We start from the raw sequence: 66,170 nt of genomic DNA on the forward strand, positions 1-66,170 counted from the left end.
GCTTGTTCTTAATGTATTGAAGTGTTATTATGAGGGTAAAACTTGGGAGTTGGGAGAAGTTAATAAATGCTAAGATTTTTTTTTTTAAATCAAGAAATTTAGATTGAGAGATTGGAGCTGTGAATTGTGATTTTTAATTTTTTTTTATATGTCTTCTTTATTTCATTTTTTATATTATATTAAAGTTTAATATTTTGATAATAATCATATGTGTTGGACTTTTCAAAAAAAAATTTTATGCTTGTTCTTAATGCATTAAAGTGTTATTATGAGGGATAATAATCGTATGTGTTGGAAGGAATTCATATGTGTTGGATGTCAAAGAATTTTTTTTATGCTTGTTCTTAATGCATTAAAGTGTTATTATGAGGGATAATAATCATATGTGTTGGGACTTTTCAAGGAATTCATATGTGTTGGATGTCAAAGAATTTTTTTTATGCTTGTTCTTAATGCATTAAAGTGTTATTATGAGGGTAAGACTTGGGAGTTGGGAGAAGTTAACAAATGCTAAGAATTTTTTTTTAGATCAACAAATCAGAAAATTTAGATTGGGAGATTGGAGCTCCCACAAGGTTTGGGATTAAAAACCCGCTTTTGCTTAATATATAGTATAGATAATATATAATATATAATATATATAGATTATAAGATGAAAGAAATAAAATGCTATCTTATTATAATGGAGAAGATCTTATAAAAAAAATGTGTAGACATGAATACCCTCCTATGTTATTGTGTTTACAATTATCTATATATGTGAATTGTGGTTTTTCAATATATTTTTTTTAAATATCTTCTTTTTTTTCCTTTTTTTTTATATTATATTAAAGTTTAATATTTTGATAATAATCATATGTGTTGGACTTTTCAAGGAATTAAACGTCTTTTTTTTATATTATATTATATTAAAGTTTAATATTTTGATAATAATCATATGTGTTGGACTTTTCAAGAATTTTTTTTTAGTTTTGTTCTTAATGCATTAAAGTGTTATTATGAGGGATAATAATCATATGTGTTGGAACTTTTCAAAGAATTCATGTGTTAGATTTCAAAGAATTTTTTTTATGCTTGTTCTTAATGCATTAAAGTGTTATTATGAGTGTAAGACTTGGAAGTTGGAAAATGTTAATAAATGCTAAGATTTTTTTTTTTAAATCAAAAAATCAAGAAATTTAGATTGGGGGATTGGAACTCTCACAAGGCTTGGAATTAAAAATTCCTTTTTGCTTAATATATAGTATAGAAATATATATATATATATATATATTTTTTTTTGAGATCTCTAGCATTACTCTGACGATATAGCTTCAATTCTTAATTATGGTCTAATTCACATGTTAAGATTCTAAAAAAAAAAAAAATTAAACTGATAATTTTTTTTTATATTAATTTTAATATGTGTAAAGCGTATCATAAGATATTTATTTGTTATTTGTATGACTTCGTATGACTTGCAATCTCAATCTCGGTAGAGTCAGTTTAGACCTTCATTCATTCTATTCACAGGTTTTGTTTGGAATGTGGGTTGATTTTTTAATTTTTTTGTTATTTTAGTATATGATTAAAAAGTTTTATTTGGGATATATTTGTTAATTTTTTTGATTTTTGTGATGTGATATTTTGTCTTACTGGTTAATTTGTCTTTTTGTGGCTAAAATAGCTAAAAAGCTTTTTGGCATGCCAAACAAAGGCACAAAGTATTGTTTTGGGAGATTGATCAATAAGTCTCATATTTTGGATTTGTAATTTATAGAATCTCATATTTTTTTCTTATGATTCATTTTGTCATTTTGGATGTACAATGACTCGTTTGCCTGCCACATTGGAGTGTCACGTTTGAAAAAAAATATACTAAAGAATTTTTTCGTGTCACATCATACCCGCCACGTTAGAGTGCCACATTTAGAAAAAATACACTAAAGAGTTTATATTTTTTTTTAGTGTCACATCATACTCATTACGTTGGAGTGTCATATATCATGTTTGGATAAAGTACATTAAGAAATTTTTAATTTTTTAAAACTGTCACATCATACCCGCTACGTTGTCACGTTTGAGAAAGTACACTAAGGAGTTTTTATTTTTTTTAAAAGTATCGCATTATATTCGCCACGTTGTCACATTTGGGAAAAGTATGATAAGGAGTTTTATTTTTATTTTTTTGAATAAAAGTTTTGTAGTGTCACATCATACTCGTTACGTTGTTACATTTACAAAAAGTATACTAAGAAGTTTTTAATTTTTTTAGAATGTCACATCGTTAAAGTGTCACATTAATACATGTCACATTGAAGTATCACATTATACTTGTTACATTAATAAAAAAGTATAACTATCTACCAAAACACTACCAAAATAAAAAATAGGACCACACAGAAAGAAACTCTCCACTAATGGGACTTAACAGATGAATAGAAAAAATTTAAGACTAATAGGAGTATTTGTTTGTGAGGTAAGATTTATTGATAATATCCCTTCTATATGTATTTTTTTCATAATAATAATAATAATAATATATCTAATGTGTCACTAAATCACATTATTTTGTATGGCATTTTCGGAAAAAAAGATTTTTTATATTATTTTTAACGTGATACGATCAAAATCACCCGTTTAATTATCTATATTATATAAAAATAAAAATACAGAAAGAATTCCGCTTTATTTATTCCATTTACCGTATGAAGTAGGTAAAGAAATTGTTTTGCCATTTATGGAACCCAAAATTCATTGATAAAATTCAATATGTTAAAATCATCACTGTGATTGCTTCTCAATAAAATAGAGGATTTTTCTTAAGTGTGCTTTGCATATGGTATGTAAGGCATTTACACTCTTTTTATCTTGCATGTACACTTTCTGGGTATTGGGTTATACGACATTTTCTTGAAAGTTTACATATTGGTGACCTGCTAAACGGGTCCCTTGCAGGTAAACTAATTAAATAATGTGAAAATATTTTCAGAAATGGGTATAAACTTTTATAAAATGGTGTAAGGTATAAACTTATAAACTTTCAATAAAAGGTGTAAATCTTCAAAAAATGGTGTAAGGGTTTTGACGAGAGGGTATAAACTTTCAGAAATGGGTGTAAACTTTCACAAAATGATGAAAGTATTTTGATGAAAAGGTATAAGTTTAGAAAAAATTTCAGAAAAAGTGTAACATTTAGTTTAGTGTAAATTTTATCGACAAATAAGAGTTTAGTTGCTAAAGGTTTGAAATTTTATTACCATCGTCCCCTCTCTTCTCTGTTTCCCACCAACACCTTCTCTGTTCTCTCTCACACGCACACAAAATAGTCACCACCAATCTTGACCCCCGCTGACCACCCAAGCGTCGGTGGCCTCCGGTGCTCACTGCCGTCTGACATCGCCACCTCCATGGCCACCGCTACCGCAAATCAAAGGTTTTTTTCTCTCTCGCTATCAATCTTGGTCTCTCTCTGTCGATGTCGGCCTATTCTCTGTCGATGTCGGTCTCTCTCTGTCGATCCCTCTCTATCTCGGTCTGTCTCCAGTGATCTTGGTCTGTCTGTGTCCATGTGGGTCTCTTCTCTGTCGACCTCTATCGATTTCGGTCCCCCTTTGTCAATCTCGGTCTAGCTGTCTCTGTCGATCACTGTCCATCTAGGTCTTTATGTCTGTCGATCTCAGTCCATCTCTCTCTCTCTCTCTCTCTCTTTCTTTGTCTGTCACTTGCTCTATATTAAAAACGGTTCTCTTTTACATTGACATACTTGGTTAGATTTGGACTTGGAGTCGCTATTCCAATCCCTCCCAAACTCGTCTTCTCTGAAACGGACTTCTACTGAGAGAAAGACCAAGCCCTCCGAAACGCCTTTCTCTCTCACATTGCCATTATTTGAACAAGACAAATACAATTTGATTGGATTTTAGGAACTTACACGTTTTGTGAGAAAACGGAACTTACACGTTATGCGAAGTTACTTACATTTCTTGTGAAAACACTTACACTATTTGTGGAATGTTACACATTTGTGTAATAATTTATTTTGTAAAATTTATACCTTTTCATTGAAATACTTACACCTTTTTTGAGAAGTTACTACTTTTGTAAAGAATGTTATTAAAAAAATTTACACATTTTATTGGAACTTACACCTTTTCTGAGAACCGAACTTATATTTTTTGTCAAATAATTTACATCTTGTGTGAAAAAATTTATACCTATGGAAAATATGTTTTCATAAAATTTACACATTTTGTTAAAAACTTAAATGTTCTGAAAGTTTACACCTTTTGGTGGAAATAATTACACTTTTTTTGAGAAGTTACTCTGTTTGTGAAATAATTTTTTCGAGAAAATATACCTTTCATTAGAACTTACACCTTTTGTGACATAACTTACATCTTTTCTGAAAATGTTTACACCTTTTATGGAAATCTAAATTATATTTTCCATATAATTTACACCTTTAATGGGAAGTTACACCATTTGTGACATAACTTCGATCTTTTGTGAAAACCACATACAAGTTTTTGAAAATATACACCTTTCATGGAAAGAATATTTGCATAAAATTTATACCTTTTGTTAAAAACATAAACATTTTCTGAATGGTTACATCTTTTTGTAGAAATACTTACACATTTTCTGATTAGTTACTGCTTTTCTGAATAACTTTTTCCATAAAATTTACACTTTTTATGGGATATTACACCTTTTCTGCCAGCAACACTTAAACCTTTTTCAAAAATTTACACTTTCTATAGAAAAAATGTTTTCAACAAGTTCACACCTTCTTTTAAAAACTTACACCTCTTTTGAAAAGGTACTCCTTTTGTGAAACAAATTTTTTAAAAAAATTTACACCTTTTAAATAGGAGTTACATCTTTGATGAAGACAATTAGATCTTTTTTAAAAATTTACACGTTTTATGGAAAATATGCTTTGATAAAGTTTGTTAAAAGAAATTATTTGACAAAAGGTATAACCTTTTCAAATATGGTGTATGTTTTTCCGAAGAAGGTGTAAATGACCTTAGAAAAGATGTAAGTTTTGTTTTTCACTAAAGGTGTAACTTCAAATAATAAGTGTAAATTTTATGAAAAAGGTTTTGCCACAAAATGTGTAATTTTTCAAAGAAGTTGTAAATATTTCCACGAAAAGGAGTAAATTTTTAGAAAATGTTTAAAATTTAGGAATAGGTCTAAACTTTGTGATGCAATCAAGCTGAATGTTACGTTTTTACAAAAGGTATAAGCTCTCAAGCTGAATATTTCGTTTTTACAAAAGATATAAGTTCCCAAAGAAGCTCTAAATTTTATCGACGACTTATACGTTGAAAATTTTTTCACCACCGACCAGCCAACCGTTGCGGCCCACCGTTGCCCACCGCCTACTGACATTGCCACCGCCACCGCCGCTGGTGCAAATCAAAGGATTTTTCTATCTCTATCCATCTTGGTCTCTCTTTGTCCATCTCTGGCTCTTCTCTGTCGATGTCGGTCTCTCTCTCTCTGTCTGTATCGATCTTGGTTTGTCTGTGTCGATCTGGGTCCCTCTCTCTCTGTCGAACCATGTCTATCTGGGCTCTCTCTGTCTGTCGATCTCTGTCTGTATCGATCTTGGTTTGTCTGTGTTGATCTGGGTTCGTCTCTCTCTGTCCAACCATGCCTATCTCGGTCTCTGTCTGTCGATATTCGTCCGTCTATCTCCCTCCCTTCGTCTCTGTCTGTCTACATTGATATCGAACTATGAACAACACAAATACAGTTTGATTGCGTTATAGCAACTTACTCGTTCTACAAAAAAACGAAACTTACACCCTTTTTGAAGTTAATTTCATCTTTTGTGAAAACACTTACAGTAATTCTGGAAGGTGACAGTTTTTTGTGAAATAATTTATTTTGGAAATTTACACATTTTCGTTCAAATACTTACATCTTTTCGAAAAAGTTACCTCTTTTGTAAAATAATTTCAATAAAAAAATTTACACCTTTTATTTGAAGTTACACCATTCTGAAAACAGAACATACACTTTTTGTCAAATAACATACATCTTTTGTTAAAAAAATTTACACCTTTTATGGAAAACTACATTTCATAAAATATACACCACATTTCATAAAATATACACCTTTCGTTAAAAAAACTTACACATTTTTTTAAAGTTTACACCTTTTGTTGGAAATACTTACGAGTTATTTAAAAAGTTACTCCATTTGTGAAATAATTTTTTCAATAAAATTTACACCTCTTATTAGAACTTACACTTTTTTTGAAAACAAAAGTTACACTTTGTGTAACATAACTTACATCCTTTGTGAAAATAGTTACATCTTTTTTGAAAATTTCCACCTTTTCTTAAAAACGTACACCCATTCTGAGAAGTTACTCCTGTTGTGAAATACCTTTTATATGACTTACACCTTTTCCAAAATCAAAAGTTACACATTTTGTGACATAACTTAAATCTTTTGTGAAAACAGTTACACGGTTTTTTGAAAATTTACACTTTCTTATGAAAATATGTTTTCATAAAGTTTACACCTTTTGTTAAAAACTTACGTTTTTTCTGAAAGTGTACACCTTTTGGGGAAAATATTTACAAAACTTTTCAAAAATGGTGTAAGTACATCCACTGAAAGGTTTAAACTTTTAAAAAAGGTGTAAGGATTCACAAAAGGTATAAATTTTATGAAACCAAATTTTCCATAAAATGTGTAAATTTTATGGAAAATATTAACTTACAAAGGAAGCAACTTTTCAGAAAAATGTGTAAGTATTTGCACGAAAAGATGTTTTTAGCAAAATGTATAATTTTATGAAAAATTTTATTTCACAAAAGGTGTAACTTTTTAAAAAAGGTTTATGTTTTTCACAGAAAGTGTAAATGATTTCAAAAATAATCTAAGTCTTCGATTGACAAAATGTGTAAATTTTATGCAAAGTTCATTTCACAAAAGAAGTAACTTTTCAGAGAAGGTGTAACCATTTTCAGAAAAAGGTGTAAAATTTAAGAAAATGTGTATGTTTGAACAAAAGATGTATATTTTTGGAAAGAAAGTATTTCACAGAATGTGTAATTTTTTAGAAATGATGTATGTTTTTCCACAAAAAATGTAAGTAAATTGGCAAAAGGTGTAAGATTCGTTTTCAGAAAATATGTAAGTTCGAACAAAATGTGTAAAGTTTTTTGAATAAAAATATTTGCAAAAGGTATAACTTTTGAGGAATAGTGTAAGTAATTTCACTACAACATATAAGTTTTCAGAAAAGGTGAATGTTTTAAAAATGTGTAAATTGTATGAAAAAATTCATTTCACAAAATGTGTAAATTTTCTGAAAAGGTGTATGTTTTTTCACAAAAGGTGTAAGTCACTTCATAAAACGTGCAATTCAAGTTTTCACGAAAGGCGTATGTTTTTCCACAAAATCTTTAAGGGACATCAGAAAATGTGTAAGTTTTGTTTTTACAAAAAGTGTAAGTTCCAAGGTGTAACTTTTATGAACAAAATTAATTTATAAATGATGTAACTTTTCATAAAAAGGTGTAAGTTGTCAGAAAAAGTATAAAATTTTCAAAAATGCGAAGTGTTCAGAAAAGGTGTAAGTTCCCTCGGCCCGTCCGTCTCTCTTCCATCTCGGACCCTCTCTCTTTGTTTGTCTTTCTCTCTCCCCATCTCTCCGTTGTTCCATTTCCCCGTAGCTGTAGGGTTTTACAGAGGAAAATATTTTAGGGCAAAAATCATATTGAAAGAACAAAGCTTATTTACTTGAGTTTGGTGAACATCAATCATTTAAGTTCTTGAGAAGGCTAGCCATGGAAGTGGATGTATAAATTCTTGTTTGAAGTTGATTTTTGTTGCTGGAGCACAACCGCAAGGGTTAATCGAGCACCACCGTCGGTTTGTCTGCTCTGGTTGGTATTTCCTTTATTTCGTGCGGTACATTCTCTGTCTTCTTGTTTGTCTTCTTTCATTCGTATATACCTTCACACCCAACCCGAAATCGACCTAATAGGAACTGTTCTGTACTCCATTTTCGTATTTTGTGCTATTCGAATAGAAAATCTTCCCTCTACTACCCGAAATTGACCCAATAGGAACTGTTCTGTACTCTATTTTTGTATTTTCTCCCTTTCGAATAGGAAGTCTTCCCTCTGCTATCAGTGCTGCAAGTTGAACATAGGTATCATAGTAGTTACCAACAAGCATAAAAGGTGTTCTGCATTTACATGGCAAACTTGTTAAGTTAGGTTATATATAACCAAAGAAGACTTAACAAAAAATTTGTGTAATGTTGGCACGGGAAAAACAAAATTTTTTTTTAGAGTACCGAAAAAAGCAAAAATGTAATAACCCTCACACTGTCCTAACCATACTCATATGCATTCATATGATTCTGTCTTGTTAAACTTGCATCTCAAGTCTTGTCCTTGTTTTTGCTTAAGTGTTGCGGCATGCTTTGTACCCTGCTTGGTGTGAATTAGGCCGAAGTCATCCTGAGCCTAGGTCACCTTTGAACCTCTTATATTTTGGAAATTTCTTTGGTTGACCTTCACCATCACTTGGCATGTTGGCCGAGATGTCACTATCTAGGCCGAGGTGTTCATCGCCAAGGCCGAGATGTGTATTATCTAGACCGAGATGCTACCCTTGAACCCAAGTGATCTTGTTCCTGGATTAGTACGACCTACACCGAGGTGTGGCACAGCTAGGCCAAGTGTTGCCCTTTCTAGCCGAGGTCCTTGCCCCTTGCTTGCCGAAGTCTTGTTGTTAGCCGATGTCGTTACTTGTCGGAGTGCTCTTGCCGCCAAGCTTGTTGAGTATACTTTGTCATAGTCTTGTCTTTTCACTCAGTCACATTTTTTAGTAGAACCAACTAGCCGTTGCCACGTACCCCTGCAGAGGGTTAAGTCAGCCGACAGACTCAGAAAATATACATTTTGTATTATATCTTTGCCTTGTAGAGAGAGAGAAGCTCTAGGAAGGAGAAGAAGTTTTAGAGTGAGAGAGTGGGCTTTCGAGCTTGGTTCCTAGAGATCAAACCGTTAGATTCGTGTATTGAGGTCAGAATCTTAAACTACTCTTATTGTTCTTATTGATCATCTAGCTGCATTGCACGATCGAACCTGTTCTGCACGTCATGCATTGATTCAAAGTTGGTTTTAGAAAGAGAAAATAGTGTTCATGTGTTCTTAAAGAAAAAGTCTTGTTTGATCCGAAAGTTTGCATCAAGATTCAGGTTTTTGTGTTTGTACTCACAAGATCCTTGAATATGGGTACCCAGGTCCATGTTTTTGAATTCATAGCGTGAAATCTTAGATTTTGAAATAACAAGTTGCGATTGAGCATTCATATTCCTCATGTTCATGTTCTTCATGTTCGTCATGTTCTTCAAGAGAGGGAAACCCAAATTTTTCCCGACTTCATTTCCTTAAATGTGGCCATCGAGGCCACACCTCGGCAAGGAGGTGTGGGACCTCGGCCTAGACCTGGTAGTTGCACAGCATGTTTTCCCGAGATAAGAAACTGTGTTTTGTTTTGATTTGACTTAGTTTGAGGAATGCCGAGATCATCTGCATGCATGTGAAACTTGTTTGAAAGTGCATTCAACAGACTTTGCCATGTGTTTGTAGGACTTAGACTTGCCTTGACCCCGACGTTTAAAGAACTATGTGAGTGGTATTTTTAATAAAGCTATGTTATAATGCTTTGATAAAAGCCTTGTTTTGCTTTGTTTTGAAAAGTATTTGTAAGCATGAATGGTTATTCCTAGTTGGAAAATATGTACTATCTTGTTTTGATGACATCTTGGAAAGTCCTTACGTGCTGGAGGACCCTAAGCATTTGCAGCACAATCTTGAAAGTCCTTACGTGCTGGAGGACTCTAAGCATTTGCAGCACAAAGTTTGGAAGTCCGTACGTGCTAGGGGACTCTAAGCACTTGTAGCACAAGTCCTTAGTGCCAGGGGACTATAATGTAACTGCACCATTGAATTGAGATATCTCCCTTGTCTTGCCTTGTCTTGCCTTGTTTGCCACTGACGGTTTACCGCGTGGATTTGTTTGCCCGAGATGTCATCACTTGTATTATAATGATGCTAATAAGCATCCCTTGAAGCTTGACAGATTTGCTAGATGGACTTGATTCATCCTTTGACTTGCACTAATTACGTTATGTACCGTTTGATAAAGATCTTGAATACCAGTCATGCAAACCCCTTTATTATTTATACCATTCACAAAGTATTCAAGCTCACCCCTCTCTATATATATGTAGGTGACGAGCAGGACGGCGATGACGCCTAGATGTACTTGCCACTTGTTTTGGATTTTGCACTTTTGCACTTTTGCACTTTTGCAGCATCTTGAAGATTATGCTTCTTAGTTGTATTTCCTTGTATTTTGTATTTGATGGCCGAGAAGTCTTCTGGTCAAGATGTATTTTTGTACTTCATTTTTGTTGTATTAAAGCTATGTAAAGATGTATGTCATTCCATTTAACTTATGCACTGCTCTTATGGACTAATTAGATTGGTGTATATTGCTTCCGCACATGTTAGCCCCATATGTAATACTCTAATTTTGTGTAAATTTTGAAAGTTGGCCTTCGGTAATCTCGAATTATTGGCCATCACGGCACCATTCTACTAGGGGCGGAATGTGGTCGAGACAAAAAATAAGAAACTCGATAAACAAACAATGACTAATCTTGATTCCGCAACGGCTAGCACACTCAATTGAATTCTACTTTCAATTTTGTAGTACTCGGTGATTTTATATTGCCGGAACTTATGTTTACAACCAATCTGTGTTACACGAAGTCTTCAAAATAGATCAAATACCCGTGTCGGACACCTGAGAGTCAGACAAGGGTATGGGATATGTGTCGGATACTTTTCAACGGACACTTCTTATATAATTGTATATAACACAATTATTATATATGCAAATTATTGTCAAATTACTATAAATGTCATTTTGACACTGTAAGTTACATATAGTACCATTTTATGTCACATATTAGATTAAAAATATGATATTTTTTTCCCAGACCGTGTACCGTTGAATGTAAGATTTAATGAGTTGGACCTGTACATACATACCCGCACCCGGCACCCGTACCCGACTCCGTGTAACACAGGAAACAACTGTTTGTTTCAGTGCTGAAGTTCATGCATAGTTGACGGTATTGAACTTAAAACATATGAAAGCCAATTGAAAGAGTTGAAACGAGGATGACGAATTTCAAATTTTGTAGAGAGCTATTCGTTCTCCACACCCAATTCTTTTTCCAGAGTCGAACCTTTCACTTTCATGGCTAGCCTTACCAACAACTTAAGCGGCTGGAGACGATGGCTGAAAACCAATACCGTCTCCCCACCTGATTCGGACAAGCCTAACAGATTAAGGAAGAAGTTTGCCTTCAGTCCTTCTCTAATATCCAACTTTTCTAAGATGTGGTCCATCCGGGCATCGTCAATGCCCTCTGTTTCTGTGATTGACGTGTCTGTAGGTGAACTCTTTAGGAGAGATCTCAACTGTGCGTGCACATAGAGCGTGCTCCCATCCTAGTTGATGTTCAACTTCTTAACTAAGTTGTTCAGTTCTTCAACTTCCCGAACTGTTGTAGGGCTGAGGTGAAAAAATGCAGAAAAGTCAACAAGCCCAGGCAATTCATGAAGAAAATCTCATTCGTAGAAATGGACAGCCTTGCCTGTCATTGCACGCAACTCTTGAATGACGGTTACCTGTCTCTTGAAATTATCATCTTTCTGTTGAATAGCAGTTACATTTCAAGAGAAAGGTAGCTGTCATTCATGAGTTGCGGGCTGCCTTGACTTTATTGAGCAATTTCATGAAATGCGTACTTTCATTTGTGGGAGTATGACCTTCGTTCAGAATGAGAATGGATGGGTACGTTAGTAATATTTGTTGGCAGGCAGCGGCAGTCTTGCTTGTTTCATTGTCACATACAATTGAAGAAACTTGCTTGTACGCCCGAAAAAGTATTCTTCTCTGATCTGCCCACTGTCTGACCACCCGAAGGTAATGGAGCGTGGGCCAGGATGTAGCCACCTCGATTCTCTGCAACCAAGTTGCTCAGTAGGAAATTGAAGCCCTCAACTTGATGGGGTTTCATCTGGTTTTTGTGCCTGGGATGAGCACCAATTTCAGTGACAGCAGAATCCTGTCCAGATTGTTTAACCCCGTCATGAAATAGTTCAGTTGCTTCTTTGTCCTTTGTAGTCGGGCCTTCATAAAAGTATGTGCGTGTAGTCCTTCAGCCCTAAATGAAAAACAAAATTTAGTGATTCCTCTTCAATTTTTGGGAAATTATGTATTTATCTCTTGTACACATAATTATTTCAATTATAAGCTATGTGAACTAAATGCAAAATTTTGATGTGTGTCCTTTCTTTTGTCCGTTTCAAAATCTGTATATGTGTTGGGAAATTCTGCGTTTTGTTGTCTGTGTTTACGCAAAATTTTCAAGTTAATAGCCACATGTTGCAGCCGTTTGTTTGTGTTCTTGTAAATATTGATTGGAATACTTTGCAGGAATTATTATCATTGTATCTGATGGATATTGGTCACCTCGCACCAACAATGTTAGTTTTCTCCTTCAAGACTTGCTACCAGTTGGTTTCGTACATGTGTTTGTAAACAAACGAAATCCATCACCAAGGAATACGCTGAATTTTTTTTCGGATCAATTCTTACAGCAGCCCATCTACTTTTGTGTTTGTGTTATTTGTTTTGCACAAATTTTGAATGGCCTCGCTTTGCATCATCTACATGTGAACTTTTGTTTCAATTACATCCATTTGATTACAACTCTTCCTTGTTTTCTATCAGGAAATATGCATATACGTGGCAACTGTACTTTTTGTTGTAGTCAACTTATAACTTTACTGAACTTACATAATCTCAATCAATTGACATTACAATATTTGTTATAAAAATCACAAACAGCATTAGCAATATGACCAAAATTGTCCAGAAAATTTAAAATGGAGTGTCAGAATTGAGGGAGTTTAAAGTGCATCGATTCAAATTAGACAACGGACAAAATGTGTTCACCACCCCTATAATTTTCCCTTTAATTTAATTTGTATGATTTGGTCTTTCATAAAGGGAAAGGAAAAGATTGAAGACAATTGCCGAACAACATATCCAAATGTCTGACACTATCGCTAGGTCTTGTCGAAAGCGGCCAGTTGCACCATTCATTTGTTACAGGTACTGGTTGTTCATTTTGACAATCTGGAATTACATTTTTTGTAGTGAAACTATGTGCCTTGGTGAAGTTCAGTTTGTGATGTTTGAAATTGGTTTCATTTCGCATGTCTGAAACTGTTTAAATTGGTATCAATTCAGTCCCGGATGTACGAAAGGTGTCTTATGCGGATTTCGGGGCCAACTTGACATAAATACTTGCATATATATATATATATATATATGTATTCATATTTAAGATTCAGTGATGATAAGCTTCATGATGCTTGCATGCAGCCGACAACAATTCAAGGAGATGCAAGGGCCAGACAACACTCGACGAAAAATGGTGAGTGTCGAAATCTGTATTCTCTATAATACGCTATGATGGAAACACATGGCTGGGTTACTATCCACACGTTGTATTCAATGGTCGTAGTGGGCTTGTGATTGTTTCACGTTTGTAGGATTGTAGCATGTACTAATGTCACCTTCCTATTGTTTTCATAAATTTCAATTCGTTGTAAAAGTCGAGCTACGTTTTGTCGCTGACTTTTTTCTGCAACTGTTATTTGTATTTGCAATCTTATTTAATTACCAACAATGCACGCAGATTGTGTTTGGCATAAAGTTGTAGTTACAGTTATTTTGGACTCATAGTTGTTACTTGTCTTGTACGTCTGTCACTTTTGTGGTTAAAGAGTAGAAAGAAGATTGGGGAAAGGTGGAAGACACTCCCCTCTGATGAGAAAAAAAGGTTTGCGGAATTGGCTAAGTTGAGCGCCGAGGAACACGCCAAAGTAATACCATGTGCACCGAAGTCTGAAAAGGTCATTACGTACTTCATGTTTTCGTAAATGCATTTGGCTAGGTCCTGCTTTGCTGACATTGTTGGTTGTATTTTTGTATTAATTTAAGGGTACAAAATGTGCAAGGTAAAAGACAACTCCGCATATCATTGAAGTCAATTGTTGAGCTAGTTAACCGGTTCAACGATGCACAAAAGCAGGCAGTCATTGACATTGGGTTTGTTGGCCTCTTGGGGATGAAGTGTACACGTATAGATCACGACTTGTGCGCATGGTTGGTACAGAACTTCGATCCTAATAGTAGTTCATTGAATGTTCATGGTCGTCAACTCAGGCTCACCTGTAAGGCAGTTAATGTTTTATTGGGAATATGGTGTGAAGGCGATGACGTGCAGTTGGTTGGGTCATTAGAAGCATATCCTAATATCTACGATGAGGTTAGAGTTGTTAACGTAGTCATTCCTTTGAACAAGTTGAGACTTTATCTAACCGAGACTGATGGTGCGGAGGACGAGTTTCGGAGGAAATTTGCGCAGTACGTCTTGGGGGCCATGTTGTGTCCTACCACAATGACTGCCTTGAATCCATCGTTCATTCATGCCGTGAAGGACGTGAATGGTATACGAGCTTGTAATTGGGGAAAGTTGACACTGCAATTCCTTCACAATGGTGTTCGCAAGTATAAAGGTCATCGCGGTGCAACTGGATGTGTTTTCCTGCTAATGGTATGCCAATAACTCGATTGTTTTTTCCATTCCCCCGTTCATATGTTTCATGCATTGTTCTGTCATGGTTCAACAAATTGGCCTTGATTGGGACATACAATGTTACCTACTTTGTGAGTACGACAAATAACACTCTTCCTGACCAAGTATGGTACTCGCAGAAATATATTTTCCGTCATGAATTTAAGAACAAAGAGTACACGGCAAAAAGCATGACGGACCTCAATGGAGGAACCAATTTGCCTACATTGCGAAGAGGGGAACATAATTGATTGATCTTCATCGGTTTGGAATAATCAATGAGACACAGAATGACACAGGAAATATTATACACATTTGTAGGCAAAGTTGAAGAAGAATATACAGAAGAAACCTTGATAGGACCATTACCAAACCAAACGTATTGATTCTGAGAAAGGTCTTTTGGGTTGCAACCATTCATATATACAAACATGTACATAACTTTTTTTTCTTGGTTTCATCAATAAAGTCCTTGGTTTGCTGTACATTTTTTTTCCCAAAAAACATTGCATGATATGTGCCTATAAAGTTGACGGCATTGTAAACAAAATCGGTATTCTATGTACGTTCCGTTGCAAAATTTAGAAGAATGAATGTCATTGTTACTGAATATAGTTGATTTTTGTGGGAAGAATAAATTAATTATGGTGTGCCCCTTAATATGCACAGCTATTGTACCTTGATTGTGTTTGTCTGAGCTCGACAAGTACGTCAGTTACAACGCGGTCCACGCCTCAGCTTCGTGATTGGGGTGATACCCAAATACGGGAGACACTGCGACGTATCAGAAGGAAGCAAAATTTCCCAACAATTGCGGTAAGCACTCCAACCACTGTGTACATTTCACACCATCGGCCCACTTGTCTTCAACATACAATGTCAGAATTCATTTATGCGTTTCTATGATTAGGTGGAGTTTGATTATAGTAACGACGAAAGCGACACCGATGATGCTGACATTCATGCATGTTATGTCGAGAACCAACAGAAAGGACAGTACGATCAAGTCCGTATGAGCAATTTAGAGTCCGACATTCGCGAACTGAAGGAAATGATGTAGCAAGTTCTCCACAACCAAACAGATTTAATGGAGATGTTGCGACATTTCCAAGGCAAGCAAGTTGTTGACAATGACAAGGTAATCTATCCAATCATTACGCAATTTTGACACAGTTGAGCCACATCATTTGAAGATGATTTATAAGACTAAGTTCACGAATGTGTATGTATGATTAGGTGGAAGGCAATGATGTGTGTATCATTAACCTCTCCTCCAATGTTGCTGAACTGAAGAAAATGCTAAAGCAACTGCTTCAACGTTTCAGTTTGGGCTGCAACGAACCGTTCACTGAACAAACCAATTTAGGTGAACTGAAGCAAATGCTACACCACCTCATCGAAGGTATATTCTCTAGACCACAACCGGTAGGCGTGGACAAACAGGGTGTGGACCCTGCTGTTGGAGTCGAGGCGCATGACGATGGCGTGGTCAAACCATCTGACGAAGTTAACCCAATAGAGTGTAATATTTCAGATGTGCAAGGGGTGGATCACCAACAACAGAATTTGAAGGGAACCTTGGCAAGGGACAAAAGTCATTTCCATGATGGGCACAAGCTGAACATCGAAAAAGGTGGGGACAACCAGAAGAAATGAGGCCTTCAGTCAGGGAAAACATATGAAACTGAAGATAAATACAGTCCTGACCTTCAATCAGTGGGCGTGAAGAACGTGGCGTACGATGTGCATACTTCTCCTACTAAGCTTGGCCAACCATTGGGAGCAACTGGAATCGTTAGAGGAAGTGCAAAGGGAAGAGGAAGAGGAAAAGGAAAAGGAAAAGGAAAAGGAAAAAGAAAAAGAAAAATGCGCGGAAGTGGAGTTTAAGCCACTGAGGTCGGGGATATGCAATTGTGCATCGATAGCAAAACAAATAGTGGAGTTGACGACAGCAGTTCACCTGTGGATGTTGATGGTGTGAATAAGGTGAACAAGGTACAAATACTGCCTTTAATGCCCCACAAGTTCTGAATACCCAATTCATGCCCACATCAATAATGTGAATCACTGATTTTATAATCATCTGTGTTGTATTGTACTCGTTGTCAAACAATTGCATGTTTGTAGCTATGACTGCTGGCATATGTTTGTACACATTTGTAACAAACTCTGCACCAAACATCACAAGTTGGGAAAACTCTGAGGTTCACAGTTTATACATCATTTCACGTTATTTTTTATGACTACCGACCTTGTAATGTAAGCTTCAATTTTTTTTATGAAATATGTAGTGTTAGTTGGCTGTTTATTTTTGTAGGACTCGTTGAGGATGTTGGACAACGAAGGGTTGTTATCGGCGGAGGAACAAAAACTTCTCCACTACGTATTTGACGATAGCAAAAATGAAATGTATTGTTTCATTTAGTACTTGCAAATTTTAAATGACAGTCCATTGTGAAATAACTATCGTTCCAAGGATCATTATTGCTTGTAGGGACATTGTTGTTTCCATGAATCTTCATGGACGGGCATGTGAAGTTGGTACCCGGCGTGACATGCACACGCTCAAACCAGGGTCGTGGCTATTCGACACTGTAAGTGTTGGCTGCGCACATATGAATCTACGTTTTTCAGTACCCCTGAACTCAGAAACCTTTCTAATCAACTTGCCTTGTGTCTTATATACAATGTTCCAGCCAACCAACTTGGTGGTGGTGCAATTGACTAATCGACAGAGGGATTTACACAATGATGGGAGGCATACTGATTGGTTCTTTCCCGTATATCTGTCGATAAGTAAGTGTTTAACGCTACGTTGTGTTTTGTGTATGACATATTTTGATAAATGTTTCCGTCAATGACCTTTATGCATTACACATGCAAACTTTGATTCTAAATAAAGATACGCAACCTCTGCACCATGAAAATATCGTCACATCATTTTTCGGACATGACAGATACACTGGTGCGATTGATGCATGCTAGAGGGTAATATCAATGTTCATCCCGTTATATTAAAACGAAAATATGAAAGCCATTACATGTTTACATGGCCTCTAAACAAGGTCTGCCCTTGTGTTTGCTTGTAGATTTACATGCCTTTCAATTACAGAGGAGTGTATTAGTTGTGCGTTAAAATTGATATGGTGGACCGTGTAGCCTACCTATTTGACTCGTTCCCATCCAACCGACCGAACAAAAGGAAGCTAAATGCGGCAAAAATTTTGGTATGTCCTGGTACATTTCTCAACACTACAACAAACTTGAACATCCTTTACATAAACCAACTTCAACCTTGTGGAACAGGTTCAAATTATGCACGACTTTCTACAACTACACTTTGGAAATGATTATGTTACAGACGTGCATAGCTTCCACCTCCGCATGTTAGATGAGAGGCTAGTACAACAACTGGACGAGTAATCCATAATCCCTCCCTCACATTAATGTGTATGCTGCATGACTGACTTAACGAACCTACTGACATTGATGACAAATTTAATGTGAAATTATTTTTGTAGCACGTTTGACTGTGGGATGTTCGTCATAAAATTCATGCAACAACCTGATTTAAGCCCCAGTCCACACAAGGTACATTCTACCGCTTCATTTCCATTTGTCAATCAAATCTTTCCTTGTATGTCCTGCAATTTTAACTCATTTGTCTTATGATCTTTCTGTACAAAGTTCCATCCCTCTGTGCTTTGTAAGTTGTTGGCTGACATCGTTATGGATGTCAATAATGCAAAGATCGCAGAGTACCGGGAGTGCCTTCATATGAGCAATGCCACAAGCTAGGCCAGTGATGGGTATGGGCTGCCAGTACGCCAGTAATTTGGGTGGCAACAGGACAACACTAATTTTTTATTCTTTCATTTCAATATGGATGTTAATTATGACTCCCCAGTATTGTTTTTGCTGGACGATATAAAGACGGACTAACTGCAAAGTACTATTTTGTTTACGCATGTTTTTTGTTCGGATGAATGCGACTGAAACAAATATAATTTACGACTATTTTTTTTTACTCATATTTGGAGTAATGTACTTGCTGCCCAATTTGTCAGCATAACTTTGATGTCGCAACAGTAATAAAAAAACAATTTGAAAATTTTCAAAATAAATAAAACTAATATAATTGCAAAATGAATTTATAATGAAATTTTGTTACTGACTGCTGTCTTAGTTGTATTTTTTATTTGTTACCGAAATGAATTTATAATTTAATTACAAAAAAAGAAAAATTAATTTTTAGAAATGAAACCAACCACATTATGAATGAAAACTCAACTCTTTGTAGGTAAGTTATATATCAGCCCATTAGCACATATGACTCCACCCAAAACAAAAAATGCAACGTCTTACAGGAAAGGTTAAAAAAAAAAACAAAACTACATATCTGCTGCATCATCAGCAGCATCTTCTGAAGAGTTCTCCGTACTGTCTGATTGACTGTCCTCATCCATTGTCTTATCAGACTTTGCTTCGTCCGCCGCCAATTTCTCATCGGTCAGCCAATCAACGTTCTGCTTCATAGCGCCGACTTGCCGCTCCAAACTTGACAACCGTGTGTCCACTTCATTTAGCCTTTCCTAGATATCTTGCAATTGCTGCAATACAGGAGCAACATGAGCTTCAACAATAGCTTCAATCTTATTCGAATCAAACATTTTGTAGGAATATGTGTATGGTTTATTTTACTTATTACTTTTTTAAAGAAATGTACAGATTCATAATATTACACAACACTATGCTGTAAGTATTTGTAAGATATGGTACATGATTTGTATGTTTTCAGAAGACCTCATGCATTGTGACATACATTGTATTAATTTCTCAAACTGGCCGAATTCATCTTGCACAAATTCGTTCCTTCTTGCATACACCAAATCATCCATTCAGTACCCCTGGTCGTCCATTATTTGGCATTTCCAACACACATGCATTGTACCTTCCATCAGTAATATCCCACTGTCATTGATTTCCACACCTACAGTTTATCATACATTCACATTCGTCATTTGTATTTGTGCCCCAACCCAACTTTTGGTCTACCCCAACCCAATTACATATCTACTCATCCATAAAGCTTAGCAAAATTCCTCTTATTAGATACATATGCTTTTCCAACCACACCAAACCTATTAAATGAAATATTCAAAATAATTAATTTACTTTTACTTAGTTTGGGTAGGTGTTGCCACCAAACAACAATAACTATGTTCACATCTTTAAACCTACCACCAACATATTAATGACTACGAGTTTAATGCAATTTAACATTTACAACCAACCACAAAAAAATTTGCAACCAGTGTTGTTTCCTTTGCATTTGGGTTTGTTTTTGCGTCCATTTATTCTTCGTCAACCTGCGAAAACAAAGTTGGACTCAATCAACAACCGTCACACCTATGGATGTACACCACGATAAACACGATCGTGGACAATCACTTGCAAAGGCTGACAGCTCCCGACCGAAGTCACCAGAATTGGATTATGCAGGTGGGTATATCAATTCGTTCGGTGATCGACGTTTCTTTGAAACAGCGTTCCCACTGTGGAGTTTTGAACCTCTACGGCGTTACAATTGCACCTCAATACAAGATGTTATCCTGGGAAAGTATTTTGGAATTCCAGTTTCACTGTTTGCCAAACAAGTTTAGTGTGAACACCACTGTCGATGTGTTTTTGTCAAGGTTACTAAAGCTCGATCGGTTGAAATGCAGCGGCAATTTTCTCATGTCAGCGAGTCCCAAGTTAGGCATCGTTTGCAAAGTGAGATTGATCAAATGACTCATTGACTCATTAGGCACTCACGCATAGAGGAAGTTTGTTGAGATGCTTGAGGTGGTGGTGGAGTTGGTTCCAGTGGGTTCTCTGGGTACATTGGTGATGGTGATGGGACTAGGAATTGGATCAATGTGTTGAAGAGAAGTGGAAGGATGTTGTGTTGCAAATTGTGTAGATTGCTGTGGCGAAGACTATGAAGCAGGTTGTAAGGCATTTTGTTGAGATGCTTCAGGTGGTGGTGGAGTTGGTTGTATAGTGGGTTCTCTGAGTACATTGCTGATGGGACTGGGAATTGGATGAATGTGTTGAGGAGAAGTGGAAGGATCCTCATCATCAGCTGTAAGGAGTAATCTCCTTCTTTTTCTCTGCACAAAAGTAAGTGATCAATTGGGCGTGAACGGAAATTAAGATGATGTAAATATGTGAAGTGAAGGCATACTTGGTAGAGCTGCCCTGAAGGATTTGATGTTGTTTGGCCAACCATTTGGCTGAAAGGGATATCCCAATCACTTAGGTCTGTACTTAGAGCAGGAGCAGTGGAAGGCTCTTCTCTCTTCTTCGCCGTGACCTCTGTCTCGGCAGGGGTACGGGTGGTAGTTCCTCTCTGTGCTTTTCTCTACGAGGCTGCGAAAGAGTCTGCCATCAATTTCGAAACTGATGAGGTGTTTGTCTGAGCAGTTGGATCCATTGGAGCCTTGCCTTTATGTTGGTCCCTAACCAATGGTTCAACAGCAGGCCCAATTTTGGCTGCCAAAGGTCAAATAAGTTAGTGTTGTAGAGAAAAAAAAAATGCATGACACAGTCAGGGATATGAAGTATATGAAGAAAGGATACCTGTAGCCTTAAGCTTGGAAGGCGAGGATATGGGGCCCTGATTATGAATACAAGTATCGTGAAGGCAGGTTTCAAGTGGCTTGCAGAAAATAATGGCAGTCATAAGTCCCCACCAATGGTCAAAAGCAGTGGAGCAGTCCGAAGCAGGTTTGAAGAAGAAGGGGCCAAAATCTTGGAAAATATTGGTGTTCTCTATCAGAATGGATTCAGCTTGCCTAGGATCTTTGAAGTAGATTTTGGACCCAATCTCCTCATGGATGGTTGGGTGGAAATAAGGATAAGGGATACCCCAGGAAAGACCTAATTGCCTGGACCATTGATTGGGACAGTATGTCTCAAAACTGCAGTTGGACATCTTGCTGGAGGATATGGAATAGCCAACCAAGACATGTCTAGAGGTGAGAATGTGTCTCCAAGTCTCATTTTGTTCTTGGACTTGGTCATTGTGTAAATCAGAAGGGTCTGTGAAGAGGAAGCAAAGTCTACTGGAGGAGAATTGAAAGTTTTGAAATGACATGTACCAGTTGGAAGGTCTCTTCGAAGGAATGTTGTAAAACATGGTAGGATGATTTCTGAAAGTGAGGATGGGTTGGTTGTTATAAGTGAGCAATTGCTCAGCATATGAGTGGAAAACTGGTTTCAAGGTGTTAGCTGGTCGGGGTCATACCTCAGGGAAATAGGCATACAACCAGGCCTGGAAGAGCCAGAAGAGACCACCACAGTTGCCAGAAATCTTCTTGTCCACAAAGGAAAATAGGGCCTTGTAAAGGATGGCAAGAAGATAAGGAGCTAAAGCCATAAGTTGGCCATCTTGCATACACAAGGCAGGGGGGAGGTATTCCTACGTGATCTTGTACCCAGGGACACAAAAAACAAACTCACAAAGCCAAAGTAAGTAAAAAGCAGTTCTTTCTTTGTCCTGGACAGGGGAACCAGGCTCGCCTTTGTATTTTTTGGTGAAATCTGTATAGCACATGTCAGTGTTTAAAGTAAATGTCACTTTTGAAGGCTCAAGGAGAGCATGAATTGGATTGCCCAAGATTGGGAGACCAGTCAAGTGAGCTACATCTAAGATGGTAGGGAAAATCATATCAAAATTGAGGAGTAAGGTTACAAGATTGCGACCAAAAGCATGCAGCAACAGCAATCAGCCCTTTGTCCATGTCATAATTTTTAGTCGACAGTCTAATTGCTTCACTAATGCCCTGGTGCTTCCATACTTCAGCGTCGTGACCTTCAATTCTCCTAGCCCAGCTTCACCAAACAGAGTCTGGTGACCTCTACGATCTGAGTGGGTTTTTGTTGACATTTCAGTTAGTCCACTTAAGTCCAAGTTGGTTGAGAAGAAGGTTCTCACCATTACCAAGGGGATAGTATGGAGCTAGTTCATCTGGGAAGTAAGAAGCGAAGGTAGGGCCTAGAGTAGCCTTAGCAACAGAGCTTGTGCTGGGCAATAGGGTTGCACCAAATCTTAGAGGAGCGATACGTGCTCTGATAGGGTCTGGAAAGCGGAGTAGGTCTTCATTGTTCTCCTTAGATTGAGATGGTTGAGATTTTTTCAGCGCCATGGCTTAGGGTTTTGTGGTGCTCTGGTTTTGAACGGCAATGCTTGAGAAGAAGGAGTACAGTCTGGGGAGTTCGAATCAGAGGGAAATGAAGTGGTTTGAAGTTGAAAAGGTGAGTCTTTTATAGCTTATGATGGGGCCAGTATATTTAAATGCTCTTATATTGGGCTGTAATTTATATTTGTTTTGGGCCCGTATTAAGAAATTTGCTATTAGGCCCCCTTGTTGAAGTTCAATATCATATGACTTGGACCCCCACAAGGGGGGCACCCCCATGACCCCCTCTCTCTCTGATTGGCCAGTTTTTAAAAAAAAATTCTTTTTTTTTTCCTTCTCACTACAATCACCAGCCCCCACGTGTGTGTGGGGTGGGTGGAGTGGTGGTGCAGGTGGTGATTGGAGGGGTCTTAATAACTTTCGCAAGCTTAATTCATATGATATTTAACTTAAACAAGGGAGCCATTGTTTGCACCAAGTCTTGCCAGTCTCTGTCGACAGATGGTCCACTTAATCGAGGACACGTGGCAAAGTCTGAAGGAATGTCCACCACTTGAAAGTGGGCTCTCTGCATGTGGGTCACCTAGAAGTGATGGGGGAAGTTTTTAGCACCAGTCATGGAGTTACTGGGCACACTTTCAGGAGGAAGCATGAGACAAAGCAGGCGCTTTGCTCAGTCGACAGAAGTTTTAAACAGTTGGTGGCCATAAAGTAAATACAAGAAAAGGGAGATCGACAGATAGAAGTGGAGATTTAGTATACTTGGAAAGCCTAGAAGGGAGATCGTTGGTTTCAATATCCGTGCACTATTTTTTTGGCCCATCATTGCATGATCTCATACGTCTACACCATAATCGCCACTGTAACTGCCCCCTGACTTCGAATCTTCAAATCCCCTCTGCCAAATATTGACTCTTCCCTATCGACCTTCCTTTTCACCATTGTGGGGCATGTCCCTCATCATTATGAGTTAGTGGGCACACTTTCAGGAGGAAGCATGAGACAAAGCAGGAGCCTTGCTCTGTCGACAGAAGTCTCAAACAGTTGGTAGCCATGAAATAAACACAAGAAAAGGGAGATCGACAGATAGAAGTGGAGGTTTCGTATACTTGGAAAGCCTAGAAGGGAGATCGTTGGTTTCGATATCCGTGTACTGTTTTTGTGGCCCATCATTGCATAATCCCACACGTCTACACCATAAGTGCCACTGTAACTGCCCCCTGTCTTCGAATCTTCAAGTCCACTCTGCCAAATATTGACTCTTCCCTGTCGACCTTCCTTTTCACCATTGTGGGGCATGTCCCTCATCATTATGAGACAAAAATCGACAGAATATTCTCCACTAAACACAACCACAATCCTTGCAAACTGGACCACTAAACAACAACACTTGGTCACTCACTGTTACTGCCCCTGACTTTGAATCATCAAACTCTGGCAAATATTGAATTTTCCTTGTAATTTAATTAAAATATATTCAATGTCGGTAAACTTGAAAATATGTTTGAAATAACCTTTTTCTGTATTGTAATGACTTAAACACAATTATTGTCCTACATTTTACGTAACCAAAATACACAACTTATTTATATCAAAAACAAAATATACATCTCGGGTTTATAATAAAAAAAAATGGAAACTACTTTTTTTTTTTTAAAGTTCACTCATATTTTTAGCTAAATTATGATTGGTTATTTTTAAAAAATTCCTCTTTGCACCTATTTTTCCCACATCCTGCCAACAGTTGCTCCATTCAATTGAGGACACATGGCAAGTCCACCTGAAGACAAGGGTTATCAACTAACATTGAATCTTGCATGCCACCTGACTTACACGCCGGAGCAGTTACTGGCAGTGCTCATGGATTTAGTGGCCAACCTCCAAAAGGAAACATGAACGAATTGGGAGTTTGTATCTGTCGAGGAAAGGCTAAAGGGACTTGGGCACAGGTCGCAACTTCAATTATATGCACTTCAACAGGTACAAGTGAAGGTTTTATGTGGTTTCAAGACACGGAAATGACCGTGCAGTTACAGAAGTTGCATAGAAGCAGTTGCAGAATCGACAGATCATGGGGTCATGGGAAATAATAGCTATAAAGGGCAGAATGTTTGCAGAGAGAGAGGACATGAACAACAACACAACAACTTACTTTCTACATTGTAACTTCTGAGTAGTTTTTTCCCTTCTACTTTCTACTTTGTTACAAACAACACAGCAGCACAACAACTTACTTTCTACTTTGTTACCATCAGTTCATCGAAAGAAGTCTTCATCATTTTCAACCAATACCACAATTGCTTGATTTTCTTGTTTAACTTGTCAACTTTAAATTACTGCATCGTTGCTGTCAATATAGGCTGACCATAATTTTACTAACAATAAACCCATCACTTTCATAGTTAACATAAAATAATTTCACAACTCCTGTTCGTTACTCGCAATTCATATAGCAATCGGTATGGAGATAAAGTAACGAGTTCGTTGGGTTACTTTCTCCAAGTAACACCCAAAATTAACTGCCATTTAAATTATATACAAAATGCATGTGCTAGTATGTAATTTTGCAAACCCACATGGACAAAATTCGTATTTTACTCAAAATATAATACTAATTTACCGAAACAAGTCATAAAAAAATCAATACGAAGCCAAACACATCGTTAGTTGATAAACCACACCGCAAAAAACCCTTCAGTTAGATCCAACAAATATGGAACAGAAACAAGCAACCTGCAATAGAAATCTTGGAATACAGACATAAGCCAATTTCCTACCCAAAACAATACATAGACAACCCATATATATATCTCCCCTCAATTAGTGTTCAAATTCACAAGTCACTGCAAACACAAATGGCAACATCACTCTAAACAATATGGAAAATTTACAACTCGTGGCCTTGTACATAAGTAACGTTGTGCCATTTCCTGGCATTGTACATAACCAATTATTTACACGTTACGTACAGCAATCCGTGCAAAATGAAAACTACATACATTATTTACATTTGTTTTCAATAGCTAGTACTGTCTACCTAATAGATTAAGGGAATAAGTAAATCATACAAATTATACAATTACCTGATTCGCCTCATCAATTGTGGTCGAATCATTTTTGCACACTGCTGCTTCAACACTAACGTATTGGCCCACGGGCTGCTTGAAACCAGGAGAAACATCGAAAAATAATCGCCGTTGCTTAATGTGCGGTGTACTTGGATCCACCAACCCAGTTTTGCAGCGAACGGGCAATGACTCCGCATTGTACTCACGGTCAGTTATGTGGGTTGTATCTACATCTGAGTTACTATCCACTGTCCGGCTAAACCGAACCTTAGGACACGTTCGCTTTGTGTGCCCAATGCATTTGCAATTCCCACATTTTCTTGGTCTTCAACAATTGGACGAGGCCCGTCCCGGGTTCCCTTTTGTCTTCACAACATCAGGATCTTCTACTCCAAATTGTCGAGAGAATGAATGTTTCCCTTTGTCTCCATTCCCATCGTTCAGATTCCTCTCATATAACTCCTTTATCCGGCTCGTCATCGAAAGACATGCATTCCTAGCCTCTTTGAAACCTTCCGTTGATTGTGAGGCATAGAAACACATTTCATTGTAGGAAGAACTCAATATCCCATACCGGGCTGTCTGTGTTGTAGTGCTATCAATTAAGGGTTGAGGCCATTGCTGGCCATCCTTGCTTGCAGCCCTTGTCCATCTATGCAGCACACAAGTTGGGGGAATTTGCGTTAAATTTTCGGCTTTCATAACACATATCATGTGATAGCAAGGTAGCCCCAATGACTCAAACTTCATACAAGAACATCTCATTGCAGCATTCACTGGACTGTGTTACTATCCATGATCTATCCTTCAATTTGTACTTATGAATATAGTAGCATTTCTGACCATCCGGCAAAGGGAACACGTCCTTGACATTCAACTTCCCCTCTTCTAAGATTTCATCACGGAACATTCTAAATATATTTCAGGTGAATAGCTCAGCTCCATGTCTCTCTATATCTCGCAATGGAGTAATCAATATTGGAAAAGTGTTATTTGTTTCAGCATCATCTCCAGCCTCGTTATACCTTATCCTTGCAAGAGCCTGATCATAGTGCCTAACAAATTCATATAGCTTCAATTTGTGTTGAAGGAAAGGATTGAAATAAGCATTCATACACTCCGACCGCTGAGTGCTCTTCATCCCAGCAAAGAAATGTGCACGCATATATGCCTCAGCCCACATATGACGTTTCTCATATGTCTCAAACACCAAACTGTTGGTTTGAAGTCCAAATTTTTCGACCATTGTCGTCCAGCCATACTCAAAGTTTGTCTCATCCGTTTCCATGTCCATGCACTGCTTGAAAGCATGTGCAAAGCCACTTATGTGAACATTTGAAACAGCATTTTTCCCAAGATGCCAATTACATAATCAATGTCTTGCGTCTGGAAATACTCTTCTGATTGCCTCTCGCATCGCCTTATCCCCATCTGTCAGTACGGACACAGGTACTTTATTGCCCATCGCTTCCATAAATGTTTTCAAAACCCATGTGTATGTCTCACTTGTCTCATTAGCTAACAAAACACATGCAAATATCGTGGTCTTAAAGTGGCTAGTCACACCAGCCAACATGACAAAAGGTTTCTTGTATGCATTGGTTCTGTAAGTTGAGTCAAATATCAATACATCACCAAATTTTGCGTAGTCGGCCTGCGATTTCGAATCTGCCCAGAACAGATTTTGTAACTTGTTATCGTTACACACATCATACTTGTAAAAAAAACGTGCATCAACATCAAGTTTTGCACATAGGTAAACCAATGCACCATGTGCATCACCATCCTCAACTTCTGCTCTACGTTCGGCTTGAATATGGTTGTGCAGATCTGTACGGATGAAACCAACATTCTCATAAGACCTAGATTGATTTACCATATAGTCCATGATTTGGCTAGTCTTCACACTGACGTTGCGTATAGCCATTGCGTGAGCTTTGTCAGCGCTGTTTAAACTGAGCTTTGTCAGCGCTGTTTAAACTGAGATCACACAGTGTTGTTCCGCCAATTCATGGTTGTGGTCTGCGACGAAGTGAGTCACAACATACTTTCCCCCTTCACCAGCATCTGCATCGTACCGTATGCGAAATTGGGCTTTACAACCTACTCTTGTTAGTGCCTTGGGAGCTCTACTCTTCTCAGCAACACGATCCAAGTATTTTGGTAATCTCTAAACTTCCCTTGAACACAACCACAGCCTACTGACGACCTTTCCCTCCTTATTTGCTCGGACCAGCTTCGCAACCATGATAAGGTTCCGCCCGACTTTCATTCATCAAACGAATGTCATCTGCTTCATTTGGAATGTCATAATCATCACCGTCCCTTTTAACTTTCGCTGGGGCCATACTGCACATGACATTAGTACAAACAATTACAGTTGAGTCAAATATCAATACATCACCAAATTTTGCGTAGTCGGCCTGCGATTTCGAATCTGCCCAGAACAGATTTTGTAACTTGTTATCGTTACACACATCATACTTGTAAAAAAAACGTGCATCAACATCAAGTTTTGCACATAGGTAAACCAATGCACCATGTGCATCACCATCCTCAACTTCTGCTCTACATTCGGCTTGAATATGGTTGTGCAGATCCGTACGGATGAAACCAACATTCTCATAAGACCCAGATTGATTTACCATATAGTCCATGATTTGGCTAGTCTTCACACTGACGTTGCGTATAGCCATTGCGTGAGCTTTGTCAGCGCTGTTTAAACTGAGCTTTGTCAGCGCTGTTTAAACTGAGATCACACAGTGTTGTTCCGCCAATTCATGGTTGTGGTCTGCGACGAAGTGAGTCACAACATACTTTCCCCCTTCACCAGCATCTGCATCGTACCGTATGCGAAATTGGGCTTTACAACCTACTCTTGTTAGTGCCTTGGGAGCTCTACTCTTCTCAGCAACACGATCCAAGTATTTTGGTAATCTCTAAACTTCCCTTGAACACAACCACAGCCTACTGACGACCTTTCCCTCCTTATTTGCTCGGACTAGCTTCGCAACCATGATAAGGTTCCGCCCGACTTTCATTCATCAAACGAATGTCATCTGCTTCATTTGGAATGTCATAATCATCACCGTCCCTTTTAACTTTCGCTGGGGCCATACTGCACATGACATTAGTACAAACAATTACTTGATGACCGAAAAATGTTAACACAAACACAAACATGACATTTTCACACGGTTTAGTTGTTTGTGCAAATACAAACACTCGCTTGAGAAAGAGAAAGGTTAGTTGCCAATGGAGGGGTTTCCGTTTGAGCGAAGCGTAGAGCGGTTGAAGTTAGGATGAGGATATAGTTGAGGGAAAATAGCTGAAGTGAAGAGACCAGAGAGACAGAGAGGTATACAGAGAGAGGGAGACAGCTCCATACCTTATATCTAGTTGGAGAGAAGGGCTTCACTTCAGCAATGGAACCAACACAGCCTTATACTTCCGTTGTTGTTGGAAATCGCCCGTTATATTGTTCCCTACAGAGCTTCGTCAATGGAACCAACCCAGCAAGGGCTTCTCGCTGTTAATGGAAATCAAAGGTTACACTGACTCAACCTTACACAGAGAGAGATAGAGACGAAATACAGAGAGTGAGTGGGATTCAATCATACAAATACAAGCATTAACCGGTTGCCCCGGTTTCAACTTTTTCACGACTAAGGCCAAGTTTGGGAAGACTAAAAAAGTGTACTTTTTGTCTTTTTGGACTAAAAAATTGAGGTTGAAAATATGGATGTTTGGGTTAACTTTTTGACTTTTTATTGAAAAATGTGTAATAAAAAATTGTAAAAATTGATTTGTAGGGAAAAATTTGAATTGGAAATTGTGCAACCGTAATTGTTGACTTTTGGTGAATAGTATTAACTTTTTAACTTTTTAAGTAACTTTTTGACTTTTTGGCTTTTTTGGAAGTACCCAAACTTGGCCTAAGCAATTCAATGGTCTTGATCAATTATTGTAATTTAACGGCTAACAACTGGGTTGCATATGGTGTGCAACCTTAAAGGGATTGCACACTTAAACAGAACCCTAAAATAGAACCACAATTTATGCAAACATGGCATTGTGCTAGGGTACTTTGTCATTACTTATTAGACACAACAATTAAGCTTGTGTGATTAAACAAAATCTAACAATAATAACAATTTCTCAATTGTGACTCGAACTGTGCATTGCTTCTTTTTGACATGTCTTGATACACGATGATCAAATTAATCGTACACATTGCACCTAATAATAATTAATGAAACTTATCTACCAAAATCTGAATTCATTGTTTACAACACACTGTAAAGGGAGAAATCTCCACAGGAGAAATCCGGTACACAAACGCTATTGATTATTAGACAAAGGAAAATCTAGCATTTCGAATGAAATATTGGTCCAATAAATTGATTCTGAACAACTGATCAAGCAAAAACTACACAATGCTCAATTTACAAAGGGAAAGGAACACAGAAGCAAGCATTCCACTCTTGGTGAACGTAAGAAATTATACAGTAGACTAGAAAACTCGTTTCCTAAAACTGTGAAGCAGGTGAAATTATTCTGTTGATGGTGAAGACAATGAAAGGTTTAGAAGGAAGCCAACCATGATTCCAATGAGTGCAACGAAAAGTGCAAATGTGAAGGAGAAGCCAGGGTCACTTTTCTGACTGTTTCGTCTCTTCAGCATTTCCTGTAAAAGAATTATCAAGTATAAGATAGTATTAGTGTTTTAATTTAAAGATTTTTTAACAATCAACCTGTTCTCATCATCTGAGTATGTTCCTTTTTCTGTGGCACAAGATATCATAGAAATTAAATTCAAAAAAAACAAAAAAAAAAGAAAAGAAAAAGATATCATAGAAATGAATATGTAGAAAATCGCATCCCCTGTTTGGCTTGAGTTGCCATGTCTAAAATGTCTTTGAACATTATTCTATACCAATGCAAAAATGTTCAAGCTTTGTTTATTTGTTTTTGGTACTTGTATGCAAAATAACTACTAAAAAAAAGGTAAGTTCTCAATTAAACAAGTCAAATAAGCACTTCCGAATCGCCTTTTCAAAGTTCTTATATTGTGCTGAGGCTTACTCCAGGTAGTAGGTAGTGCCGGTGTCTAGTTATGTATGTCCGGTGGAATCCAAGTGTGCATTGTCCTATAGTTGCACATTAAAAATTGTATACTTTTGTATCTATGCACATCTAGGTTAATATATGTTAAAAAAAATAAAAATAAAAAAATTATAAATCAAATCATAAATAATCATTGTAAGGAAAAAGAAACAGAGCACACTAACCAGTTCTTGATGCAGTTGTTGTGTTTGTCGAACAGCTGTATCCCTTTCTTCCTTGAGGCGCTGCAAAGCCTGATTCTGCATAAAAATAATTGCAAAGATTAAAGTTCGGACTTCAGATACAGAAAATACAAGTATCATTCTAAAAATTCAGTGAAAATTTTGAGATACTAAGATATGTGCTCCTACACCAGACCATTAAACTGAAACAAAACCTAACAGACGAGATGAAGAGATACAGCAGCATGTTCTTAAAATAAAAATAAAAAATCCTCTCACAAGGACGTTGCACAAATAATGATGGATTCCTTTCCACTAAAGATCAGCAAATTAAGTGAGTGTTTAACATGCACAGATTCCGCCATGTAAATATTTGACACCACTTTTATGAAATAGGTAACCAATAAAGAATTTGAGAAAGCACATAATGCCTTTAAAATGGCACTTGAAGGACACACTTTGTCACAAGATAAAAGCAATATATTTGACTAGCTTCTACAACAGAGAAATAATGCTCCATGTCAGCTTTGAGCAAGAAGATCCGAGTACATCTTCGCACAGCCTTACAGGCAAGGAGCATTGTTGTCATTTATAAATGCCAGGGTAGTTTACATGCCCATAAATGAGAAAAGAAGCAAAATTCTACCAACTCTAAATATAACAAGACTCAGACAATTTAGGAGTACATATATAATAATAGAACTAATTCAGGAAAGAATGCCCCATAAAGAGATTACTCACATCATCAGAGCTTGAGGAGCTGCGCATCTGCAATTGAAAATAATAAATAAATAATAAGTTGTCAGAAAGGAAGTTTCAGAAATATCTTTCTAGCTTAGTAGAACTCACGGAGCTGTTATCAAAACTTTGTTTGGAGCTCTTTGATGCTTCATCTTCCGAGTTTCCAACAGCTGCATCAGGAGAAAGATAGACAACCCTAAGCCTGCGTTCCTCCATTGTTCTTCCACTGTCTTTATTGAACTGGGTGCAACAGCGCGTACATCATTTGCACATGAAAAACGTACTCATTACTATTTTTTATTCCAATCAAGCCAACAAAATGAATTCACTATTCTCCAAGAAAGATTCTTACAGTATCTTGAGGAAGCTCATCGACATCAGAATTTGGAGCCACAATTGTGCTTTGTAGGAGAAATTTATCCTTGCATTGCATACCTGGAGGGTATTCTCTTTGAGCTTGAAGGGTGACTACAGATACAGCAGTGAGTTGGAACCAGTTTTACAAATGACGCTATCTTAATGACATTGGAATTATATTATTAAAAAAAAATCGTACACTGGCACAAGCAAGTGGACGTAATTGATTGAAGCCAGTGAAGCGTGGATCATACATAAGAAACATAAACCCTGATCTAAGAGATCACCTAACAGATAGCATCTATACAACACCATCACCATACTCCCATTCTCCCTCTAAATTCAATTATTTACCAATGACCAACAAATCAAAATTCAACGAGAATCAGAATTAAACAAATATTAACCTTGTAAATTTTTGGTGCAGAATGTATATTTGTAGAGGGAGAAACCATATTTTTGGAGGGGGAGAGAAAGAGGAGGTGGGTTCTCCCTCCAGTTATAGAGAGAGAATGGGTGAGGCATGGGCCTTCTTATTTATACAGAAAGAAAATGAAGAAATAAATGGGTTTGCTCCAAATAGAATGTAGAGAAAAAATAACTAGTTACGATTTACATATTGCTATATATCGGGTGTAGCCTGTAGGTCTTCTTGATTTTCTGAGTTAGCAATAGCAACATTGCCAGCTATACCATGGTGATTTGCATTTTGCGAAAGCTCTTATGTATAAATAAGTAATATATCATATATAAACATATACACTCTTGTTTTGGTGGATGTGCGTGTGTGTATATAACGATACACCCAAGATCCAAACAGAGACAAAAAGAGAGAAGGGACTTGTACAGGATGCAAAGCATGATGGCAGTGTTGCGTGGTGACGAGGGTAAGAACTTGCTAGCAACACTGTTAGTTCTGGTCTAGCGTTTATTGACATAAACGGGTTTAATATGACAGTGATGTGTTGTGTATGGGGTGATCGATGGTAATCTTTTGGTGTGGTGATAATCGGTTTTAATTGGTTATTGGGATGGTGGCCAATAGCAATGCAAATAGTATAGGCAGCAGCAATTGTAATTGGGTTTTAAGTGTTTCGTCACAGAGACCCGATTAGATTGGCTTTGTTTGGTTACAAAGATTTACTCCACCTGGTTTCAAGGTCAAAGAATGAGGGAGGTAAAAAAATGAGTTAATATAACATCTTTTTGTTACGAAAATATAATATTGTAGAAGGATAAAATAGCAAACGTATATATTTTGTCATTAATGGTTAACCGACAACTTTGTCAGGGGAGGTGGTGTAATTTCAGAAATCATAAGGATGGTCTTTGTAATTATCAAAAACCTCAGAGGAATTCACCCTTTTATTTTTTTTATTTTGGACACCATTGACAAATATATATATATATATATATAGGTCAACAAAGCATGTTTTTTAATACAAGAAAGAAGAATGTTACAGCCAAATAAACCTAATAGGAGAGTATTATGTAATGAAATTACGTTGTTCTCTTAAGCTTTGGCATTTATGATTGCAATTGTTAATATATAGGCACAGACATATTAACCAATAGAATACTAGGTTGATTGTTCCTGTTCATGCCACATACATGGCCAATCAGTTTACAGAATGTGAAACCACTGCATTCCTGGAACAGACATTTCCTAAAAGGAATCTTTATTCCCTACCACAAGATCGGGACAAAGTAAAAAGCAGCACCTCTTATGACAGACGAGTCCCATGGCTGTATGACACCAGTGTTTGGTCGTACAAAGTATTTCTTCGGCGAAGTAGTTTTGACCTATCAAATAAAACAAGGGAACAAACAAATATAAATAACTAGCAGAATGCCGTATTAGCTTAAAAAAATGAGAGAGAGAGAGAGAGAGCTTTAAAAATATCTGTCCACTAACAAGTGATTTTAAATATTTGTACAGTATAAGAGAGAGTACCTTGAAGGCAACATAATGTTCTGTGTTGTTTGCAACTTTAAGATCACAATAACTTTGTTTTTCCAGCTCAACTGATCACAGGAACACATATGAGCAGAATTCCATCAGAGCTTTCTAAAACTTTGTGATCATAAAAACTATAACTGAGAATGAAGAAAAAAAAGTACTATATCTTTTTAGAATGAAGAAAACTAATTGTGCAACTATTTACAGAGCCATTTTGAATATGTATAAACACCCACCTGGATGCAGCCCAATACACAAGCATGGGAATTAATTTCTGCAAATTTAACTTATCAACTCAATCAATTTCTAATACAATAAAGAACACCTATAAAATTGTGGTTATAATAACTCTCTACCCATTCAAACATGCTCATCATGGGGGGTATGTTACGCTCATACCAAGAAAGATTCATTTTAACAATGACCTGACCATAACATAGAAAACAAATAATGTTTTAGTTTTGGACTCGATTAATATTTCAATTTTTGAGTGCTTAAATCTAATTGCAACCAATAATGCATTTAATCTTTTACTCACTCAATTATATTTAAAATTTTGAGTGCTCAAACATGTTATACAACAGTTCTGTTTCGTCACATTACTAACTAGGGCAACAACTTCACCTAAATCATATTTTACCGTTACTTTCCCCATTACTTCAATCCATTTTTATTTGATCCTGCCATTCTATGGTATTTTTAACATCCTCTTTACTCTCACTCTCATCATGAATAATTAAACAGAGACAACTGAAATCTTAACTCTGAAACTTCTAGTCTATGCTAAGAATTACACTCACTACATTCAAAATTAGTCCTAGATATATTGACCCCTCTTGTTTGTAAAGCTCGGTCCCTACTTACAATTTTATCATGCTGCTAAATCATCCAGATTTCTTTCCCTCTAAACCCATAATACCACATCTATAAGGAATCCATGTGAACAAAACTATAAAGACGATATTACTTCTCTCCACAACTTTTCATCAATCTCCTATTAATACTATGGATTTCCCAAGCATAAAGCAAGAAAAATCCACTCTAAGCAACCCACTTGCGGCATATATATACATATATTTATAAATTATATATAATCAAGAAGAAACTAACATATTTCCATCTTGTAGTATTCATACGCTTTTATAGGTATGTATGATCTCAAATACTAGTAAAAAAAATGAGTTGTTCTGAACTCTTTGGGCCTCTGTATGCATCATTTTCTCCCATAATTTCACATCAAATACATACATATCTTCTATCTATCTATCTATACTATTATAAAGGGAAGGCATTTGTTGGTGTGGATGTCTCATTTTCTTGATTTTTCCAAAATACCCCTATAGCTACATGGGGATTTACGTCATAAATTCAGGGTTTTTTTGTTTTTGTTTTCAAATCTATCAACTTTTGATTTTTTCAAATTTATATTTTGAATTCAATCAAACAGTTCGCAAGCTTATTTTTCTGAAACAATCTTATATATATATATATATATATATATCAATAGTTCTGTCGAGTTATGATACCCAGAAACTAGCCCAACATCCGGAGACACTGCTTCACAAATCGTAGAAGCTAAAAGAGCGAGCTTTTTCTCGGTACTGCGGTTCTCACTGGTGGGACTCTGGCCCCTAATCACAGAAGCCTAAAAGAGCGAGCTTTCTATGTTGAACTAAATCAATAATTAGACGCACTTTTAACCTAGGAAGCCATCATTTCCCAAACAATGGAGTAAAATTGGTAGAATCAAGCTGAATTTTAGATAAAATTACAAACATCTTTCAATGCAATAAACACAGAGAGAGAGAGAGAGAGAGATTGGGCGTACACTGGAACTTGAGCTCTTCGGGATGAACAGAGATCAAGTGGCCGGTACCAGCCATGGCCACACCAGATCGATCTCAAAACAGTGAATCAAACCCTAGTGTACCCTGAAATGGACAATTAAAACGAAAAAATAAACAAACCCTAATAAGTCTGAAACTCAACGTATCGAGAGAGAGAAGAGAGAAGAGAGAAGAGAAAGCAGAAGGTGACGAAAATTGAGGATCGAAGAGAGAAATGGAACGAACATGTGGTGTGGGTAAGGCGGAGAGGGGACCTGGAAGCGAGAACGACGGAGCTGCTCGGTCCACTTCTGTGTTCGACGATTCAGCCACGAACATCGGTTTCGATTCGAACTTTTTAGAGAGAGAGTGATATCTCTATTCACGAGGAGTTCCTTCTCACTATATCTCTATTCTAATGTACGTGCGTATAGAGAGAGAGTGGACGTTTGTTGGTATTGGGCTTACGTGTTGGGTGGCGGAGAAGAGAGAGGTTCAATCAGAGAGAGAAGGGTGACGGAGGGGTTGGTGGAGAAATTATATTTTGCCCCAGGGGCAATGCTATATGGTGCTCCAAATGGAGTTTGATTGGTCAAAAGAATTCCATTATTTTTGTGTCTTCCTTTAGGAGACAAATGGATAAGTGTTCAATCTTGCGTTGTGGTGCAATCAATGTTCCAAGCCCACTCAATACCTTCTCGGGTTGGCGCCAGGTGGATGGTGACACGTGGGATTCAAACGACGAATGATGACGTGCGAATTAAAAGCGATATATGTGATACGTGAACCACAGCACTTTTACCGACACTTTGGGCTATGTGAATAGTTTAATTAAAAACTACTTTTTAAGTTATATTCATCTTCCTGGTTTAGAGCCTCCGTTTGGGAGGTGGGTTGGCTTTTTAACTTTTTGGTTTTTTTGGTTATTTTAGTCTGGGCTAAAAAGCTTGGTTTGGAAAGGGCTTTTTGGCTTTTTGACTTTTTTTTGTGAGAGAAGAGTGTAATGATTATGGGTTGGATGTGATGTTTTGTTTGTTGTGGCTAAAATAGCCTGTTTTGTCTTTTGTGACTATTTTAGCCCCAACCCACTTGCCAAACACCACCAGAGTTTTTCAAAAAAAAATTTTATTCCCTTATCTTTCGTCTTTTTTTTTTATTTTTATTGAATTTTTTAAATATTTTAAGTAATTTTTTAAATATTTGACATACCTAACATAGGTATACCTAAAAAGTAAAAATATTGTGAAAAACAATATTTTAAAAATTCACTAAATATCAAAAATATTAAAAAAATATGAGAATTCAGTACATTATTTATATTTTTATATATTTATTAATTTTTTAAAATATTTTTTCATAAATTTTTTACTTTTTAAATACATCTAAGTAAGGTGCATCTAAAAAAATAAAAAAAAATGATTAAAATTTTACAAAAATTCACTAAAAACAAAAAAATACGAAAATCAAAAAACTCAATTTTCAAAAAACTAAATAAAAAAAATTCAAACCAAACACACTGATTATTTTTTATATTTTTTATCTATCAAAAAATCAAAAAAAAATTAAAAAAAAATTAAAAAATTAGTTTTTAATTAACTTCTCAAAACATTTTTTTAGGCCATTTCGTTTTATGAGTAAATTCTACTTTTTCCATTTCAATATTTAAAATTTATTTTTCGCGGCTTGTTCTTTCATATTTTAAATTTTTTTTCTAATTTATTTTTAGATATTATTTGGCATAAATTAAGTACACCTACTTAAATAAATGTATTTATTTGGGTTACATTATCTCTTTATTTTTCTGTACATTTTTTCATAAAGAGTTAAAAAATACACTTCTTTATATCATTCCAAATAATTCCTTAAATTTAATTTTTGTTAAAAATTATACAAAAAATGACATATTAACAATTATATGATATAAAAATATTTTATTATATATAACTCATACGAGATAAATTTAAACCCCAATATAGTAATATATTCATTATATTATGCGACCATTATCATGACATTTTTTGTTTAATTTGAACATAAGTTTAGTATCATGAAGAAATTAAGCCTTCGTTTGGCATATAGTTTTTTTGGAATTTTTGGTTATTTTAGCCACAAAAAATACAAAATATGTTAAAAAGTCAATAAGATAAAATGTCACATCTAAACTATAATTATTTCATTTTTTCTCTCACAAAAGTCAAAAAAGCCAAAAAGACTATTTCAAACGAGACTTTTCAGCCCCAGGCTAAAATAGTCAAAAGTTAAAAAGCCAAAAAACCAACTCACATCCCAAACGAAGCCTAAGAAAAACGTTAAATATAAAAGGTTAAAGTAGAAAAAAATAAACAGTAATGGTCAAGTAGGAAAGTGGCCAAATATAAAGATAGAAAAGTGTAATTTATCCTTCGTTTTATAGTTTTTAGAGAGGATTTTTTTTTTTTTTTTTTTTTGGTACAATGAACATTGTATGCAACTCTATCACAAATTTATAAAATGATTTCACAAAAATATATAAATTTGACATAAATTTGCATAAGTCTCAAGTTTTCACGAATTTACACGAATTTATGTTCAATTTATTCATTTTTGTGAGATCATTTATGTAAATTTATGAAAACTTGAGTAATTTTGTGATTGACTTACATACAATGTGTATTACACACCGAAATATTTTCCTTAATTTTTAATTTTAAAGGGTTGTTGGGAGATTAGTTTTTAATAATTTTTTAATTTTTTTTTTTTGAAAAGACGTATAGAAAAATAATAAGTAGAAAAATTTGATAATTTATAATGCTTTTTTAATTTTTAAGTAAAAATCATGGTTGCCAAACAAATTAGGTTAGGGAGGTCAAGGTCATACCAATTAAGTTACTCAAAGGTGACTCGTATTTGACTCATTAAAATTTCATTTAACATTAGTAAATAAATTAAATTTGAATATATTTTAAAACTTATCAATCGACTTAACTCAATTATATGAATAATTAAATAGTAAGCTACTCAAACTCAACTCACAACTAACTTGATTCAACCAGTCCTGAGTTTTATAAAATCGTAAGCAAACTTTTAAAGAGTGGCAATTTCATGTATTTATAATTGAGTTTGACTTCTCTTAAATTATTATTTTAACTTGAGAGAGCGTTTACACTTAATATGCCTATTTTGAAATCGATTTCGGTGATTTGAACTATTAAGTAAAATATTCAAGCAAAAAATCAAGATAATTTGATATAGATTACTAACGTTTGGTAACATTTACGTTTTTTACAAAATTTTTATAAATTGGTTTTCGTTTATTTTTAGAAAAACATAAATTACAAACGCGTTTGGTTTGAACAAATATTTAAAAAAATTGAAAAACATAAACTAAAAAATATGCTTGTTCAGGTATAAAATATTTATATTTATTTTTATTATTTATGACAATGGGATCACACATATTATAATTGAAAAAAATTAATTAAAAAAATAATTGAAAAAAATTAATTGGAAAAAAAATAATTGAAAAAAATGAAACAAAATTAATTAAAAAATAATTGAAAAAAATTTAATTGGGAAAAAAAATGTTTGGAAAAAAAATAATTGAAAAAAAAATAATTGAAAAAAAGATTAATTGAAAAAAATATATTTGAAAAAAAAATTATTTGAAAAAAAAATAATTCAAAATAAATTATTTGAAAAAAAAAATTAATTGAAAAAAAAATTGAAAACTGAAAACGTAAACTCATTTTTTGAGTTTACGTTTTTTCCTCAAATTTATAAACCAAAAAAATTATCAAACAACTTTTTATGACAGTTTTTTAAATTTTTGTAAATATAAACTGAAAACAGAATGGTTACCAAACAAGTATATGTTTGAATTATATTTGTTTTAAAAAAATAGAAGACAAATATGATTTCAATAATAGTTATTTATTTTTATAATATAAATTTGATTCAAACATATAACTACCGATATACGGTCATCTTGATTTTTTTTGCATGAATGTTCTACTCAATGAGTCTTAAAAGGTGGACATTTCATATCACCGAAATCGGTTCCAAAATAGACCTACTAAATCCAAACACTCTTTCAAATTGAGATGACCAATATGAAAGAAACCCAACTCTTTATAAAAATAAGGAATTTTTGGTGAAACCCCATTTTTTGGACTTTTTTTCAAGATAAAGGACAACTCAATGAATTCTCATTCAAAAAGCCCCTCAGTAAAAGAAGTTCAGCTCAATAAGGACATTCTATAATTTGTATTTTTTTTTTGGACCAAATTGCCATCATATATATATATATATATATATATCATATATTTGAACAATATCAGCTCATGCATACACGGATCTTGAAGACAATCTGCGAAATCCATGAAGACGATCTCAAAGTCTGAAAATCTCACCGCCAACGATCTCAGCCTTGGTCAACAATACACGATTTCACCATCCAAGATCAACACTCTCAATTAAATGAGAGATTACGTTGCAAAGCTGTATAAATCTGTTGTTATTTTTTATTTGTTTTTGTTGATTTGCCAAGTTCAATCAGGTGTGTGCTCTATTTTTGTTTGACATAATGAGAGTAAAATTTTACCCTGGTTTGTGCTCTGTTTTTGTTTGATAGAATGAGAGTAAAATTTTACTCTAATATGTGCTCTAATTTTACTCTGGTGCTATCTGTTTTGTTTTCTTAACATGCAAGTAAAATTTTACTTTATTTCGGAGTAAAATTTTACTGTATTTTAGGGTAAAATTTACTCTGAATTGAAAGTAAAATTTTACTATGTTGTTGAATGTTTGTCTATTCAGTTTCTGATTTGTTTTCTGGTAAAATTTACTCTGAATCTTTAGAGTAAAATTTGCTCTGAATCTTCAAGTAAAATTTTATTGTATTTCAGAGTAAAATCTACTCTGAATTTTAAAGTAAAATTTTACTATGTTGTTGAATATATGTCTAAGCATAAGAGAATAAACTTTATTTTTCATTAACAGAGTACATACTAGATAAATGAATTATAGTCGTATTTTACTTTAGATCTATGAACAAACAAACAAACAAAAAACTCTTGATTTTTTATTATAATATATCAATTTATCATTTTTTTGACATATATAAGGTCATTTATCTCAGATCTGAAATTATTGATCTCAAACATGAGTTCATAGACATCAAATCTGAGATGGTGATGGATTTCAATGGATGATTTCAAGATTTTGATTTTGTGAGATGGATCGAAGATGGAGATCAAAAGGATTTAGGGTTTAGAAAGAGAAAAAATAAAGGGAAGAGAGAGGATACCAGTAATGTGGAGATAGAAAAGAAGAGAAATGGTTCAGTGAGGGTTTTGGATTATATGGAAGGATATTTCAGCCTTTTCATCATTTTTTTTATTTGAGGGACTTTTAAAACTATTATTTTATTCGATGGGCTTCACTAAAAAAAAACCTATAGAAAGGGCTTTCACCAAAACTCCCTAGAAATAATAAAATAATATTTGTGAGTGTTATGGCAAAATACAAAAATGTCAACAAAAAAAAAAACTAAACTTTTTGACTTTTTTGAGAACTCGACTACAGCTAGTTTTTTTAAATCAAAAACCAACTTTTTGAGAACTCAGCTAAAAGTCAAATTTTAAACTTTTTTAAATCATATCACTTTTTTACTTGTTTACATATTTTTTCAAAAAAAAATAAAAAAATAAAAAAACTACCTTTTAACCTAATTCCTAAAATAAGCTGTTTGTTAGTATCCACATAAGCCAATTGCCTATATAATGGTTAAACTTTCCGTATATGCATTATTATAGCAATAAATTATTACGAGAATCAAACAAATAAAAATATGGTTTTGTTACTCTATAATCTAGCAAAATTCAATTTACAATAAGAGAAAGAAAAAAGGGAAAAGGAACACACACAAAAAAAAAAAACTATAAAATATAAAATTATAATACCAAATAATCTATATAATAAGGCACAAAGATTTTTGAAAATATATAGAGACAATTGTCCTACTAGGACATTTCAATGGTCATGATTCACTTGTGTATTTACATAGACGAATGAGATGACCCCCTTTAAATATATATCAATCCCAATATAACTTCTCGCCCAAACACTAAACTTCCTACTTACCCATGTCTCTCTCTACTGTGCTGAAAAAAGCAAAAAACAGAGTTTCTGCGAAGCATTAGGGTTAATTTTCATGTGAGATTCTAATTGCGAACATATGAACTTCAAAACCATCTTCTTCTTCTATTTTCAATTATTTTTTCTTCTTTTCCTCAGTTTTCTCAGCAATCAGAGTTTATTCAGGTGAGATTCTAATGCTTCGTTTTCTCACAGTTTATGATTTGAATGGAAAACAAAACAATGTAAGATAAATGATTCAAAACCATCTTTTTCTTCTATTTTTTAATTATTTTTTCTTTTTTTCCTCAGTTTTCTCAGCAACCAGAGTTTAGTTAGTGTTTGGAATTGAATTCCACATTTTTGCAGTAGCTTGATTCGATCTGTTACTCGCTTTAGAATCAATTGAGTTTGCCTTGAAATCCTTGACTTGGGTTCATTATGTTTCGTAACGATCTTGATGATGAGATAGAAAACTAGAGTGAGAGAGTGAGTTAGTTTTGAGACTATTTCTCTTTAGCTTATACACAGATCTTAATGGTTTAGGTGTTTTGACATCGGCACTCTCTCCCTCACTCTCTCGATACAGTGTTTTGACATCCTCTCATTAGTCTTGGGTGTTTTTCAATTTAAAGAGAGAGATAGAAAAACAAAGTGAGTGAGTGAGTTAGTTTTGAGACTGTATTTCTCTTTAGCTTATACACTAAGATCTTAAAGGGTTAAATATTAGGTAGAAGAGATGAGTCAAGCTTGCGTAAGTAATGCATCCAGATTCCCCTGTGGTGGTGCCATGGATGCCATCTACACACAACCACAAAATCAAATCTATATGAAATTATTATTTATTTTTTATAACTTTTTCAAAAAATATGAATGTAATTTCGTGATTATATTTTTTCCACTATAAGTTTTTAAACAAAAAATTAAAAAAAATCAACTATTCATGAATGTGAGAAATTAATTTTAAGATTTAATTTAATAAAAATAGTTTAAATGATATAAATAAAGATAGAGAAATAGATTTTAAGTATCATACATAACAAATTAATTAAGTATTTCATTCTCAAATAATTTCTCCATTTAAGTAAAGATTAATTTTAATTTTAGGTGTAATAAATGAGAGATTGTTTGAATTATTTATTATTGTCAAATGATTTCTTAATCTTTCATTCTCTATCAAAAAATTGTAATTTATTGGAAGGCCATTAGATTTTTTATTTTGATTTTTTTACTTCTATATTTATTTATTTTTTAATTTTTGTAATCATGTAAGATATATTAACCTATATTTTTTAAATATGCATCAATTAGAAGTTTAATGACTCGACAATAAAAATTGAAAATTGAAAATAATATATGATTGAGAAAATATGAAATAATAATTTTTTTTACATATGAATAAATAAGTAATGTAAATTGTGGGAAAAAAATAAATCCATTTATTTCAACTTTAAAAAAAAAAACAAATAATAAATACATTACTTAAAATAATAAATTTGACGTTGTTTATATAATGTGGAATAAGTCTTATATTAAATTATTATAATGTTATATAGTAATATTAATTTTAGAGAAATTGTTTATTTTTGACTATTGTATCAATAAAAATTAATTTTACGTTGGTTACAATTTATTGCTGCTTCTCTGTTAGATTTGTGATTTTAATTTGTTTAGTTAAGCAATATTGGTAATTGGTAAGTTAGATCAACAAATATACCTTATTTTCCTTTGTCTGCTAAATGCTTGATGAATTGCTTCACAAGGGAGGTCCTCTCTTTTATCATTTATTTATTTGCTGCTTGGATATTTTCAACAGATAAGAGAGAAAGAGAGTAAGATAGATCTGAGGCCTCTTTTTATTTTTTTTTAAATTTTTATAAAAGAAAAAAAAAGATTTGAGCTCATATATGTGTGTTCAAGACTCAGATTCGAACAAATTCCTCCTCTTTTTATTTTTTATTTTTTTTAGTTGTTGTTGTTGAAACAGATTGCAACAGACCAAAAAAAAAATGACAGATAAAATTCAGAAAAAAATTATTACTATTATGGTTTACCAACAGAAAAATTATTGAAAGGTGTTAAATAACATTATAGAAGACTTTGTTTAACCAATGTGTTTATGAAAAATATATAGGTGATAAATTTATTTTATTCCCTTCCTGTAATTAAAAACAGTAGGTATGGTTTAACCAATGTGTTTTTTTAGTTTTTTTTCCAGTACGTATAGTTTGTTGCTTCACAGGAGAGGTCCTCTCTTTTATCATTTCTTTATTGCTGCTTAGATATTTTCAACAGATAAGAAAGAAAGAGAGTAAGATAGATCTGAGGCCTCTTTTTATTTATTTTTTTTACTTTTTATAAAAGAAAAAAAAATAAAGATTTGAGCTCATATATGTGTTCAAGGCTCAGATTTGAACAAATTCCTCCTCTTTTTTTTTTTATTTTTTTTAGTTGTTGTTGTTGAAACAGATTGCAACAGATTAAAAAAAAAATGACAGATAAAATTCAGAGAAAAATTATTACTGTTATGGTTTACCAACAGAAAAATTATTGAAAGGTGTTAAATAGCATTATAGAAGACTTTGTTTAACCAATGTGTTTATGAAAAATATATAGGTGATAAATTTATTTTATTCTCTTCCTATAATTAAAAACAGTAGGTATGGTTTAACCAATGTGTTTTTTTAGTTTTTTTTCCAGTACGTATAGTTTGTTCCATTGTTTGTTTGTTTGATTGTATTGTTTGTATGTTGCTGGGGTTAATTTTAATTTTATCATTTTAATGTGATTGTTAAAATACATTATTGAACAACCATAATTATATAACCAAACATTTCAGGTTGAAATACAACAGTTATGGACACCATCACTATTTTTGATCAAGTAAGTGTTTTTTTTTTTCCATATAAATTTAAATACCTCTCTTATAATGTAGGGCCTATTTATTTATCTATTTATTTTAAACTTATCATATCTAATTTTCTTCTAATAAATGCTTTTTTCCTCATATTTTATAGGTGGATGAAGACTTACACCGAACGGTAATATCAAGAAAGAAATGATTTTTTTTCTTATTTATGTGTACAAAATTTTATTTGTCACTCTAAAGTTTTTGTATATATAGATTCAATTTCTTCAAGAAAGAAACGTTAATGTTGTTGTCCGCGATGAGCGTGACCTTAATACTATTCGCATTCGTGAGGTAAGCCTACAAGTAACTTATATTTGCATGCATTTCTTATCATTTTAAAAATATATTTGAATTATATATTATACTTATTTTTTATGGGCAAAGGAAAAGGAAAAACACAAAGCAATATCAAAGGAGACAGAAAAGGCTATCCCTTCTGGCAAAGGAAAGGAACATGCAAATCTCATAGTATGATTTCTCAACATTTTTAAAAAGTTTATTTTTCGAATATTTATTAAATATTTGTTTTTATATAAATTTTTGTAAGAATTGCATAATGTCATATACTCTTTTTTATGTATATTTTTTAGAGTTATTGTTTTTAAAATACTTATTCAATTGTTTTGACTGATTGTTTTAACATGTTTTGTACAACATGTTAATGCATTTGTCTGAACATTAATTTGAACACGTGTTTCATTTACAACATATCATAATAAACATATAAGAGAAGAAAATGAAAAATGAAATGAAGTTTTTAATTATAGAACATAGATTTTTTTAAATTTTAATTTTACTTATAAGTTCTTAAGGAAAGAAGAAAAAAACAACAATCAATTTTAATATAACGGAAAGAACACGAAGAACGAAGAGGGAAGCGGAAACTAGAAAACATTACACACTAATATTCACATTGTACGTACCCAATGATCTAATATTTATCTTTTCAACGTAGGACAAAAAAGATGAGTGTAATTAGCAATAGGAGTGTAGTCTCTAAAAAAAATAATAAAGCCACGCAGAATTATAGGAGGTGTATGGGAGGTTGGTTAATTTAGTAAGTTATTTTAATTTTTTGGTTACTTTAGTAGGTTAAAATAATTATGTTTAGCAAGATTGTTCAATTTTTTTATAATTAGATATGATGTATATGAGAAAAAAATGTAAAATGATTAAATACATTTTTAACTTATTTTTTTCTTTTAATATTATTTTAATCAAAAAAATATTTAAATACATACGACTCAAAAAAATGTTTGAGGTGACATTGTTTAAATACATTATATATATATATATATATATATTTTTGATAAATACACTAAAGTTTATATATGACTCAATTCAAACCACATTTTAAAATTTTAAAAATGTGTTAACATACGGCGATTTTAAATTCTATATTTTTTTTAGATGGTGAAATTCTATAAAAAGTTCAAATACGAATTAATATTTTAACTTAAACTTTTAGCAATGAATTTGATAAATTATATTTTAACTTAAACGAACCGCCATCGTACGATACCTACTGAAGTCACGGCCGACGGTGGTATTGCCGTAGATGGTGGATGAAGTCTTATGTGTAGAGTTTTATATTGCAGTGAAATTATTATCATCTTGAATTGATTTATTATAATTGATTTCTGCAGCAATGAAATTATTATCATTTTGAATTAATTTTTTTTGTAAAGGATGTGATACCAATATTAATAATTTATGTTAAATGATTTTTGTAGAATATGTATACCAATATTATTTACACCATGCCTTTAGGCACGGGTATACACTAGATGGATAGTGTCTTTTTGGCATCTGGTGAAATTCCATGAGTGTTTTTTTCTCCCTTTTTAAATTTTATCAATACACGCATTGGTTCTTACGTGACTAACAACTCAACCGAGCGAATAAGAAAAGTTAGTTAAACTTTTGAGAACAAATATATGATAAAAGGGAAGCAACAGATGGGACAATCTTCACATTTTATGCACCTAATTATATAATATTCTCATTTTAGGCACACAATGATAATGTGTTATCAAAAGCTGCATTGGCTCAACGTGCACAGCGAGAACGTGAAAAAAATCAAAACTCATGTTCTGCATACCAATTAGGACAACGCCTGCGACAAGAACGAGAGAGATCAAATGAATGTATTAACCCAAGACAACCTTCTGTAACACCTAATTGGTGAACAACTCTATTTAATTCTTGAAATATATACTCTTACTATTACCACTTTATTATACATATTTTAATTTATTCACAATCCATTTTTGTAGGCCTGCTCCTACAACCCCATCTAGAAATGTTGGTGTGGTCATCTGTGATGAATACGACTTTAATGTTATTCGTGTTTGTGCGGCAAGTACAAAATCAAGTAAAAGATTGTATGTATTTTTATTATATAGGATTTTTTTAAATCTTTTGAATATTTTATTTATATTTGTTAGGAAAAAGAAAAAGAAAAGGTCAACCCAATGTCTAAGGGAAAAGAAAAGGTGGCTTCTTCTGACAAGAGAATGACAAATACATGTCAAGTGGTATATATTCCTTTTAAAAAATATGAAGCAAAACTATGTGAATTTGTTGCTTTATGTTGTTTTTGTAGAATGATTGTAATATATTTTCTTATAATTTGCTATTATTTATATGTGTTTTCCAAATTTATTTATTTTTATTTGGCATAGATACATGTGCATTTATAATGTACCATATGAAAAGAATAGGAAAAAAGAAACGAAAAAATAAAGACAAACTATCTAATGAAAGAATAAACTAAATAAGATAGATTTTTATTTCTTCTTTATTTTTTTTTTATAAAAAACAAAATGCATAAAGAAAGAAATAAATACCGATAACACTATTAAAGGTATAAAACAAAATTAAGAGAAACAAAATAAACAAGAAGATATTTCATGTTAAGTACAAAATATTCACATATATTTGCACCAATGACAAAATATTTTCATTTTAGGCACAAAATGATAATGTAATACCAAAAGCTGCATTGGCCCAACGTGCACGACAAGAGCGTGAAAAAAATGAAAAGTCATACTTTCAATGCTCGCAATGAGAACAAAAGGGATCAGAAGAATGTATTTAACCAATACAACGTTCTTTAGCACCAAATCGTCGTAATCGCGCTTGCTTGGAATGGGATACAATAACTGAAGATTCTCATTCGATACAAAAATGAACAATGGTTGCCCATGATTCTACATGTTCATTTTCTATGCCAAACACATCTTTACCTCCACAAAGGAATCGGTAAACTACTATGTCTAATCTTGAAATACATACTCTTACCATTTTGTTTTATAGAATTTTATTTATATACAAATATTTGCAGGTCTACTCCTATAAATCAATTTCTTCAAGAAGATCTATGTACTGATGATGAATTAGAAGATATGCCTATGAGTACATCAATTGATTCCCTAGCACACAACGATTCTTGCCGCCATTATCTTGGCAAGATGGACGTATTATGTCCTTATTGTTCAGCCTTACATTGGATGGATGGAAAATTGACCAAATCATCTATAAAACGTCCCTTATTCGGAACTTGCTATTTGGAAGGGAAGATTAGGCTACCTTTACTTATTACACCCCCCTCCATTACTACAAGCATTGTGTGATGGGAATAATGGTCAATCAAAATCCTTTCGAAATTATACTCGATTGTATAATGTAGCCAATGCTTTTACGAGTCTTGGTGCTACATTGGATCCTAGAGTACTCAGTGGAAGGGGTCCTACATCATTCACAATTCATGGGGAATTACGATATCGAACAGGATCACTACAACCACAACCAGGGCAGGATGCGAGTTATGCTCAACTGTATATCTATGACCCTGATTCAGCATTAGAAATTCGTAATCGTAGAAATCCTAACTTGAGAAGGGATGTGCTCAAAACTATTCAGGATAGTTTGTTGCAAGTCAATGCATTTGTAGCTAGGTTTCGCCAAGCTCATGACATTTTACATTAATTAGATGCGGCAAGACATAATCTACCTGCTCATCTTCATTACAATTCAACAACTGATTAACATCGGTATAACTTACCAACTGCAGATAAGATTGCGATTGTAATACCAGGTGATGGAACAGAGGTAAGTGGAATGAGAGATATTATCTGTAACAACCCTCATACTGTTTACCGATTAATGACTGATTGATTACCGATAACCATCGATTACCGTTAAACTGAATTGATTATGACTGATGATTGAACTGATTAAAAGTACTGAACCGACTGACTGAAATTGAAACTGAATTAGCCAAGTATAACTATTGTGTTGCACATTCTATCTGTTTGATTGATTAATTATCTGTTCATGTCTTTGTGTTTAAACTGTTAATTGAAGGCCTTATCGGCGGCCGAATCCGGAATTGATTGAAGTTTTATGATCATCATAATTAATGTGATTTTATAGTAAAGTTATCTGAAAAAGGATTATGTATGATTAAATTAGATTAAAACGAGTTAATTGCAAAGTTTGCTGTAATCACCAACTTGCCACTAAGTGGGCCACTATCTCACACACCTTTGAGCCTTGTATACACTCATACACTTGAATCAAAAACCATTTCCTCAGCCCTTTTTCCTTACACTAGCCGACCAAGAGAGGAGATAGGAGAGAACTTGAGAATTGCTTGCTAATTGAAGTGTGGATTGCTAGATTGAACCTCAAGACTAGTAATTAAGGAACCTAGGTATGAATTTCATCCTTTTGGTTTGTCTTTAAGTTGATTCTTGCATGGTCCATGTTTAATTGTAGAGCTAAGTCATGTTTTAGTTCATACATGTTGATATAGAGCATAATTCATGCTTGCATGTGTTCTTGGTTGAATTTGGAGTTGAGTTCATGGCAAAATGGTGCATGCATGTCCATAATTGTGTAATGGTCCATGTTTTCAACTTGTTTTTGGATCAATTGGCTCCTTAGAGCATCAGATTGGAACTTCCAAATGATTTGAATTCGTGCATGTTTGCGTGTTCATATTGTTCATGAAATTGGTTTAAATTGAGTTTGAATTAAACACCCTTGGGCTTTGATTTCTTAAAATTAAGCTTTGAAACATGTTATTCTATGTGTTTATAAATGTTTTCCAGAAAATGGGCCCAAGAGGATCGGTTTTGATGCCTTTGAACTTGGTTTTTGGCTTGGAGGTGCAATCTGGAATTTCCAGATTGCGCATTTCCGCTCGAGCGGGGGAATCGCCGCTCGAGCGTGGAATCCGAGCATCCAGTAAGCTCGAGCGGGCGTCGAGCGGAGATTTCACCCATCCAGTACTTTTACAGTACGCTCGAGCGGAAAAGTTTACGCTCGAACGTGCACCTTTGTTGCATGTCCGCTCAAGCGGGGAAACATGCGCTCGAGCGGGACTCTGTTTTTCTGAAACTCCGAGACTGTTTTCTGATCACATCTTTGCACCCTCATCCCATTCTAGGCATTCTTAGACCTAGTTTAAGGCATCTTATTGAGGATATAGATGTAGAACACACCGAGGCAAATTAGGGTTTAAGTTGTTATCTTTCCCAACTGTGTAGCTTAGTGTGTGTTCAACCTGTGAACTGTGTAGGGTTGGCGACTGGGGAGGCACGCTCTAGCATATTGTAACCCAAACTCTGTGAGTAACAACTGTGTAAAGATATGTTCAAAATGATTATTTTTTGAACAATTGAACTGTACTGCTCTCGGAACTGTTACTGTTAATTGAATGAATGTATGTCCTCTATTCTGAACTGTATTGTGGCATCCTTAGCAACTACTGTTACTGACAGTTACTGTTACAGAGATCTCTGTCGGTTCCCTCGTGGAACCACTACTGTTTACTGATTGATGGCCATCAATACTGTTCGGTCTTTAAGACCTACTATTTACTGCTATGCTAATGGATGTACCACATATGATTGAATAACTGTTCTGACTGAAATACTGATTTAATGGACTATTTTCATTACTGTAAGGACATTTCATTCATAACCCCTTTACGCATTATGTTATTCACTGGGCTTTAGCTCACTGTTTATATATATATGTAGGTGCTCAGCCACCAGATCGGAGCTAGGAGCGTGGGTTAGACTCCAGTTTTGTCAAGCCAGCCTATGTGCCTCACTGCGAGGTTCCGAGCCTATCGTGTTAAGGCTTAGGGGTGTTTTACAATTCCCCCTTCTGTACCGTCTACTGTTCTGTATAGACTGAATGTTTACTGTGTGACTGTAAATTTTGTATAGACTGTACTGTTTGTATATGTGAATGCATGAAAAATTTTTTTGGCATACAGACTGACACAGCCCAATGGACATTATTCATTTACTGTATTGGCTTCCGCCAGGCCCTGTACTCTGTTTTACTGTACTACTGTTCTGCAGGCCTTTGGTAATCTTGGATTACTGGCCGGTTACGGTGCTAAACCCATAGGGCCGGGTTTGGGTCGTGACATTATCTTACATTTCCAGGGAAATAAGGAGTTGATGCAAATTAATGAATGTCACCCAACATACTTGCCATTACATTATGTTCTATTATTTCCTTATGGTGAGCTTGGATGGGAACCTGAGTTGAAATTATGGAATGTTCAATATGATCGACCTTCAACTGATCAACTTACTCAAATGGATTTTTATAGTTATCATTTGTTTGAATGACCCACAGAGTATTCAACTATTTTGAGAGGTGAGAAACTATTTCAAGAGTTTTTGGTAGATGCTTGGGCCACAACTGAGCAAAATCGATTGACATACTACAAGCTTAATGAAGGGAAACTTCGGGTTGATCTTTACCAAGAGTTGTCAGATATTGATCCAGATTATGTGCGACCTGGTCAAATTGGTCAAAGGTTTGTTTTGTCTTCTTCATTTACTGGTAGTCCTAGACATATGTTTGAAATCTTTCAAGATTCAATGGCTATCACGCGATATAACCAACACCCAGATATTTTTCTTACCATGACTGCAAATCCTAATTGGCCAGAAATTATTTCAGCATTATTATCACATCAAAAACCTATTGATCGTCCTGATTTAATTGCCGTGTTTTTGAGTTGAAGAGAAAATGTTTGATGAATGAGATAGAAACAAATGAAGTGTTTGGAAATAAAGTTGCACATGTTTTTACAATTGAATTTCAAAAACGAGGCCTCCCCCATATGCATGCACTTTTATTTCTTAAGGGTCCAGACAAAATTCGGACATGTGCTCAAGTAGATAAATTGGTCTGTGCAGAATTTCCAGACCCAAAAGATGATCCTATGCTTTTTGAAACTGTCTAATGTTGTATGGTACATGGACCATGCGGTGCTCGAAATCCGCATGCACCATATATGGAAAATGGTAGATGCAGTAAGAGATACCCTCGAGCTTTCATAGAAACAACAACTATGGATCAAGATGGATACCCTATCTACCGTCGTCGCAATAATGGTCAAGTACATACTGTGAGGGGGCAAGAAATTGATAACAGGGATGTCGTACCATACAATGCATATCTTCTTAAACTTTTCAACTGTCATATAAATGTGAAAGTTTACGCCAGAATGAGATGTGTTAAGTATATACATAAGTACATTTACAAGGGTTATGATCGTACAACGATGGTGTTGGAATCGATAAATGAGATTCAACAATATCTCGATGCAAGGTATATTGGACCTCCAAAAGCTGTTTGGCGAATATTTGGTCATCCTTTGCATGCAGAGATACCAACAGTTGTACGATTGGCACTTCATTTACCTGGAATGCATCGCGTTGTTTTTAACCCAGAAGAGTCATTAGAAACGATTCAATCTAGAGCTGGTCAACAAATGTCAACTCTTACTGGCTTCTTTGCATATTATGCTACCAGTGAAGATGAATGTCCATTCACTTATCAAGAATTTCCACAGAATTTTGTATGGCTCAAGTTAGAAAAAGATGGAAATCAAGAGAAAAAGGATATGCAATTGGTAGAATGTACTTTTCCAGTTCTAATTGCGGTGAAAGATTTTATCTGCGTTTGTTACTAGCTGTTGTCAAAGGAAATTTGTTTCAGTCTTTAAGCACGGTCGATAATGTTGTGCATGATACATTTAAATTAGCATGTGTTGCAAGGGGTCTTTTAGAAGATGATGAAGAATGGATACAATACTTGAAAGAGGCTGCAGTTATGAAAACTGGATACCAATTGAGGAGATTGTTTAGTATTATTCTCACCCAGTGCTCTCTACTAAATCCATGTGCATTATGGAATCAATCCTCAACGCATATATGTGATGATCTTGCACATAAGATTCGTACATTGTTTGCCATTTCTAACCCAACTAAGGCTCAAATTAAAGATTATGGTCTCCATCTTTTGAATCAAATGCTTCATGAATTAGGCAAATGTTTAATTGACTTCCAACCCATGCCACAACCTACTGCAAATTAGAGTGCAGTAGTTGGTAATCGATTGATATTCGAACATCAACAACTACAGAATAAGGCACAACAGGCAGATTCACAAATTACTATTGATTGCCTCAACAATGGACAACGGAATGCTTATAACACAATCACTTCTTCAATTTTTCAAAATAAAGGAATTGTTTTCTTTCTTAATGGGGGTGCTGGAACAGGGAAATCATTTCTGTACAATACGATTGCATTAAAATGTCGCAGCCTTGAGCATATCGTTGTTACTGTGGCTTCATCTGGAATTACATCATTGTTATTGGTAGGAGGTCGCACTGCACACTCAACATTTTCCATTCCGTTAGATGTCTTGAAAAATTCACTTTGTGTGTTTACCAAACAATCATTACAAGCTGAGTTGTTTAGAGAAACAAAACTCATAATTTGGGATGAATTTCCTATGTAACATAGACATTGTGTTGAGGCGGTTGATCATACATTAAGGGATATTCGTGATAGTGAAAAGTCATTTGGGGGTATTACTGTTGTTCTTGGTGGAAACTTTCGACAAATCTTACCAGTTATACCCAAAGGAATTCGTGAGCAAATTATGAATGCATCATTAAGACACTCTGTTATATGGAAGCATATACATATCTTAACTTTGGATTTGAATATGCGCTTGAATCATGGAGACCATGAAAATGCTATTTTTGCAAATTTCTTGATGGAGGTAACACTACTTTAACTTTTTTATTTATTATATAGATTATTTTAAATTAATAAATTGTGTTTACACTCATATTTTTTTTAATTGATTTCACTTTTTTTAGATTGGGACTAATCCTCAAGAAATCATCAACCTTCCATCAACAATACACAAATGTCAAGATTTGAATGAATTACTCTTTACAGTTTACCCACAGTTGAATATGATAGAGACGTCGACCCCAACATTTTTAACTGAACGCACCATTCTATCTGCGCGTAATGATGATGTTAGTGACATTAATACTACTGCGTTGAATATCTTTCCAGGGAGATTATATACTTATTTTGCAGCAGATAAAATGTCTGAAGATAATGAAATTAATCCTACCATTACAAATAGATATCCTAATAAATATTTAAATTCATTGGATCCTCTCGGGCTACCAACTTTTAAGTTAGAGTTGAAAGTAAGTTGTCCTATAATATTGTTAAGAAATATTGCACCGAAAGATGGACTATGTAATGGTACAAGATTGATGGTTACTAGGTGCAACACTTGCATAATTGAAGCTCAAATTTTAACTGGAGAAAAAGTTTGGCAATTTGACATTCATACCAAGGATATCTTTGACACCATCTTCTTCAGAAATGCCTTTCCAAATGACAAGACGTCAATTTCCAGTCCGATTAGCATATGCCTTGACCATTAATAAATCTCAAGGACAACCTGTGAAATTTGTTGGGATTGATTTGCGTATACCAGTGTTTAGCCATGGCCAATTATATGTGGCATTGTCCAGATGTACATCCTTTGATCGTATAAGTATTCTCCTCCCTAAAGATAGTTTGGATTCTACTACAAATATTGTTTATCCTGAAGTGTTGTTGTAGTGTTCCATGTTCATTAAATCATGTTTTATCAAAAGGTAACCATGTAGATTTATTTCTATTGACTATATATATAGATTTTTTTTTATACAAAATTTCAATCTAACAATAATTGGAAATATGGATTTTTTTAGGATTGGATCGAAAAATTTATGGAGCTTAAAAGGAGAAATATAACTAGCTTGCTTCGATGGGGATGTAATAAGGTAATTTTAATCTCAAACTATTTTGATATGTATTGTGAGGGAGATTTATAAACTGGCTTTGGGACGTGGTAGAAGCCGGGCAGAGAGAGGTCCGAGCATGTTTAGGTCGAGCTAGCGTGGGCTTCTCCAGAGTTGGTTTGCTCGGTTGAGGCCCAGGTCCCATGTTTGGGCCGAGCTAACTTGGGCCTGTCCAGGTTAGGTTTGCTCGGTCGAGTCCCAGCTTCCAAGTTTGGGCCGAGCTAACTTGGCCAAGTTGATTGTTGGCCAACCCGAGTTACGTGGTTCACACATTTAGCTCGGCGAGAAGAGTCTTCTGAATGTTGGCTTAATCTGTTTGGAGCTCAGTCGTACTGGAATGCTACTGAGCTCGGTTGTGATGGAGCTCGGTGAGTGGCATTGTCGGGCTTGTTACATAGCACGGTCATAGGAGGCCGAGGTGAGGTCGCCGGGTTGCCTCATTCCCGCTAATGTTATCTGGCGGTTTAAGTAGGTGGTGCTTAGCTGGATTTGCGCTGACAGATGGGAGAGCAGCTCCACGTGTCAATAAGCGAATAGATGCAGAGATGAGTGCAAAAAGTATATAAGCATAACTGCGCCCCCTATGCTGGGGATGGAACATCATTTGGTGAGAGAAAACTTAACATTCATTCAGCTCTCTCTCTCTCTCCCTCTCTCTGAGTGTGTGCTAACTAGACCGTAGGAGGGGTTTTCCGGCGTCACACCGCCAGATAGCTCACCACCGTTGTGTTTTCAGGTTGATCGGATAGACTCGGAACTTGGACGAAAGGAGTACGGACAACGACGAATATCTTCTCCCCATACAATTGGCGTCGTTTGTGGAAACCATTTGCAGACATAACCATGTCTTCCAAGCTCATCTGATCGCCTTCAATGGTGAACAACGACGAAATACCATTGTCTGCCCTCGACGGTGTTACCCCGGAATCAGCTAGACGGAGAGACGGACTCCCCGCTATTCCGAACATGGCGGACCTAGAGACTTCCCCAGGAGGACTCCCGAGAGATACACAAGATAAGCGCGCCAGAAGTTTTGGTCGCTCATGGAGCCCAGACGGACACCAGCGGCGAAGAGAATTGCATGCTCGACGTTTGGAGCACAAGTTAAGGGACCAAGACACTGTCATCCAGAGAATGGCGGCAGAGATGGAAGCTCTCAAACGATAGGTCAAAGGAAAGGGTGTAGCTGGAGTGGGAGACCACAGTGAGCGCACCCATCCCCGTCACTCAGGCAGCCAGAGCCAGCAGCACACGCCTTCCCTTTCTATCACCAGAAGCTATAGAGGTAGGGATTTAGACACTCCTGCAGAGAAGTCTAGCGCGCAAGATAGTACCTACCATCCCTCACGTCCGTCGACCACTTCGAGAAATTCCTACTCCGTCCGTTCAGAGGACTTGAGGGACATCTTGAAGGAGCGAGCTCGCCGACGGGAGGCTGAAAGGGTGCCGGCGCTTTAGCGGTTATCTTACGGAGGTCACCATAGTGAGGAGGTTATGATGCCGCTGCCCCGTTTGGCCGTACCAGTTCCTTTGGACACCGACTTGGCGAGGCTGAACGCCTCCCCCTTCTCCCTTGAAATAGAGACCACGTCGCTCCTAACGAAATTTCACTAGCCCAAGTTTACACTTTATGATGGAAAAAGCGATCCGTATATGCATATAAGCCACTTCCGGCAAGTCATGGCTGGACACAGGCGTAATGATGCGCTTATGTGCCTTATTTTCCCTTCTAGTTTAGGCGAACTGGACTTGAAATGGTTTGAGAGACTCCCAGAAGAGAGCATCGAGAGGTGGCAGCAGTTGACGGAAGCATTCGTGACCCGTTTCAAAACTAACACCAAAACGCCAAAGGAAGTGGACTACCTTCTGAGTGTCAAGATGGAGTCGAGTGACACCCTTAAGGCATACAACTCTAGGTACTGGGAAACCTTCAACGCAATCCTAGATTGCCCGATCAACCTGGCAATCACCCAATATAAACGCGGTCTCTCGGTCGGGCATAGGCTGAAGGACTCGCTTACAATGAACCAGCCGGCGTCCATGGGGCAACTAATGCAACGCATCAATGAGCACCTCCGAGTAGAGGATGATGCAGCGACATCCACTGTGAAGACAAATCTGGTGGTAACAGACAAAAGGGCAGCTGACAAGGTGTACGCGGTCGGATATGAGACTAACAGTCCAAATGACTGCACTGGGAAATCTGACCGTAGATCGAATCATAGAAATCGGGGTAGAGGTCACCGCAATGACCGAGTGAAATATCCCCGTGATGACGCAACCGATGCAAACAGAAGGTTGAACGCTCGGACGGGCATCACCACGGTATTTAAGATTCCAATCTATCGCATGCTTGTGAAATCCGCGACGAGGATTACGTCCTGTTTCTTGCTAAATTAGGCGATGCGCAAAAGGGCTTCAATTTGCGGTATTGTTGCACATATCATAAGGAGCGTGGACACCGCACAGAGGACTGTTTGCCATTGAAGCAACACTTGGAGGAGTTAGTCGCAGCCGGTCACTTGGACCTTTACATTGATGGGGACGTTAGAGCCGCGCATCCCACTCTGGCTGATCCGAGTGGTTCGGATGACTTAGAGACACCTCCTCAAGGAGTGGTCAATGTGATCCACGACATAGTGGAACCGGCGCGGGTATGCGAGCTCTGAGGAATGATCAAAAAGGCAGAGCATATGAGGGAAATGTTGTCAGTCCAGCCCGCGATTAAAAGAGGGAAGACTGAGGAGAAAGATGTGATTAGCTTCTCAACTAGGGACCTAGAGCGCATTCAAACGCCGCACAACGACGCCCTAGTAGTCACCCTTCGCGTTAGAGACTTCGATGTCAAGCGCATCTTGATTGACCAAGGAAGCTCGGTGGAGATTATGTACTACGACGCGTTCAATCAACTCAAACTCCGGGATACAGACTTGGCTCCGGCAACTTCACCGCTAGTTGGTTTCAACTCACAACTGGAGTGGCCTATGGGAAAGGTAATCTTACCAGTCAAAGTCGGATCCGTTGTCAAGCAGGTGGAGTTCTGAGTATTGAAAGTGCCGTCCACATACAACCTGATCTTGGGTAGGGGATGGCTTCATGCCATGCAGGTGGTAGCGTTAACCTATCACCAGGTTATGAGATTCCCTTGGCTATGGGGGAAGTTGAGGAAATTTGGGGCGATCAAGTCATGTTGAAGCAATGTTTCGTGGCAGTGAACGGGAGTCGAGCTGCCAAAGGCTTCGTCTAAATGATTGAAGGTCCAGAAGACCAGGGTGTCCTTGATGATATGGGCGCCAAGGCCGAGGACAAGGCTGTTGAAGAATTAGTGGAAGTGCGGATCGACGCTAAAAGTCCAATCAAGTTCTTTTTGCTAGGGTTAAGCCTGACCGCCCAAGAAAGAACCGAGATGGTAGATTTCTTGATGGCAAATATCGAAGTCTTTGCATAGACGCTGTATGACATGCCCGGCGTTGACCCAAGCTTTATTTGCCACCAACTCAATGTCTTCCCGGATGCACGCCCTGTCATTCAAAGAACGAGGAGATCGGCTCTTTATCACACCGAGGTAGTCGCGAATGAGGTAAGGAACCTCCTAGATGCACGGGCTATCTAGGAAGTGCACTACCTTCGATGGGTTTCAAACACGGTCGTAGTACCCAAAAAGAATGGAAAGTGGCGAGTTTGCGTTGAATACAAGACTGTCAATCGAGCTTGCCCTAAAGACAGCTTTCCTCTGCCCAGAATAGACCAGCTAGTGGATCTTACGGCCAGACATAACAGGCTCAGTTTCTTGGATGCCTATCGCGGTTATCATCAGATCGCCATGCATGGTCCTAACCGCGAGATAACCTCTTTTACCACCCCAAGGGGACTATTCTGCTATCGAGTCATGCCTTTTGGTTTGAAAAATGCTGGAGAAACTTTCCAAAGAATGGTGACCAAAATGTTCGCTCCTCTGCTAGGCCGGACGATGGAGGCTTATATCGATGACATGGTGGTCAAAAGCAGGCATCAGGCAGATCGCTTATCCGACCTAGCCGAGATGTTCGTCATTCTCAAACAGCACAAGCTATGCCTAAATGCGTCAAAGTATGCCTTCAGCGTGGGATCTGGGAAATTCCTAGGCTTCCTAGTCACAAACTGAGGCATCGAGGCGGACCCTACACAAACCAAAGCCATACAAGAATTGAAGCAGCCCAACTCGGCAAAGAACGTGCAGTATCTAGCTGGAATGGCCGCCGCGCTTAACCGATTCATAAGCTGGTCATCAGATCACTGCCGCCCTTTCTTTCGAGCCTTGAAGTCCAAGTTTTCATGGGACGAGGAGTGTGACAGGGCTTTGGCCGAGCTTAAGGCGTATTTGTCTTCTGCTCCATTACTGGTAACACCCAAACCCGGCGAAGAACTCTACCTTTATCAGGCAGTTTCTCAGCATGCAGTTAGTGCGGTGGTTGTCCGATTAGAAGGTATCCAGCATTTCCCTATCTTTTACGTGAGCAAAACCTTGTTACCGGTCGAGTGGAGGTACTTGCTGCTGGAAAAACTTGCTTTGGCGTTGATGATGGCCTCCAGGAAATTGGCACACTACTGTCATGCTCACACCATCGTTGTGTTGACCGAATTCCCCCTCAAAGCCTTGTTCAAGCGGGCGAATTTCTCCGGCCAAATCCTGAAGTGGGAGGTCGAATTGGGACAATTTGACGTCAAGTTTCAACCCCGAACGGCCATAAAAGCACAAGCATTAGTAGATTTTGTTGCTGAATTCTCGCCTGGAATTCACCAAGTATGCCCGGTGGATCTCACTGCGATAGCCGAGGGGGCGATTGAAGGCTTAATGGAAATTGCACAACAGGGCGATGTTGGCGACGCGAAACTTGCACGCCTGTCTATAGAACCTCCTATCGGAATAGTGCTACAGCCCGGCAACGCGACGACAGACTTGGGCATAACAGACCAACCTATTGGGTCCAGTGTCGCCTCACTGATGGGGGATGAAGCGGAACCGAACAATAGCGAACCTGAAACCAAACAGCTGAGCGACCGTGATCCCATCAACCTTCAAGCCTTCTAGGACCCCTTAAAGTGTTAAAAACTCTTCGTCGGTGAAATGTGAAAACTTTTTGTAGATGGAGCCTCAAATCATCATGGCGCCGGGCTGGCCATAGTTTTGATCTCGCCAGATGGTCTGACCATCGAACACTCTGTCACACTCGAATTCTCTGCGTCAAACAATAAGGCTGAGTACGAGGCGCTATTGGCTGGGCTTAAGAGCGCGCTTCAGTTGCGCGAATCCGAGCTGATGGTTTACAGTGACTCCCAACTTGTTGTCAACCAAGTGTCCGGGGTCTACGAAGACAAAGACGACAGAATGGCCAAGTACCAAGCTCTGGTAAGAGAACACATCAAGCGATTCCAGGCAATAAGGGTCCAACAAATTGGTCATGATGAAAACGGCCGTGCGGATGAATTAGCCGGTCTAGCTTCCATGGTCGACAGAACATCTCCCAGTCCTCTTTTGATTGAGTTTCTTCCAAGGCCTAGTATTGAGAAACCCAAGCAGACAGAAGTACTCTTCACCGAGCTTGGCCCTTCTTGAACGGACCTTGTTATCCTCTTCCTGAAATAACGGACCCTTCCGGCCGATAAAAAGGAAGTGCATAAAGTCCGGGTGAAGTCAGAGTGATTTTGGCTCTCTCCATCTGGCGCTTTATATAAGAAATCATTCACCGGTCTTTACCTTAAATGTGTACACCCAAACAGCGTGGAAGCTTTCCTGTACGAGATCCATGAAGGCATATGCGGAAGTCACATCGGGGGAAGATCTTTGGCCTACCGAGCTATCTCACAAGGATATTGGTGGCCATGCATGCAAGCGGACGCTAAAAAATATGTTAGAAAATGTGAGAAATGCCAGAAGTTCGCCCACCAAATTCACCAGCCGGCCAGAGAACTTCATCCCCTCACAAGCCCTTGGCCTTTTACGATGTGGGGGCTAGACATAGTGGGACCACTCCCAACGGCACCAGGAAACCGAAAGTTCTTCATTGTGGCTACGAATTACTTCATCAAATGGGTTGAAGTTGAGCCTTTAGCGACTATCAAGGAGAAAGACGTCAAACAGTTTGTTTGGTAAAATGTGGTAATGCGGTTTGGCATCCCAAAGATTCTGATTTTCGATAATGGCACCCAATTTGACAGGCGCTTATTCAGAGGATTTTGTGAGGAATTGAAGATCGAATTCTACATTTCCACTCTGGCTTACCCACAGTCCAATGGCCAAGCCGAAGCATCAAACAAGACTATTCTCGATGGGTTGAAGAAAAGACAAGAGAAAGCCAAAGGAAAATGGGCCGAGGAACTCTCAAGTGTCCTTTGGGCATATCGGACGACCCCGAGGCGATACACCGGAAAAACCCCTTTTGCCCTAGCGTACGGCATGAAGGCGGTCATTCCATTAGAAATCGGCATGCCCACCATCTGCAGTGAAGATTTTGAGCCCGAGTTGAACTCTGAAACAATCACCCTGGAATTGAACCTAGCTGATGAGCGCCAAGAAAAAGCTTTGATCCACATGGCCGCATACCAACAAGAATTGTCCAGAAAATACAACAAAACCGTGCACCCTAGACCATTTAAAGTGGGCGACTGGGTTTTAAGGAAGGTCATGGGCAACACACTGGTGACGGACGAAGGCAAGCTAGGGGCAAACTGGGAAGGGCCCTACAAGGTAACCGGTCTAACGGGCAAGGGGGGCATACCATTTAGAAGATTTGGATGGCAAAGGCGTACCCCGACCATGGAATGTGGCTAACCTCAAACTGTACTATTTTTTGTATTTGTCGTTCTTATGTAATTTTTTGATGAAGGATTTGTTTTTCCTACACTTCCGAATGTAACACTCTTTTTGTCAATATAATAGAAATGAATTATCTTTGCTGAAGCAGTTTGCTGTTTTCGGGGCCTACTCTTGCGTTTTAGCCGAGATGATTTACCCCGGCTAACAGAGTTGGTGATTTGCCAAACTCAAGGGTTCCAGTCGAGATGATTTACACCGGCTAAAAGAGTTGATGATTTACTCAACTCTGAGGTTTCAGCCAAGATGATTTACTCGGGCTAAATGAGTTGATGATTTACTCAACTCTGTGGCTTCAGCCGAGATGATTTACTCCGGCTAAATGAGTTGATGATTTACTCAACTCTAAGGTTTTAGCCGAGATGATTTACTCCGGCTAAATGAGTTGATGATTTACTCAACTCTGAGGTTTCAGCTGAGATGAGTTTCCCTGGCTAAATGAGTTGATGATTTACTCAACTCTGTGGCTTCAGCCGAGATGATTTACTCCGGCTAAATGAGTTGATGATTTACTCAACTCTGTGGCTTCAGCCGAGATGATTTACTCCGACTAAATGAGTTGATGATTTATTCAACTCTGAGGTTTCAGCCGAGAGGAGTTACCCCGGCTAAATGATTTGATGATTTACTCGAGGTTTTAGCCGAGATGCTTTATCCCGGCTAAAGGAGTTGGTGATTTGCCCAACTCAAAGGCTCTAGCCGAGGTGCTTTACCTTGGCTAAAGGAGCTGATGTTTTGCTTAGGTTAAAGGTTCCTGCCGAGATGATGAAACATAGTACAACAAGCAATGTAACAGTTAACAAAATGAGAATTTTTCATTGATGATAAACTATAGTACATAAGGTGGGGCAGGCAGCCCGGTTACATTCTTTAAAAAAAAAAAAAAAAAAAAAAAACTAAACTAAGGGGGAAAGGTCAGTGAAGTCATCCCCGGTTGCAACTACCTCAAAGTCGATCGTAGTTGTGGTTTCTCGGGCGCCGGACTCAACCTGGCTGGCCTCCTTAGGGCGATTTTCTCCCTCGACGTTGTCCTCGGTGTTGTCCTCAACGTTGTCCCCGCTTTCTTCCTCGGCTTCAGCTTTCAGGGCACTGAAGACATCGTTTGCATATGGCACCATATAGGCCGGTAAAAAGGTAGCGGGGGTAGAGGCAAACACGTTGGTCCCAGATCCTTGGCCGAGCTGGTCGCAAGCAGCCTTCCAGCCGGACTTAAAGAATATGTCCTTGGTGGCCTCGACTTGCTTGGTATAGCTTTCTTCGGCCTCCTTGAAAACTTCATTGTTTGCCCCATCCACTTCATCTTTCCTTGATTGCTTCAACGCTGCCAGCTCAGCTTGGAGAACGTCCCTTTCCTTCTCAACGGCACCAAGTTGGCCGAGCAGTTTGGAGTTGTCGATATTTGCAATCTCCAAAGAAGCCTTCGACCACCCCAGCTCGGTTTGAAGGTGCTCGACCTGGCTGGCGGCGTCGGTCGCCTTTTACCAGAGTCTATGAATCCGTTCCATCACAAGATGTTGTTTTTGGATGGCCTGCAAGAAAAGAGTTTGAATAAAGAAAGCCAACCGTGCAAACACTTGAAGAAAATTTGAATAAAGCATGCAGAATTCTTACCCGGGTCATAGACTTGACCGAGGATTTCACGAGCCGGGTATCAGGCACGTGGTCACTGCCGGTCATGTCGCTCGGCAGGAGTAAGGCTTTTGTCAGGTCGAAGGCTAGGAGGTGTTCTTTGTCGCCTTTGATCGAAGCGTTGGTCGAGATCTCCTTACCCCGGTGCTTTAACTGAGGCTTCCAAGGTGGTGTTGGCTCAGATGCGACCGCGGGTTGCTCGGTGCTTAGCTCCGAAACAAGCTTGGCTATGGGATCGGCGGTCAGAGGCCTTTTCTCGGCTAGGCGGCTGTCCTTGCTGGTTTGCGCCGCAGCAGTTGATGCCAACGCAACCACGACCCCACTTGTTTGACCGGCAGCAGTTGCGTGGGGAGAGATGCTCGGCAGCTCGGTGGATGTGGCGGTGATGAGGTTCTTGATGCAGCTCCGCTTGGCCATCTCTTATTCTTCGGTCAACCGGATTAGGGGCACGTCTGGTAGTGTTGGATCAGGTGGTGGAGACGGTGCTCGGAGAAAGTCAGTAACTCTACTCTGGCTGGGAGCTGTGTATCTATAGCTCGGTACGTAGCCAAGAAGTTCGTGGCAATCCGGTTACGATACCGCAGTACGGTTCTGATGGAGGCCTCGTTGGGGTTATAGTAGTTTGCTTGCAAGGCTTCGATAGCTGCAAAGTGGGAAAGAAGAAAGAACATTAGTATAGAACAGTGAAGGAAAATGGGTTGACTGAGCAGTGAGCACGACTTACATGTCAAACCGAAGTTTTTGCTGATGTACCAGCCGGGCACGTCGGCTGTTTCGTAATTCCTAGACACCCAGAAAAAGTCATCGTCGTGCATATCTTTATCTGGGGTGCCGGTTACAATCTTCTCCTTGCCCGGCCTAATCTTTAAATAGTAGTTAAGTCCATCGCCTGTATGTCCAAGGGTGTACTGGCGTAGAATCTCGGCTAATCCTAGACTCAGGCCCAGCCGATTGTTTAGCTCGTCTATCCCGTTAATTATTCTGTAGGTGTTGGTTGAGACTTGTGTTGGTGTTAGCCCGGTGCGCCTCAGGAACTCGCACATTAGAGGATTGACCGGGAAGCAAAGGCCGCCTTCGATAATGGAAAGCACGGTGAAAGGGCATTGGTCTAGTCTGCCCCAAGGGGTTGTGTCCTCGGCACCGAGCTCAAGATGTATGTCTGCGGGGACGGCGTATTCTTCCTGGAACGCGGCTAGTGCGACCGGCGTGTCAACCAGGAAGCGGTAACGCCCTATGTGAAGCCGGTTGGTTTTAGCACGGCTGTGTTGGTTTGGCAAACTTTCGTTTGATGGCTGCTCGGCCTTTGAGAGCCTCAGTGTTGGTGATTAGTCCCCTTGGGCTCTGCAGTAAAAGGAAGTGTAAGTGTAAGTGGGAGCATGGTCGCTCAAAACGAGCTCGACTTTAGCTCGGTCAGATGGAGTGCCAGACCATCTCGGTCACAGAGGTAAACCTAGAAGCTCGGCTGCTCAAGCGGACCAGATATTAGCCCGATCGAGCTGTCCAACACTCTGTTACCTCGGTTCCTACGCGAGTTTTGCAAACTCGCAACTTGCTCAGTTTTAGTGTTTTTTAGGATCAAAAGAAGACCTGGAGCTCGGTCCACCCTAGATCCTCGCGTGTTCTTCACAGAAGTTGAAGAGCAGTTGAGAGAGAAGGGGCATATGTGGTTAGTGGGGGGCTACATCCTAAAACCTACGGCTATCGTGCCCTAAAATGTGAGTATCAAAGGAAAAACAATGAAGAGATTCAAAGAACTTACCAGTTTGGGGGCGAAGGTCGAATCTTCGAGCACGGAGACAGTCCAGGGCAAGAATGGTGTTTGATAGAGAGGATGGCACGTTGGGTCGTTTGGAATGGAAGAGAAACAGTAAAAAAGAAATGTGGAGGGGCAAACGACGAGCTTATAGGAAGAAAATAAGCGCAAAAAATTCGAAAAATGAAGAGGCGGCGGGGTTGGTTGCTCGAGGCCAATAAGCGAAGGTCGCGTGTCCATAATGACGGTAGCGTCAGTACTGAAGAGACAAGATGGCGAGTTGAGGCGTCGACCGAGCAATTCAAGAAACTGAGCATGAGGATTAGCTCGGTCAACGTCTTGCGGGTTTAAGTCGGGCGGAAAATCGACCCCGATCAGATCATGTAATCCCAGTTACACTTGCGCGGACAGAATTAAGGGGCAATTGTGAGGGAGATTTATAAACTGGCTTTGGGCCATGGTAGAAGCCGGGCAGAGAAAGGTCCGAGCATGTTTAGGCCGAGCTAGCGTAGGCTTCCCCAGAGTTAGTT

The 66,170-nt window shown here is 37.0% G+C and overlaps 3 protein-coding genes across 5 annotated transcripts; 2 read left to right on the forward strand and 1 right to left on the reverse strand.

The window, feature by feature from the left end:
• Positions 1-30,253: 30,253 nt before the first annotated feature.
• LOC114261982 (vesicle-associated protein 2-1) lies at positions 30,254-36,714 on the reverse strand. 3 transcript variants are annotated; one of them, XR_014348872.1, is made up of 9 exons: positions 36,426-36,713; positions 36,182-36,284; positions 34,348-34,418; positions 34,115-34,196; positions 32,389-32,504; positions 32,145-32,276; positions 32,037-32,063; positions 31,059-31,373; positions 30,254-30,694 (listed from the first exon to the last, which is right to left on the reverse strand). XR_014348872.1 is itself a non-coding variant. In XM_028202304.2 (9 exons), the coding sequence occupies exons 2-9, from the start codon at positions 36,234-36,236 to the stop codon at positions 30,560-30,562; spliced, it is 693 nt and encodes a 230-aa protein (XP_028058105.2). In that variant the 5' UTR covers positions 36,237-36,284; positions 36,455-36,714; the 3' UTR covers positions 30,254-30,559. The 3 variants fall into 3 exon arrangements, 2 of the variants coding, with proteins under 2 accessions (XP_028058105.2, XP_028058104.2); XM_028202304.2 differs by having other exon boundaries at positions 31,299-31,373; positions 36,455-36,714; XM_028202303.2 differs by having other exon boundaries at positions 31,299-31,373.
• Positions 36,715-52,534: 15,820 nt separating this feature from the next.
• On the forward strand, positions 52,535-55,971 carry LOC145805396 (uncharacterized). The gene is made up of 7 exons (XM_082900522.1): positions 52,535-53,203; positions 53,668-53,942; positions 54,054-54,315; positions 54,416-54,760; positions 55,316-55,387; positions 55,733-55,773; positions 55,878-55,971. Exons 1-7 carry the CDS (start codon positions 52,535-52,537, stop codon positions 55,969-55,971), a joined length of 1,758 nt encoding a protein of 585 aa, XP_082756648.1.
• Positions 55,972-57,085: 1,114 nt separating this feature from the next.
• Positions 57,086-58,074, forward strand: LOC114262001 (uncharacterized). The gene is made up of 2 exons (XM_082900523.1): positions 57,086-57,730; positions 57,856-58,074. The coding sequence occupies exons 1-2, from the start codon at positions 57,086-57,088 to the stop codon at positions 58,072-58,074; spliced, it is 864 nt and encodes a 287-aa protein (XP_082756649.1).
• The last annotated feature ends 8,096 nt before the right edge of the window (positions 58,075-66,170 follow it).

The sequence above is a fragment of the Camellia sinensis genome, chromosome 13 (genome assembly GCF_055761805.1).
Source record: "Camellia sinensis isolate YWXY chromosome 13, ASM5576180v1, whole genome shotgun sequence".
Lineage (NCBI taxonomy): Eukaryota > Viridiplantae > Streptophyta > Magnoliopsida > Ericales > Theaceae > Camellia > Camellia sinensis.

Excerpts from the sequence above, each read along its gene's own strand:
- LOC114261982 (XM_028202304.2), bottom strand. The coding sequence starts at position 36,236 with ATGGCTGGTACCGGCCACTTGATCTCTGTTCATCCCGAAGAGCTCAAG. Across the intron at positions 34,419-36,181 it reads CGAAGAGCTCAAGTTCCAGT|TTGAGCTGGAAAAACAAAGT; the intron begins GTACGCCCAATC and ends TCCTGTGATCAG. Across the intron at positions 31,374-32,036 it reads GCTCCTCAAGCTCTGATGAT|AATCAGGCTTTGCAGCGCCT; the intron begins GTGAGTAATCTC and ends ATTTTTATGCAG.
- LOC145805396 (XM_082900522.1), top strand. The coding sequence starts at position 52,535 with ATGGAAAATGGTAGATGCAGTAAGAGATACCCTCGAGCTTTCATAGAA. Across the intron at positions 53,943-54,053 it reads CACTCAACATTTTCCATTCC|ACATTGTGTTGAGGCGGTTG; the intron begins GTTAGATGTCTT and ends TATGTAACATAG. Across the intron at positions 55,388-55,732 it reads TTCGATGGGGATGTAATAAG|TCGTACTGGAATGCTACTGA; the intron begins GTAATTTTAATC and ends TTTGGAGCTCAG.
- LOC114262001 (XM_082900523.1), top strand. The coding sequence starts at position 57,086 with ATGGCTGGACACAGGCGTAATGATGCGCTTATGTGCCTTATTTTCCCT. Across the intron at positions 57,731-57,855 it reads CTCGGACGGGCATCACCACG|GAGCGTGGACACCGCACAGA; the intron begins GTATTTAAGATT and ends ACATATCATAAG.